The sequence below is a fragment of the Akebia trifoliata genome, chromosome 10, assembly GCF_017979445.1.
Source record: "Akebia trifoliata isolate Shusen 1 chromosome 10, ASM1797944v1, whole genome shotgun sequence".
Lineage (NCBI taxonomy): Eukaryota > Viridiplantae > Streptophyta > Magnoliopsida > Ranunculales > Lardizabalaceae > Akebia > Akebia trifoliata.
The window spans coordinates 3881073-3953161 of NC_141384.1; the positions used below are offsets into that span (position 1 = coordinate 3881073).

The window sequence follows — 72089 nt, forward strand, 5'->3', positions numbered from 1 at the left end:
GCTAACTTGACTCACTGTACCATTTCATAATGTGGGGAGAGAGAGAGAGAGGATCAAAACTTGGAATCAAGTCTTTTATTCATTGTTGAGTCGATTAAAAACTCGGCCAACTCGACTCGGTGTACCCACTAGACCATGAATGAAGTGGTGAGAGAGAGGATCAAAACTTGAAATGAAGTCTTTTATTCATTGGCGAGTAGAGTCAAAACTCGAGCAACTCAACTCGGTGTGGCCACTAAAATCCTGGATGAAATGGTGTTGAGAGAGAGACAGAGAGAGAGAGAGAATGAAGAGTGATGAATAGAATAGAGGATGAAAACTTGAAATGAAATATTTTATTCATGGGAAATTGAATTCCTATTAAGACGAAGACACAACACAATTCTTTAAATCCCTCAACACTTTTATCAATAACAACAATAACAATGATGTTTTAACAAGTAATAAAAAACTAATGATGTAGAGAGATTATGTGTTTCTCTTTATTTTATTAAAGTACTCCAACAAAAACCATTCCTTTCTTACCTCAATGCACAACTACTCTCTTTCTTTAATATTGAAGCCAATCCTTCCTGTGTTTACAACATCGTCGTATCCAGAGGAAAAGCATCACACTAACCACTTCAGCAAAGTGCCGAGCAGAGTTAAGGAATCAGTGTAGCATTTTACATGGCCACTTATCACCTCAAAAGTTTTTGTGCTTTTTCTTTCTAAAACAAAGAATCTTCGCGGAAGGTTATCTATAGTGCCTTTTTCTCTCCGTGTTCGCCATTGCATTGATGTGATAGCGATAGATTCTTTCATCGAGATACGAGTAAAATGTATCTACGGTTATGTGACCACCTCCACGCCAGAAATGTCGTTACCCAAACCCATAAATAGGAACTTGAAGCTGACAGATGATTTGGAGAAGGAAAATTCAACGAGACTCGGGAGACATCATATATATCATGCTTACGTCAAATGCCAACATGTTCCTTGTGATAACTATTGTGTCTTTCATCGAGATACGAGCAAAAAGTATCTACGGTTATGTGACCACCTCGAAATGTGACAACCCAAACCCATAAATAAGAACTTGAAAGCTGACTGCTGATTTGGAGAAGGAAAATTCAACGACTTTTGAGGACTTAATGCCTTTTGTTCCACCGACCTTATTAGAGTCGTGCTGGGGGTGATACTTTTTGTCATTTCAGCATTTTCCAATTTATTAATGCAAAATGACTTAAACGCTCTCACCTTTAACCCGAAACTGAAAGCCCTTTGATTTTCTGTTCTCAAATATCATCTTAAACCTCATGGTTGAAAAATAAATTAGCTTATTTTTCAACCTAAAATTTAGTTTATTTTAATCTTGAAACTTAAAAAGAATAAGATAGGATTTTAGAAGTAAAATATGAAGATATTTTTTAATAGAAAATTCTGTAATTTCCTATTAGGGATCAAGATGAGGTAAAAAAACGAGGGAGTGAAGATGAGATTAAATACATTAAATTTAAGAGTTGTGCTAGAGTGAGTGAGTGATTGTGTGGGACACTACACTAGACATTGTGTTGACATGCCGGTGTGCGCAAAATCATAGATTTTTTTCACTTGTATCTAAAGGAAAAACATCTATGATTTCGTGCACACTTCCAAGTTAGAACAATGTCTAATGCAATGTCGTGCGTAGTCACTTCAACATTTTCTTAAATTTAATTTATTATAGAAATTGAAGAGCTAAAAGACCAAAGAAGAACGAAAATCTGGGAAAGGAGACGAGCACAAGCTTGGGAATTTTGAATTTCATAATGGTTTTAAATATAGTCGGAGACTGAGATGACTCCACCAATGAAACGGATTGACAAGTTGTCTCAAATAGTGAAACCATAATAAAAGACATAGGTACAAGTGATACAGACATGCTAAAAATTTATTGTAATCTGTTTTAGTAGCATTTACATATATGAGAAGAAAAGAAAATATTATATGCATCATATCTTAAAAAAAAGTAGACTTCTAATTCAAACTTGTGTGTGAACTACTTAATAAATTAGTATACGGTGCACCATTTTATTCGAAGTAGTTCACTCATTTCACATATTTAATGCAATACAATAACATCTCTCAACATTAAATAATTATTCAAACCTTCAGACCAATTTATTAAAATGTTTTAAGTTGGGGATATAATTGGAAAGCCACCCTTATCTGATTCTATAAATACTAAAGTATAGACATTCGGAAAAAGTCTAAATCATTTTCTTCTAAAGAAGATAAGCATATCACTTTCTCCCAAGGAAGAGAAGCGGATCATCTTCTCTAAAAAGAAAAGCTCCATCTCCAAAGAAGAAGAAGCTTACAAGTCCTCTTCCAGAGAAGTAGTAAAAATCTACAACACTTGGAAACCAACATTAAAAAAAGATCAAACTCGACTCTTCTTCAAAGACAACAAATCACATTATCAACTAATAAGACGTAAAGCTCGGAAAGAAGAAAATTATACATCATCATCTTTAAAGTTTCGATTGTTAATTAGAGGAGGTCACTTCATCTAGCGAGTCTACACAGAATTGTATTATCATCATTTTCATTAAAAATTAATAAAATCATTTGTCATCTTATTTCGCTCATCCATAGGAATAGATCACGAAATTTTTTGTTGACAATACATATACAACTAATATATTTCAAACATATGCACTGAGTCTCTATTGAATATAAAGATATATGTTTGGTACCAGACCAATTCGATAACATATCGAAACCTAAATCTTTGACTTGGATATGGAATTTTTTAATAGGATTTCGGATTTGATATGATCCATTAAGAGTCCTATATCTTAATGGATATCGATGAACATTTTAGATAACTTGATTGTCAAACAGAAAATGTATCCTTGACTTCGGTCTTCTTTGAGAGACTAATAAATGACTTAAATGTCTTTGACATTTTCAACCTTCCAAAAACCCTTCAGTTACAAATTCTTTAACCTATAAGCTAAATTCATTCCAAAAACTCTAAGCCGACTATGTTAGTCATAATCTCGACCTGATTCACACTTTTGGCGCATCATGAGAGGTGGTTGGTGATTATGAGAGGTGGTTGGTGATTCGGCGTGGCGTCAAAAGTGCTAGTCAAGGTGAGAGCTTGACTAGATTCTTTTGTCTATGTGAACCCTTCATCAATTCATGTTCTTTAACCTCTTTTCAAACACCCTTATTTTCCTATACAAAAATACATTATGTGATATCTTCCCGAAAAATCCCATCTCCTTCTTGAGGTTTGAAGGTTGATGAAGATAAAATATTGAGGTTGGGACATGTGGCCAAAACTTTTTACTAAATAATGTTTAAGATAGCCGGGGTTGGGGGAGAAAAATCAAGAGGTATGTTAAATATTTATATAATTGGAGGGGTATGTCTAAAATCTAAATCACCTTCAAAATGTTAAAGAAGTAAATAAAGAACTCAAAAATGAGTCAATACATAGGGTTAATTAATTAGTCTATTTTCTACTTGAAAAAAATTGAAATTCCCACAGAAAGACCTTAGAGGCTTGAGACAAAATTTCAATGGTAGACACCCCAATTTGAACAGATCCCACTCGAAAATGGCTAAAAAACTCAAGGGATACATTTTCCCATTATATTCGTTTACTTGACACTTTATTATTACGCAATATAACTTTACAAAAGTAGACTTTCATTTAAAACACAAGTTGTTTAAAACCTTAATATATTAGTGTATCCTGGATATAGTACACGAACCAATCCTTCATTAGAAGTCATTATTTTTAGGGTGAATTACCATTTTGTGAGCTGAAAATGAGATATTTACGATTCCGGCTAGTTTTCATTTTAACTACTAAAACATGAACAATCATGTTTTCGTTAAAAAAATTCAGAATGAAGTGACTAATTTGCAGGTTCAAAGTGACAATTTCGTAGGTTTAAAAAAATTCATTTTAAACCTGCAAAATAGTCACTTTAAAAGCCTCCGAATTCGTTATCGTTAACGTTTTGGTAATTAAAATGAACAGTGAGCCAGAATCGTAAATTCGTCAAAAGTTGATCACTTTTTCGTAAATATCTCTTATTTTTATCAACAATCATTATATGAGGGGCGATATTATCTCACTTTTAATTATGTATTTTGATTTGATAAATCTCTAGGGATACATTTTCTCATTATAGTCGTTCATTTGACACTTTATTGTTACGCATGGTCGTAAAATAAAATTTTATTAGAAAATTAGAAGTTCTTTCGATCATTGACTCCCTCTAGTGGATACAATTTAGGAAAATGCTAATCACGTATGAGACATCATCAAACGTTAAGAAGAACACATGTTTTCTATAAATTAATTAGTATAAACTCATTTCAAACCATCTCACATTGAAGGAGACTCATTTCGCGTCTCTTAGATCCTATTTGCTATTACTATTATGGGGCCTCAATATTGGTTCAAACAATAAAATCAACAATATATATATCCCCATTTGAGTGTAGAACGAGAGCAGAGCATCAAATGTATGGCTCAGATGGGATGAAAAACACATGTTTTCTATATATCAGTATTAATTTTCTATATTAATTTATTCAAACCATCTCACTAGTGGGAACTTATTTTGCGTAGCTTAGAGCCCTTTTACTATTACTGTTATGGAATCACATTGGTTCAATACAACAACATCAATATTAGAGACTTATACCAACCTAAGTAGAAGGAGAGCTATTGAAAATCCATAGTCTAGTGCAGCCATTGCGATAGCAAGTCCGACTGTGGATTTGAGGATCATACTGTTTCCCAAAAAGTTGCGATCCATGATGAATATCACTATTACAACCTACACCCCTTCTCCTTAATCAACTCACCTAACACATACCTCCATACTCTTGAGACATTTGTTAATATTTTCTTAATTCTTCCAAAATATCTATAACTACCCCCTTTACACAACTATTCTTTCATTTAACACACACACACCCATTAACCCCACCTAACATTCAACCCATATAGGTTGAAAGATCCAACCTACTTGGGTTAAAAGTGATCCATCTCTACTACCTTCCACATATATCCCTCTCGAACATCAAAATAACAATCTTCCAATGCATACACCTCATACTATTATCTTTTAATCATTCATCTTTGACATTTCTATTCTTAAAAGTAACCCTCAACACCTATAAAAAAAACTCTCTCCCTCTCAAAAATCCATACTTGAACAACCCCCACCCCACAAGTCATTTATCTCAATTCTCTCATCACTCTCATCTCTCCCAATTTCAAAAAAAAAAAAAGAGGAACTCTTCAACCCATTCAATTCTCAATACAAAAAGTCCATTAATCTTCAAGTTTTATAGAAAGTCAAGTCAAAGACAAATTAGAGTAAGGACAAAAGTGATATGAAAAAACCCCCTTCTCTCCCTTCCATCTTTCCTCTTCTATCCTTCTTATTTCTCTTATTTTATTTTTGTTTTTAGAAAGTCTCTAAAATGTAGTGCTCCCCCTTTCCTACCTCCGAAAGATCGGATTTTGGTTCGATCATAAGTGTAGGGATTATAACCATTTTAGAAAAGAAAATTATTTTAAACCCCTCTAAGTTTCAAGGTATAAAATTTTCTCTCTCAAAATTTATAAAAATGAAAAATGATTATTTTTAAAGATTATAACCTATGGTGGAAGGAATAGGGTGCCTAATACCTTCCCTATCCCTTAATGTGGACCCTGTACTTAGATCTTAGGTAAATAAATGTTCCTTATCTATACGAGAGTTACTACAAATAAAAATGATTTTTTAAAACTATCTTTCGGATACCCATTCACACCCTATTATAAAAAAGAATGGTAGTGACTCCAAATTCAAGTAAGGATGGGATTTTCAACGAAAAATCCATGTCTACAACTAGGTTCCCATCAATCGTATTAAATAAAGATCTTAGATCTCTAGCTTTCATCTAAAAAGAACTCAAATATATATATATATATATATATAGAGAGAGAGAGAAAGAGAGAGAGAGAGTCTGTGTGTGTCCAAATTGGGAATCGAGATTTTTCTATCCATGGGAATTTAATTACCATTAAGAAAAAGATGCCATATTTCTTCAAATCTGAACACTAATGATGTTTCAAGTAATTGGCAATTAACTAAAAACTAGTGAAGCAGAATGAAAAGAAATTGTATCTTACTTTTGGGTACGAAGAGATATCAGCTTCCCAGAATCCCAGAGAGCTTTGCACCACTAGGAGTCTAGGACTCTGAAATTAGAATTTTGGAGCTTAAGAAACTAAACAAAACTTAATTTCATTGTTGTGGAGGGAAAATCGCAATAGCTAGTCAACTCCTATGAAGAGACCAATATGTATAAGGGCTGCAACTTGGGCGGGCAAAACCCGAACCCACTGGGTTAAACTTGACCTTGGGTCATATCTGGGCCTTGTTAGCTTGGGTATGGTCTCGGGTTTGAGCAAAAAAAATATATAAAATGCCTGTCCCAAATCGGGTTTGGCGCAGGCATAGGTATCGTCTAACCCGATTTTCTTGAATTCGAACTTAATATGCTTATAATTTAAAAATATTTCTTACCTTGGTTTCTTTCACACTCATAATTCATATTTCAATACATTTGCTTTTGTTTATCTATATATCAAACTAATGTATCGATATTTCATTGGATAAACAATTGCTTTGTTTTAAGTGTAATTCTATAATGTCATGCAATAATTACAACTTTAAATGTTTTTTCTTTTCTTGAAAATTACGATTATTAATAAAAATTAATTATTTTAATTAATTTTATTAGTTTTCTTATCTCTTTAAATTTACTTATAATTTTATGTATATAAACTTTTGAAACACATTTTTATGAAAAATAATTTTAAATTTTAAAATTTTTTGCATGCCACTTATCTTTATATAAACCCATACCAATACTAAATGACCTAGCATTAATGAGGAAAAAATAAACCCAACCAATCCAACTTAGATAGGTTTCAGGTTGACTATTTCATGCTCGAGGTCAGGTTGGGCAAGGGCACAAGTTGGTGTTTGTATACTTATGGAGGGAAAACCGACAATAGCCAATCATACCCCAAGAAACCTGATATATATGAAGGTTGACAATATTATAAGAGTAATACTAGCTTGACAAACTTTTTAAAATTTCAAATCTTACCATGGTTTGTTACGCCCACATGGATCATCATATTATCAATCCACCAATAGAGCCCTGTAGATTTTACTAAAAAAAAACTCAAATTAAAACAATCTTTCTTGGGCTTGATCCAATGTTTTGAAAATAAATGGCTACCTTAGCCAAAACTCTCAAATTTAAAATTAAAAATAATTTTAATTTTTCTGTCCTCTATATCACTGTAGTCTGTAGCTGTTTGGATTTTAGTTGTGTTCATTTAAATATTTTTAAAGGGTGCAATGGTTGAATTTTGAATGGAGAGTCCCAACTTTTGAATTTCCATAAATGGACACATTTTGTTCCATGAATGGATATACCTATTAGTTTTTCATGAAGAGACACACCTAATTTTATTCCATGAATGGATATACTTATTGGCTTTTTATAAAGAGACACACCTTTTGTTTCACGGTTTTTTTGGAGAAAGATTTAAGAGTCCCTTCAATCTCTATGAATAGGATTGGCCTTTAAGTAAATTCACTCAAGTTTTTCCAGCAAATTATTCAAGTGCATTATTTTTTTAAATCATTAAGTTCGAGATTTCATATTGTTTTATAGGAAAATTCTAAAGTTTGTTGCTTACAAATCCTCACCACGATTTTGTTGTATCCTGGAGGCTAGTTTGTCGGTAATCCATCAACAAACTCTTGTACGAGTGAGGATAAAAAAAATCTTAAAGAAAATGAATTTTCGTGCGTTACAGTTCCAAAATTCTATTTTTCTTTTTCTAAGACTTAATTTTTCCAACATTAGCATTGGATCATGTTGGATTCTACAAAGTGATTAAGTTGGTGACGAAACCTACTCTACAAACTTAGCAAGGAAAGTGTGTGATATTACAGAGGTTTCTTTTGGACAAAAAATCAGCCCAAAGCCTTTTGGACAAAAAATCAGTCCAAAGCCTTTCATATGAGCCTTGTTGCAATTGCTCTTTAAAGGATAGATTCTTATGAGTAATTTTTTCTTTTTCTCACATGTTGTTAGTGCATGCCAGATAGGTGACGAAATAGATGTTTTGGTTCAGCGCAGATAGGTGACGAAATAGGTGTTTTGGTTCAGCGCCGAAGTACGAGACTTACTCAACAATAAAGTATGTTTGGATAAGAGCAATGGCAGTCTTCTCTTCTCCTCCTCTCTTCACTTCTCCTCCAATTATCGCTCTGCAACTATCTTCAAGTAAGTCCATCCCTTTAAATCTACACTTATTTCTTCAATTTCGTGATTTGGGTTTTTTTTCTCTCTCTCCCTTTTTTGAGCTGTAATTTCTTTTGTTGATAGATTAAAAATCGATTTATTTCTATAATTATTGCACGAATTACAGTTGACACTCTTCTGGGTATTTTGATTAATGACCAAAGACGAAGGAAAATCTGGAAAATGAGGTACCTTTAAGTGCGAAAACTTGGGAATATGAATTGCTTTTGATGGGAAAGGCCTTGTTTTGCGAACATGCTCAAGAACTCCAAGCTAAAGAGAAACTCAAAAGTAATTCAACTTTCTCTTATTTCGAATTTTCTAGGGAAGGGGAATATGTTTCTTCCCATCTCAATCGTTCTTTGAACACTAGAATTTTTTTCTTAATTATTTAATTTAAGACCACGTTTTCAATTTTCCTAGCGAATCTCTTCCATCAGGTCCCAAGGGTCGTTGGAGACTAGAATTTTCTTTTAAATACAAACTATTAAAAGTTAAAACATAACGAAATCTTTACAAGAATTTGAAAAAAATAATCTTTTGCTCTTTCAGTGGGCACTTTAAGTGTTAAACGTGGTTGGACATTAAAATTTTGTTAAATAATTATAAGTTATGCTTTTGGTTGAATGGAGACACTTGCAGACTTGCTTTAGGAAAATGCTAATCATGAGGAATTGAGATATGCTGTTAACCTAAAAATGTGCTTAGCTGCTAACATGGCTTTAAGGCTCATTCAAGACCGAGATGAGACACTCGTCCGATACATCTTGGTATCATCGAACAATGAGATGGATAGTCAAGTCAAACAGATCGGAAGACATTTAAAATCATGGCTCATTTTTCTTATTGTTGAATGAGATGACTCCAACTTAGCGGAAAACTTGTCTGAGACGACTCGGTCTCGTTCATGGTCGAGAAGAAACACCAAAACGAGTTTTAAAACCATGGCTGCTAAACCTATGGCATGATGCCACACGAGAGAAGATGCCTATGAGGTTAAGGTTTTATATTTTACCCTTTTCTTGTAAACGTGACATAGTGCCATTGATTTATCAGTTTAGCACACCTTTTCATTAACAGCAAATTCGGACTCGAGACAGAGCATCTCGCTAAAACTCCATATAGTTAACTCAGCACCTCGCTAAAACTCCATTTACTATTACAATTATGGGACCTCATTGTTTCAACTTGAGGCAAAGAAGACCTATGGCAAAGCCATAACCCAGTGCAGTCATGGCAATAGAAAGTATGATGGTGGATTTGAGGATGATAATAAGCTTGCTCAGAAAGCTGTAATTTGTGGTGAGGACGACTATCACCACTACAGTTGCACATATAAAAGATGCGGACAATGAGGCAGCACAAGCTACATAAACTAACTTCATCGTTCCATTGCTTGTTTTACTGATGCCCATTTGAGATAAACCACATGCCCCAGCTAGAGAGAACGGAATAATCCATGAAGCAGCCTCATTCACCTTCTTCGAAAATCGAATTACAATTTCTTGAGCTTCAGCTGACTCAACCTGGAGAGGATCTCATATATTAGTTTTCATTACTCACATCAAGCATGGTTTAAAATTATTTAAATGGATATATATTAATTCTATTGTCCAAGCCTTCATTGGGAAAAAAGTGAAGGAAGGACAATTCTAACTCTTGGTCCCTAGATGTTGATGTTGTTGGACACCCATGCACGATCCCACATCAGTAACTTCAAAATCACAACAAAAGAATATTATGAGTTATGGCAGGAAGGAGATGCACATATTACTCTCTGGTGGGGAGGTCGATTGTTGCTTAAGTTGATCAGAAGGTTTTTGAGGTCCAGAATTGTTGGGTGAAGAATAATTGAGCAATCAGGGTTATGGGTAACTATAAGGTGGCACGAGGTTATGAGAACGAATACGGTCGGTTCCTAAAGATTTCGGAGTACTCAAGGCAAGGTTGGTTTCCCTCACTTTTGATCCCTGAAGGAGCTGAAGGAATAGGATGGGACAACCATGGTGAAGCCTTAAGTAGAGGTGGAGCAACTGAGGGAGGTCTTTGGAAGAGAGAGGTTGACGGCAAAACTTTGCTTGGGAAAAAAATGATTGACGTCCAGAAACCACCGCTAATAACCAATGAGATTGGGGCGATAGAAAACTTCGGTGTATGGAGGTGAGCGATCATATGCGAAACAGAGGCTGAATCGATCTGTTGGGAAAAAGTGGAGAGAGTGGTCAACTCTCTAGCCCCAAAGTCTAAGAAACTTGTACTAAAACCGTGTGGACTTCTCATGGGAATATTCGTATGTCACAGGAGAAGTGATTTCGTCGTTTTAAAAAATCTAAAACAAATTAAGGTTCAAGATGTCGTGGTGACCTTGAGAGCGTGGTACGCTAACTGTAATTGCATAGCGAATAGCTGGGCGCAGGAAGGCACATGGATAGATATCATCGGACTCCCATTCCACAGGTGGGAGCCTAAATCTTTCAAATTCACTGGTGATGCGCTAGAAGGACTTATGGAAGTCAAGAAGAGCACTCGATCTTTGGAGGATCTCAAAGTGGCTATTATCAAGGTTGGATGGAAGGCCATAAACATCCCCAGATGGGTTAAAATCCCATGAAGGAATTCACAGCTGACAGTGGGCATCAAGTTGTCTGCAAACAGGGAGAATGGTTTGGAGAAGATGAAGCCTGGTTGTAGTAAAGTTGGTGTGGGCTTAGCAGCCCAAGTCGTGTCAGACGAACTTAATGCAATTTCAAACCTTAACACTATAGCATTGGGTAACACAGAGGGTGTTAGAGTAGGTGGGTCAAATCACAAGAATCGGAAAGCAGCTGTTTTGGAGTGTGGGACAAGCAAGGACCCTTATGCTAAGAATGTCTATGTCGATGTGGCAAAATTTATAGGGGTGAGGTCTTTAGAAGGATCGATGAGTGGGCCTAGACAACGGGGTAGCTACGCCCTAGAGGTAGCACGTGAACAGATAATAGACGAGGCGGACCGGTCATCTCAACAAAACAACACCATAACAGACCAATTATCTGGGCCTGGTGGCCCGGCGACTATGGAGACTAACGGTGGGGCGGACCGATCATATGGGCCTGATGGCCCACTGACTCATGAAACCGATGTTCAGCTTGATGGTTAGATGGGGCAGCACATTGGTACAGGCGGGCCACCAATTTCAGTGGGCAAGCCCCAACCCATGTGTGAGACATACCAACCGTCCATTCAAGTAGGCCCAACAAACACATCAGGTTGTTTTCAGCCCACTAATGAAATGAATCAAATACCCATTATTGGGTATCCAGTACACTCAAAGGTATGTCATCAACTTGGAATGGACTTGTTAAAAAATGATGGACCACTTGGGAAAATGGTTATAGTAGGTGGTTTTGTAGCCACAACAAAAAGACTCTTAGATGGAAGCACCAGTGCACCAATAGTTACAAGTCCTTTGAGCTTTGAATTTCTGGAAGATGATTTTCTCCAGGACATGTTGAAGTCAGAAGACGTTGGGCATGGTGGTTTGGTCAAGGTCGACTGCCAGGGAGCTATCGTAGAGACAGTACCAGTTGTCGAGGGGTCCTTGGAGTTGGGGCAGGAGGATCAGATAGTAGGTAAATCTCTCACAGATGGGTCCCAGCTAGATGGGCATGAGATATCGCAACAAGAGGTGGCAGATGATCGTAGGTGGGGAGAATGATTTGCATTAGGACAAGGAGGCTTCTTATAGTTACTACAATCCGTTGAAGGTTCGGATTTTCGGAGAGATGGATTCGGCAACGAGGAGCTGCTAACTGGAAGAGAACCTGGTGGTTCTAATACAGAAGACATCATACTAATGGAACCTGTAACGGACGACATCCCCTTAGCCTTGACAGACATAGAGGAGAGCTCGAGGAGCTGGGATAGATATAAAATGAAAGATCAGGTAGTGGAAGTCCTGGCTGATTGGATTACTCATAATTTGAGTGAAATTAGTTGGACTGTTGGGTTGAACAGAGAAAGGCAAACAGAAGGTACCGACATTCTGTTCGAACTGGCCCTCAAGAAACGGAACAGGATTGGCGAATGCCATGATATGGTGATCAGAGAGGAAGAGTCGATTGACGAGGAACAAGCAATTGTCTGGGATGAGGTGGAATTGATTCTGAGAACAGAAATAGATCAAGAAGAGACAAGACAACAGAGGTATATGAAGAAAGGGAAATGAATTGTTTTGGCAGATGAGAACAAAGTAAAGAACCTGAAGGTCAGATTGATTAAAGCGGCTCAGGAATTGCAAAAATCAAGGGCTATGGTTAAGGCTGGTACGTCCTTAGTCTTAAGGAGCGGGAGGAAACTTAAGGTTGCAAATGACAATTAGATTTTTTTCTTGGAATGTGCGTAGACTCAATAATAAGACCAAAAGGGCTTCGGTCTTCGAGAGCAAGGGATTATTTTTGAAGATGACCTTCTGGTGCATATGGCAATTTTATCTCTGCCTAATTCTTTTGATACGTTTAAAGTCAATTACAGTGCACAAGAAACTAAATGGGATCTGAATCAGTTGATTTCCCTTTGTGTCACTAAGGAAGCAAGATTGAGAGGTTCGAAGGTTGAGTCAGCACACTTGGCAGTTCACCCAAATAGCAAGAAAGATTTCAAGAAAGGCGGCAACAAGAATTTTAAGCAAGGAAAAGAGTTCAAGGATTTCAAAAATCAGAAAACAATCAAAGAAAGAACAGAGATTAAAAAAATAGATAATGAAGATTGTTGGTTCTGCAAGAAGAAGGGACACATGAAGAGAGATTGTTTTGCGTATAAGAACTGGTTGCAAAAGAATACAGGAGGCGTTCGACAGCAAGAGAAACCCCTGACTAGAGGATAGATTTTTTCTTAGGAATGCAGAGGCATTGTAGGTTGAGGTTGTTGGAGCTAATCGTCTCATTCTCGATATAGGACATTCTTTGATTTTAGAAGAGATATTCTACATCTCGTCTTTTAGACGGAATATTATTTTCATTTCTAGATTGGGCACTGTTGGTTATGTTTTATCTTTATTTTTCGCAATAGTAGGATGCACGTTATTTATCATAATGACATTGTTAGACATGATTTTTATTAGATGATCTTTATCAATTATCTTTAAATGACTTGTTTGTTTCTTCTCTATTATGTTTATTTGTTGATTCGCATGTTTCGGGGTCTAAACATCCTAGGTCGTCAGAAAAACTCTTCTATGTTATGACATTTGAAATTATGTCACATTTATAATGAAAACTAGAATCCTAAGTTAAGGAAGGAATTCTAAGTCTTCTAGATTTTTCAGATTTTGATGTTTGTATGAATTGCCTTAAAAAATAAGATGATTGAGCAACAGAAGCTTGAAGTTACTAGAGTTACTGATTTGTTAAGTTTTTTTTTTTTAATATGGTTAAAATTGTGGGAGTGAAAAACGAAGGAATGTTATATTTGAAGAGAAACATAGTGATCCACCAATATATTTTATTCTGCAACATTTATCTCATTTGGTGACATCACTTATTCGTACAATCATTGTAGAAGATGCAGCAATCCAACCAGAACCCAATCCCCAAGCGGTGGTGGTTCTAGTTCCACAACCAACCATTCCTATTAGGAGATCTACCTGAGAACGCAGACCCGCTATTACAAATAATTATGAGGTATACTTTCAAGAATGAGATGCTATCAAAGGTGATATAGATGATCCTTCAACATTCAAAGAAGCAATGGATTCAAATGAATCTCAATTTTGGTAGGAAGTAATGAAAGAAGAATTGAGATATTTGGAAAAGCATGAAGTATGAGAATTAGCGACGTTTCTAGAAAGTTGTAAAATAATTGAATGCAAATGGGTTTTCATAACTAAAAGAAATTCAGAAGATATAATAGAGAGGTTTAAAATAAGGCTTGTAGCAAAGGGTTTCATGCAAAAGTCAAATATTGATTTCTATAAGACTTATTTCTCAGTTATCTACAAGCTGAAAAGATTAACTTATAAGTTGAAACAAGCATCAAGACAATGGTACTTGAAATTTGATCAAGTGGTAGTCGAATACGGATTTAAAGACAAAATCGTCGATAAATGCATATATCGCAAGATGAGTGGGAGTCGATTCATCATTCTTGTGATTTATGTTGATGATATATTGCTAGTAAGTAATGATACTCATCTCTTATGTAATAATAAGGCTGTTACTGATTTTGCAAAGAATGAAAGAGTAACTAGAGGAAACAAGCATATCAAAATAAAATACATTTTAGTATGTGAAAAGGTTCGTGAAGGATTGATCGAGATTGCCAAGATAAATTCTAACAATATTATAGCTGACCCTCTCACAAAAGGACTCCTGCTAAAGTTTTTCAAAGAACATGTAACTCGTATGGGAGTTATCATGTCATTTGTTCATGTTATTTAAGTGTTAATTTTATTTTATGCTTGTTTTGATTTATTTATACTCTTGATAGACTATTTATTGCTGCTTAAAGAAATTGATTATGACTAGTCATTGTTTATGTATTATTGTGTACACATGTTATCTTTGTCTGTGAGTAAATGTACTCGTAAAGTGTTAAAGAAATCCTTAGACTAGACGTGACTTGGCATGACGTTGATGAAGTCTTCATTCTGGATAGAAAGGTGATGGAATATCACATAGTTGGTTGCTAGTAAGATATCAGAATGACATACGATGAGTATGAAGTTGGACACCTACATACAAACTACATTGAGGAGTGTACATTGCCCTAATACCACAAAGAAAGTTCACGTAAAGGTAAACTCCTAAAATTCATTGATGGTACTAATTTTGAGACCATGGAACTGTCTTAAGGCCGACAAATGAGCACTTTGTTACATCCATGATCCATCATTAGTGGTATTTTTGAATGAAGGTGACAGTTAAAGATTATCTGAATTGTTTTGAACAATTATTTTTCAAAAGAGTGCACTCGATTATTCAAAAGGTAACAATTTAGAGAATCGTTTTAAACAAAAGGTATATGTGAAGGCCAAGTGGGAGATTATTGGAATTATTATTATTATTATTATTATTATTATTTTCGTAATTAAAATTATTTTGTAACCTTTTCACATATACAAATTTTATATAAATACTAGATTGTAATTTGTTCAAAACATTAAGGATAAAATTGGAAGCCATGCTAGTGGTCTGGCATTGGTTACCAGCATCAAATATGATGGGTTAGTGAACATCCTATCAAAACTTAAGTGGTATTCACCTAATACTAGAATTCTACGATGGGTAGAAAATCTAGTATCATCTTTTATAAATAGGTGGTCGTCCCCCTCTCTCTATACACAGATTATTCTATTATTGAGATAGAAGGTTCCCATCACCAAAGTGTATGCAGAGTTGGGGTAGTGCACCTATTCTTCGCAGATCAAAATCAATGTATTCTCCGCGGATAATCGGAAAAACAAATCCAGGTATTTTACAATTATTGTTTGTTCGATTTGATTATTCTGTTTTGTTCAAGATCAACTCTTAGATCGATGAATATATTGTTTACAGTATTTTTCCCAACATGCCACAGTCAATTGGTCTCAGAGTTGCAAAAGATAGTTACAACCTCAGCAAAGTATGTCATTTACCTGAAGCTTGCAAGGAAACGGTATGATTGCAATGTTTCTTGAAAAAAAAAAATTAGGTAAGGAGCAAGAAAATTGTAAGTAGTATAGTGACAGTCATATTGGAAAGAACTCAACCTTTCATTCAAGGACCAAGCATATAGATACTAACTACTGTTTCATAAGATCTATATTGGACGATACGTTGTTTACTCTGTAAAAGATTCATACAAGTAAGAATCCTATGGATATGTTTACAAAGGTGCTTACTATGAGGAAGTGAAGTCATACTCAGTTTCTATTGGTCTTCAAGAATAGAAGACAAAATAAAAAGATTCATATTAAAATTGTTATAAAGGAGTTATTTTTCAGATGCAGCATGTGTTAGTGGAGATACTTTTGATCAATCTCCAAGTGGGAGATTGTTGTGGTTTGTGGAGCCTAATGGTACCGATTAATTAGAAGTTATTATTAATCAAGGCACAAGTCCTACCGGTTGAGTTCAACGCTGAACTCACTGGGGAGTTGGAGTAGGGGACAATGGCCTCTTTATCAGGAAGGTGGGGTTCCCAGCGGTATTTTAGTAATTTTAATGGTGTTATATAAAACCTTAGTTAGGTTTTCTTGGGCTATATATATCTATTTTCGGTGAAAGGGTGTAATATGTATTTACGAATTTTCTCTTCATAATTGAATCGGTGTGATCCGTGGAAATACCTCAATCTTGAGGGAAACACGTAAAAACCTCTATGTTTTGTGTATGATTGCATTTTGCTTTATTTTTATTCATTTATTGTTGTTGGATCAATTTCTCTACAACATGGTTTGTGTAGTACGTAAAGAGAGAAACAAACGTGGGAGAACGTGGATTAAACAACCTAGTATCTTGGATTTGGCTCTTTTAGCATACATGTGACATATTTCCCTGGATTCATTAACTTAGCAGTTAGCACATTTTCTTTTGACTCTTTGACGTTGGTCTAATCGTGCAAATTTTTTGTTGTACACATTGATCGAACAGTGGATCAAACATTTTTGTTTATTTTTAAATGAAATTAGGTTCCATGTGACTTACTGAAATTAGGTTCCAGGGACTTACTGATTGATCAGGGTCAGAAGCACCAATACTTGAACTTTTCTACATGGTAAAAAAGAGAGGGAATTAGATCTATTTGAAATTAAATTAGGTTCATGAGACTTACTAAAGTTAGGTTCCATGGGACTTACTGGTGGATCAGATTCAGGAACTCTAATACTGGAATTTGTCTACATGGTAAAAAACATAGAAAATTAGTTTTATTTTTAAATAAAATTAGATTCCATGGGAGCTACTAAAACCAGGCTCCATGGAACTTACTGAAATTAGACTTACCAATTGATCAGATTCATGAACTCCAATACCGGAACTTGTCTACATGGTAGAAAAGATAGGAAATTAGTTCTCCTTTTAAATGAAATTAAGTTCCATGGGACGTACTGAAATTATGTTCCATTGGACTTACTGATTGGCGAGGTTCAAGTGCTCCAATATCTAAACTTGTCTACATGGTGAAAAAGAGAGGAAATTAGTTACCATTTTTAAAAGTTATTAGGTTCTGTAGGACTTACTAATCGATCAAGTTCAAGACCTCCAATACCTGAACTCGTATGGTAAAAAAGAGAGACAATTTGTGAGTGTGTGTGTGTGTGTGTTTTAATGAAATTAGGTTCCATGGGGCATATTGATCGATCAGATTCAAAAGCTCTAATACTTGAACTTGTCAACATGGTAAAGTAGAGAGGAAATTAGTTAGTATTTTTAAATGAAATTAGGTTCCCTGGGACATACTAAAATTAATAAGTTCCAGGGACTTACTGATTGATCAGGGTCAGAAGCACCAATACTTGAACTTGTCTACATGGTAAAAAACATAGAAAATTAGTTTTATTTTTAAATAAAATTAGATTCCATGGGAGTTACTAAAACCAGGTTCCATGGAACTTACTGAAATTAGACTTACCAATTGATCAGATTCATGAACTCCAATACCGGAACTTGTCTACATGGTAGAAAAGATGGGAAATTAGTTCTCCTTTTAAATGAAATTAAGTTCCATGTTCCATTGGACTTACTGATTGGTGAGGTTCAAGTGCTCCAATATCTAAACTTGTCTACATGGTGAAAAAGAGAGGAAATTAGTTACCATTTTTAAATGTTATTTGGTTCTGTGGGACTTACTGAAATTAGGTTACGTAGGACTTACTAACTAATCTATCAAGTTCAAGACCTCCAATACCTGAACTCGTATGGTAAAAAAAGGGAGACAATTTGTGAGTGTGTGTGTGTGTGTGTGTGTGTGTGTTTTAATGAAATTAGGTTCCATGGGACATACTAAAATTAATAAGTTCCAAGGGACTTACTGATCGATCATGTTCAGTATCTCCTTTACTTGAATTTGTCTGCATGGTAAAAAGGAGATGAAATTAGTTCTATTTTTTTTAATGAAAAAGTAGAGAAATATTTGATCTAGAAGCATATATATGTAGAAATCGATCGATTTTCAGATAGCTAACTGTTAAAAAAAAAAAAAAAAAAAACTTTGAAACGCTCATCTCGCTTTGAACTTTTCATAGAACCCTCTCCTTAGGATAATATGCGGTGCCTCCAACTTTTTGTGAATATTTGAGATGCCCCTACATTTTAAAATTGAAAACATGCTCCTTGACTTTGGTCTTCTCTTATGGTCTAATGAAAAGTGACCTAAATAAACACCCTTGATATTTCTTTCCCAAATAATCATGACGACCATGACAATGATGATGATGGTGATAGTGATAGTGATGGTGTTGGTGGTGATGATGATCATGACCATGAATGACAATGGTGATGGTGATGGTGATGGTGAAAACAATGACAATGGTGTTATTTTTTTATATTGGCTATTAGTTTATAAGACAAGACCTGGGTCAAGGGTTCATGTCATTAGTTTTAAAATGAAAGGGATATCCCAAATATTAATGAAAAAGTAGGGGCATAACTTAGTGTCATGTAAGGAAGATGGTTCCTCACAAAATTTTATTGTTGCTTAGCCGCTTCAAAGGTCAAAGTTGGACTCCAGCTTAGTAAGCCTACCTGCGGATAATGATGATGTTGTTGGTCACCTCGAATTAGATTCCCCAAGGACCCGTATGGCATAGTTGCCCACATATTTACCATTGCGGTTACATTTGCTAGCCACGGATACATGCTGTTAACTAACATAATAAAATAGGAAGTTAGGGAAATCGGAAGGTGAATAACAAGGTTCCTATACTTCTGGTATGTGTTATAGTTAGGGGTGCAATTTGATTCAGTTTGATTCAATTTTGAGTCAAATTGGAATTGAACCAACATAGGTCAGTCCCACTAAATAAGAATCAAAATCAAACCAAATTACATTGAAACCAAAGCGAACTGAAGTCAGTTTGATTCTGTTTGATTCTACGGGTTGTCAATATTTTATAAATTTTGAGTAATGTTGTTTAATGTAAAAAAACAAACATATAATAAAAAAAAAAAATTCATGCAATAAATCACTGATCTATCTGTAAAAAGTCATTAGTTAATTCATAAAATATCACTAATCGGTGTCCTAACTATTAAAATAATTCATAATAAGTATTATATACATATATATTTATTTATTGCATAAGGGATCGATTCTCGGTTTGGTTCAATTCTATAATAATTCATAATAATAATTATATTCCTAATAATTTATTTGACTTCATTAAAGAAATTACACCCCTACAGTGAAGGATATTTCTTAATAACACTGATGAGGGGTATTCTTGTAATTTTAATATGTGTGTAAATATTTCTTTGATGAAATTTATATTTTGTGAATAAATATCCATGTTATTTAATTTAGGGTGATTCATGCAAATTTCTTTGATGAAGGTATTTGTAATATCAATATGCAATGAAATACATCTCAACTAAGAGGCATTTCAGTAAATTTACATGCATGTTGCTATGATAGGTATTATGCTGCAAATGATAGGTATTTCGCCATAAAATTGATTTCACAAAAATATTTTTATTTGCAAATGATCTGCAGCATGCCAAGAACAGTGTACAAGAAAATTCCAATTCTTGTACACTGTTCATTATGATTCCGAAAACACAAACTTTTGTGCGATAACCACAAATATATATAATTTATTTTTCAACGAGATCATCACTTTTGGAATAAATACGAGTAATCTCTCTACCTCATGTTTTAATTTTATCTGTAAGATTGATTTAAAATTACAAATACCTGCACTAATTTTATCTGTGAGATCAATTTAAAATTAGAACAAATACCTGCACTCGCGCTATATGTGCTTGTGCTTTCAGAATTAAAAATGAATAGTGTCCTTAAATGGGAATTTTAACCAAATTAGTTAGAGCATGTTTTTCGAAATTTTTCTTAAAAAGAAAAAAAAAAAAACAAAAAAGACAAATCATATCCAAATGAGATGAACAAATTAACACTCATTAGCATTCATATGAAAAAGGGGGGAAAAAGTAGAATAATTAAAAGTTCAGAAATTAATGAATATTAATTAGAATTAAAGGGAGCATGTTGTTAAATAGATTAAACAAGAAATAAAGATGAGATTAAAAACATTAACTCAGAGATTTAAGAACTAGAACATAGTCTAATTTTATGAAGAAAAATTATGGATTTTTGACTTCAAAATAAAAATGAGGGGTATTTAAAATAATTTTTACCAACTTAGAAAAGAAGAACAAGGTCAAAGTAAAAGGGTTAGAACATAAGCTTAAAAACATAGGGGTAACTCAAATATTCACCCAGCTTCATCAATTTAAATATGTGGAGGAATCAAATATTTACTAAAATATAAAGGGGCTTTAAATGATCCAGAATATTTAAGGGGGTAACAAAGACAGCTGGGCGTTATCTCAAATACATGAAAACATGGACTCATGCACCCAGTCAATACATGCTAACAAGTCACATCTAACGAATTGATGTTTAAAATATCTCTCTTTTTGTTTTTTTTTTTTTTTTAATTTAAATTTTCATAGGAGGACTAGCAGGGGAGGAGTCAGGATTTTCTTATAGCGGGGGCAAATTATAATTGCCCATTAAGATTGAAGAACTTGAGGATTTTTTGTTACAAGTTAAAGAAAGGGTATTTTGTTCATTTTCATTAGTCAATTAGAGAAGATCTAAGTCTATGGAAGGGTGTCTAAATCAACAAAAATATTAGAGGGGGAGGGGGGATGGGTATGTCATTAGTTTGTAATATAAATGTATCTCAAATATCTACTAAAAAATTGAGGGGGACTGTTTCAATTAGATAGCATAGGGGTGTCTCAAATATTCATTGAAAATTGAGGAGGGTTAACAAGGTGAAATTGGTATGTCATTTTTGAAGGGGCATGTCATCAGTTTGTAAACATAGGGGGTATCTCAAATATCTACTAAAAATTGAGGGGACATGTTATCAATTTGACAGTGTGGGGATGTTTCAAATATTCATTGAAAAATTGAGGGGGTTATCAAGGTCAAAATATGATATGTTATCATCGGAGAACACGGGTTGCATTTGAAAAATAATTGAAGGGATGAGGTCAGCTGTCAACATAGTTTTTAAACTCGTCCGATACAAGACGTATCTAGGGGTGTCAATGGATAGCCGAAATTCGAATTCAAATTCGAAAAATCGGATATTATCCGAAATTTTCGGATATCGGATATCGGATTCGGATGTGATTTAACATTCGAATGAATTTCGGATACGAATTCGGATATTACGATATCCGATTCGATAATATCCGCTCCGATTAAAAACACATCTGTTACGTATTCATGTTACACAACAAAAGTTATTTATATACATATATGCTCTCGTGTATTCGAGTTTCACAACGAAATGTAACTCGAAATATTATCTTCTCTAATCTCTCATCCATAGACTCAGAACCAGCAATCGTTCCTAGCTACCGTGGGTTTCCACTGTGCAAGCTCCCACAGTCACCCCCTTCTCCGACCGGCGAACATCGAGGTAGGTATTTCCTCACTCTCTCTCTCTCTTTCACTCTCTCTCTCTCTCTCAAAGTATATCTAAAACCCACTTTTTTTTTCAATCGTGCGAGTTCCATAACCGCCATCGTCTCCGGTCGGCGAGCATCAGGTAGTTTCTTCATCTCTCTCTCTCTCTCTCTCAGTAAAACCCTATGTTTTATTCAAATTTTTCATAAATTTTTTTTCAAAAATCAAAGTTTATTTGATTTTAAAACCATTTTTTTTTCAAAAATCAAAGCCTATTTGATTTTAAGAATGAAAGACGTTGAAGATTAAAACTTCTAAAGTTGAAAAAATTAGGAAAATCGATTTGTTTTACATCGAATTAGGATTTTTATCGAATCGGATATCCGATATATTTTTCGAATTTGAATTCGAATATTGGTTAAAGATATCCGATCGGATTCGAATTCGAATTCGGATATCAACATTTTTTTTCGGATTCAAATTCGAATATAGCACTATCCGATCAGATAGGTATCCGTTGACAGCCCTAGACGTATCGCCCGAGTTAACTCGGTATCGGAATTGAACGAGACCAACTCACAAAATCAATTTTTTGACCGAATTTTATGTCTCACGTTATATTTTTTGAATTATCTCACGAGACGTCTCAAACATATCGAAAAACTTGCCCAAGACGACTTGGTATCGAAGCTGAATGAGACGAGACGTGATATCAAGTTTAAAAATCATGGTTGCCAAGGGAAAATTTCAAAATCTATCCAAATATCAATGGGACAATTGGGGGGGGCCAAGAGCGCCTATTGCTTCCACCGTAAATCCGCCCCTAAGGACCAGGTAATGTTTACAAACTTTGAATCAAGAGTTATGAACGGAGGATCAAAACTTGGAATCAAGTCTTTTACACATTGTTGAATTGATTAAAAACTCGGTCAACTCTGCTCGGTGTACCCATTAAACCATGGATGAAGGGCGAGAGAGAGGATCAAAACTTAGGAATTAAGATTCTGTGTTTCTTTAAATCCCTCAACACTTAATTACCAATAACAATGATGTTTTAACAAGTAATAAATAACTAATGAAGTAGAGAGAGATTATGCGTTTCTCTTTATTTTATTAAAGTATAATTGGAAGTAGTCAACAAAAATCCATCTTTCCTTACCTCGATGAGCAGCTTCCACACGAACGGGCTCACCTCTCTCTCTCGCCCTGTCTTCTTTGCAGATACAAGACACGCGAGATGAAACCTGAGTTTCTTAGTTAGAGAAAGTTGGATTTTATTGAGAGAGATCGATAGAGAGAAATTGTTAAATGGAGTGAAGAAGATGACTAATGATTTTATTTTGTCGCTATTTTGACAGCTCAGTCGATTGACGATCCTTACTAACTCCCAGAACTTATTTGAGTGGACGACAGCTGGAAAATAAAATCAATACCAAAATAAACTAATTCCGAAGCCTACAAAAGACAATACTCCAAGCTTTAGTGTCACACATTCGACCATACCATTATTTTCTAAGAACATGAGAAATAAAATTTTCTTATGCATCAAGCATGATGCATATGCTAATCACATAATTTTAACTCAATTCCCATTATCATAATTTAAGTTCTCTTAAACTTTTAATGCATGATGTTTACCTTTTTATTAACAAATACTTCAATGTACATCAAAAAATGATGTTCACATGAGGTAACAAAATCTTTATGGTGGCACTCTTAAGAACACTTACCCTACCCGCTCTCACCGGGCACTCTTCCCAATATCAAAGCCTTTTTTAATTACTTGCCGTCGTTATTTACGTCATACGAATCATTTGGACCTTTCTAACTTCATTCTTATAAGCAATTTTTTAACATTGAATAAACTACTTGGTCAAAATATGCTGCTGAGAAACTCAAGTTTAATTTCCTTAAATTATAGTACGGGCTATTCCAGTTACCGAGCAGGCTTATCGATTAAAAAATAGGACATTTATTTTATATATTCATTTTTTAAGGAATTTCTAAGAATGTCTTCCCTTCTTCTTCTTCTTCTTCTTCTTCTTATTCTTATTATTATTATTTATTTATTTATTTTTGGTTATTAAAGTTCATGGAATCTTCGTCATATAAGGGGAGTGACAATATCAAAACTTCTAAACCCTCTGAATGTCTCTTTTCTACACGTTTATGTGATGGTGTGAACACCCCCAATCCAATTAGATTTGTATCCGTCCTAGTCACCGAACATGAAAAGTAATCTTGTTCATGGAACCCTAGTTTTGCTTCCAACAGTCGCACGAACTTGATTTTATTCGTATGACAGTTGATTATTGATGATGCTCTAAACTTGTTTCATCGCAGATTCACTGCATTGTTCCTACCAATCTTCACCTTACAACTGAATAATCAGATTAATAATCAGTGATCCATTATTTGAAAAAGTCTACCCAAACCCAAATTTGTCGATTGTTGGACCATATCTTGGGATTTTCCTCTTTTTTGATTAAGATATCGATCATTCCGCGTGGTTTTCTCATGGTTTCATGTTTATGTTCCCACAGATGGTGCCAATTGTGGAGGTCGACATTCGACTCATAAAATAATAATAAAAATATGAAAAAATAGAGAAGACAAAGATTTTTTACATGGTTTGACAAACGTACTTACGTCTATGGGCTCAGGAAGCTATCTCACTGTAGATCTCACGATTACATAGCCTCCTCTCCCTCTTCCTCTATCTTCTTTTCCCTTTCTCCTCCTCTTTACAATGGTCTCTTAGCCTTTAAATAGAAAAATTCTAATTAGAATCTTAACCCTAATTAAGTTACAATTGACCACATTGACCTTTATCCAAATTAACAATTATATAAAAAGGAGATGAATCATCTTAAATTAAGATTCTTCCTTAATAAGATAGAATTATCTTCAAATGATGTCACGTATTTACCTCGAGATGCGTGTTAATAGTGCGAATAGACGATCTGAATGAGAAATGATTTTATCCCTCCACAGTCACTAATCACTTCAAAGGCTTTTTTATTTTATTTTTTTTCCTTTCAAAAAACAAAAAAGAATCTTCACGAAAAGTTCGGTATGGTTCTTTATGGGTTTTTTTTTTTAACCTCAAGAGTACTCTTGAGGAGTAATGCTGGGGTGACACATACAATGTCCCCTCAAGGGTTACTATTGACGGAAACCACGAATTTTGAGGAAGGAGCCATTATATATATCATGGCTACGCCAAATGCCTACGTGTCCCGTTTGATTGATTTTACTCATCATGAGGAAACACATCTATGGTTAGTGCACATCTCATGTCTTGCGATTCTGTGTCATTCCAGCATTTTTAAAGAAGGAATACTCCAACAACTTTCGCGAACCTACTTAAACGGTCAGGAAGGCAATGCCATCATATATCATAACTACGCCAAATGCCTACATGTCCCTTGACTTCAGTCTTATCTAATTTATTAATGCAAAATGACTTAAACGCTCTCATCTTTAACCCGAAACTGACAGCCCTTTGATTTCTCTTCTCAAATATCATCTTAAAACTCTTGGTTGAAAAATAAATTAGCTTATTTTTCAACCTAAAAATTAGTTTATTTTAATCTTCAAACTTAAAGAATAAGATAGGATTTTTGAAGTAAAATATGAAGATAGTTTTTAATAGAAAATTCTATAATTTCCTTCTAGGGATCAAGATGAGATAAAAAACGAGGTAATGAAGATGTGATTAAATAGATTAAATTTACGAAAATTTACCAAAACAGGCACAACATTTTGAATATTTACCAAAACGGTACACTATAGCAAACAATTTCGAAAACGGTAAATTTACCATTTTTGAAATTAATTTTTTTTACCAAAACAGTAAAATGTTTTTTTTTTTTTACCGAAAATACCTTTTTTATTTTTTTAATTGAAATTACGAAAATAAAATTGATTTCGGTAAAAAAAAAATTGTAAATACATATGATTGTTGGATTACCGAAAGAGAGTTAATCTTTTTAGTTGGATTTTCATTTTTTAAGGTTAAAATTGTAAATACATATGTAAAACAAAACAAGGGTATTTTCGGTATAAAAAAAATACATTTTACTGTTTTTACCATTTTGGTAAAAAAAAAATTAATTCCGAAAACGGTAAATTTACCGTTTGGTAAATTATTTTTAAATTTAAGAGTTGTGCTAGAGTGAGTGAGTGATTGTGTGGAACACTACATTAGACATTGTGTTGACGTGGTGGTGTGTGCATAACCATAGATTTTTTTTTCACTTGTATCTCAAGGAAAAACATCTATGGTTTCGTGCACACGTCTAAGTCAGCACAATGTCTAATGCAGTCCTGCGCAGTCATTTCAACATTTTCTTAAATTTAATGTACTAAAGAGATTGAAGAGCTTAAAGACCAAAGAAGAACGAAAATCTAGGAAAGGAGATGAGCACAAGCTTGGGAATTTTGAGTTTCATAATGGTTTTAAATATAATCGGAGACTGAGACAACTCCACCAACAGAACGGATTGACAAGTCGTCTCAAACAGTGAAACCATACTAAAAAACATATGTACAAGTGATACAGATGTGCTAAAAATTTATTGTAATCTGTTTTAGTAGCATTTACTAGGGGTGTCAATGGATAGCCAAAATCCGAATTCGAAAAATCGGATATTATCCGAAATTTTTGGATATCGGATTCGGATGTCAGTTTAACATTTGAATGAGTTTCGGATACGAATTCGGATATTGCAATATTCGATTCGATAATATCCGCTCCAATAAAAATATACATATATTGTATTTATGTTTTACAACAAAACTTATATATGTGTATATATCATCTTATATATTCGTGTTATACAACCACATTTTTTTTTAAATTTTATCTTCTTCGTACCTTTAAACATGAAGAACCAGACGAGTGAAGAACCAGACCAAATCGTGGTTTCGATTGCTGTAAGCCTGTAACCATCTTTTTCTCCACCGGCAACCATCTCAACTCTGAAAATCCCGAAAATAAATAATGAAATTTTGAGAAAATCTTGAAAGTGGGACTTAGGGGTAAAATTTTAGGATATTTCTGGTCATTTTTAATGGAATCTGACTTCACCATTGGATTCAAAATGATCGAAAAATATAGTTTAGCCTGTAAGCACGCTCAAGTGCGAGTCTGAATAGAAAAGTTGCAAATCATCGATTACCGAGTCGGATCAGGCTAAAATAGTGACCTTTTGCTAGAGCAAGAATTTTTAAGATTCGATTATACCATTGGATTCGTAACGAAAAATTATTAAACGTGAACTATTTATTTGTCATTTTTGGAGATTAGGAAGTCGAATTATCGTCAAAAACGAAAACGACATCAAGTTTAGGGGTCACCTAAGGTCAAAAATGTAAATTTCTGTTAGAGACGAAATTTGTAGAAATTGACTGTATCATTAAATCTGAAATGAAAAATTAGCGAAATAGAGTATTCATTTGTCAGTTTTGGAGTCCGGATGGTCAAGTTATCGTCGATCAAAAGAATTGACAAAATACCGAATTCGTCCCAAATTTTATATAAATAAAAATTTTTAATTTTTTTTTTAAAACGTCGTCTCCTCCAACCCACCCAAACAGCGCGACATATATAAACGAAAATTTCATTTTTCTTCTGATCTTCCACCTCAGATCTCTCACAAACGGTCCACTTTCGACGATCACCGTAGAAGAGAAAAAGATCAGCAACCTCAACATCTACAAAACCCACCCAACCTTTCTTCGTTTCACTTTCTTTTTCACCCGATATCGTCAAAAATCAGCCGTATAGATATACAGAAATTTCGAAACTTTGACCTCGGATTTAGTCCGTTTCTGGGTCAAACCGTCTTCCGACGCAGAAGGGAGAAACGTTCAAAGCCTCATTCTCTACATAACCCACCCAAATTCCTTCCGTTTTCTCGTCTTTTTCACCCCGTATAGTCAAAAATCAGCTGTATTTTTATACGGAGATTTCGTAACTTCGACCTCGATTTTCATCGGTTTCGGAGTCAAACCATCTTTCGCTGTAGAAGGGAGAAGAGACGAGCACATCGAGATCTTCGAAACCACCAGGGCGGTTTCGAAAATCAGCAGCTTCGAAGTTTGGTCCGCCTCGATTTCCGTGCCATTCGCCTCGATTTCCGCGCACGTGCTTCAATTCCGTCGCCTAGTGATGGTAAGGAACTCTCAATTTCTATTAGTAATCGTAGATTGTGAAAATTGCATTTAGGATTTTATTAAAAATTTGTGGTGAGTTTCCAAAATATAGAATTCTTTTGTTATTTAAAAATTCACGCCAGAAATTGCATGTTTGATATGTTTAATTGTATTTTTTAACAAAGTATACGTGGGTAGGATATTTTATCAGGTTATTTCTGTCAGTTGGGTCCTGTGCACTGCTCGGAACCCGTTTTAATATAAGTTTTGTATTTTTTTTAAGGTTTTTGATAAAAATGAACTTCATAATTAGAAAAACAATTTATTATTCAATTAACTCATGTTGAGTTGATGAATATCAGAAAGTGGATATTTTATTTGAGAGATTGAAAACTGTAAAATTCGAAAAAAGGGAAAAAGGGTATGAAACGGTAAAATGTCAGAGTCACACCGAAGGGTGATGTCTGCATTTTACGTTGTTGTGTTGTGTACAGGTTGGTAAACAGATATCTAGGGATAATATTGTTGGTTGCATGTTTATTTAAATTTCTGTTAGCGCGAGGCGCTGTTTACGTTTCCGTTTTGTTATTTATATTAGGCCGGGTGGCCATACTTGCATGGTAGGAAACTGGATATCTATTCTCAACCTTGTATTGTTAATTTCTCTTTTGTTTTCAAATGAAAATAATATATATATATATATATATATATATATATATATATATATATATATATATATGTAACTATTTTGTGAGCTGTTAAAGAGTTTGTGAATGCCTGAAGGGATAGTGCGTCATATCATCCGGAGTGGTGTACTATCCTGGGATGTACGGTAGGGACCACCAAGCTCATACGTGGTATGGGACGCGTATGAGAATGGAGTCACAACTGAAATTCGGGATATTCCTCTCAATCTTTACCAGTGAACTTGTAATGTAAAGGTGGTCGTATACGAATGGTTTGTATATTTGGGAATCACATGCACGCCTGATAGGCATAGACGAAGATGATTGATCAGTGATCACTAACAATCTATATTAGTCGAACGTTCTGACACATCGAAAAGAGACCCATTGCTTACGATCACGTCAAACGGTCAGCTGAGCCGGATAAATGGTCAACCAAGCGTGGTAAGTGCAGCGACCGACCACAAAATCAGGAACTAAAAACCAGAGAAGAATTGTAACATCATGTCCCGACTGGGAACGATCCAGTCGTGAATCCCAACTTTCTAATTCCAATACTCCACCATTGTGTATTATGTATCTGTTGGTTATTTTGATATATAAAATGAAATCCATGTTTAATGTTTCCATTTGATTAATTAGATTTGTATAAAAAGATGATGTTATAGTGAGTAATGATGATCGATGTAATGTGAGTTTTAAAATGTTTAGTTGCTCATCCCTGGCTATATGTACCAGTTAATCGTAGTTTCTTCTTTAAAACTTTGTATATTTTAAAATGATTCAGTATGTTTATTCGTTCATGTTAGGAGAGATTATTGGCAGAAATTGTTTGTTTCCTTACTGGGTAACCATTGTTACTCACCCTTTCCTTCTCCATTTTTTTTAGTTTCAGATCCGAAGTTTGGCGAAGCAGGTATAGAGCACGAGTGAGAATCATCTGGTAGGTCAGATAGACAGCTAGAGTTCGTCACTTGGTGAGTATTGGGGTTATTACCCCTAGTGGTGTCGATTTATCCGAGAGTATTATACATGTTGTTCTGAGTGTTAGGATTTCTGTTAGAGTGAGGAATTTTGTATAATCCTGTATTCTGGTTATTCTTCCACACTCTGATCTTTCGTACGTTATTAAACGTATATAAGCTTCCGCTAGTATTATATCTTGTATATGTATGCAGGATTGTATGTCGTTTATCAGGTGCAGGTTAAACGCCTTGGAATACTAACATAAACAGAGGAGATCATGCCGAAATTTCGAGGTGCTACCTAGTACCTCGAGATCTGACATGGGGATTTGTGTTAGTGTTCGGTGGGGCGCCACACACACACACATACTCTCTCTCTCTCTCTCTCTCTCTCTCTCCGATCTGAACCAATAGGAGTGATTTTTCGAAGAAAATGTGGGTTTCGACTGTGCGAACTCCGACACGTCTTCTCCGGTCGGCGAGCATCCAGGTACATTCTCTCTCTCTCTCTCTCTCACACTCAGATCTGAACCAGTCGGAGTTTCCGATGAAATTTGGGTTTCAACTGTGAGAACTCCAACAGATCGAGGAAAACGGACTTTTATTCGATTTTTTATCAAATTAGATATTATTGGATATCCGATCTAGTTTTCGGATTCGAATTCGAATGTTTGTTAGGGATATTCGATCGGATTCGAATTCGAATTCGGATAGTATTATTATTTTTTGGATTCGAATTCGGATATAGCTATATCCGATCGGATATCTATCCGTTGACAGCCCTAGCATTTACATATATGAGAAGTAAAATAAAACTTTATATGCATCATATCTTAAAAAAAGTAGACTTCTAATTCAAACTTGTGTGTGAACTACTTAATAAATTAGTATATGGTGCACCATTTTATTCGAAGTAGTTCGCACATTTCACATATTTAATGCAATACAATAACATCTCTCAACATTAAATAATTATTCAAACCTTTAGACTAATTTATTAAAATCTTTTTAATTGAGGATATAATTAGAAAGCCACCCTTACCTAATCCTATAAATACTAAAGCCTAAACATTCAAAAGAAGCCTATATTGTTCTCTATAAAAAGAAAAGTTCCATCTCCAAAGAAAAAAAAGCTTACACTCCTCCAGAGAAACAGTAAGGATCTACAACTCTTGGAAATCAACATTCAAAAAAGATCAAAAACGAAACCCTTTTTCAAAGACAAAATTCACACTGTCAACCGATAAGATGCAAAGCTCGGAAAGAAGAAAATTACACATCATCATCTTTAAAGATTCGATTGTTAATCAAAGGAGGTCACTTCATCTAGCGAGTGTACACAAAATTGTATCATCATCATTTTCATCAAAGACCAATAAAATCATTTATCACCTTGTTTCGCTCATCCATAGGAATAGATCACGAAATTTGTTGTTGACAATACATACACAACTAATATATTTCAAACACATGGATTGAGTCTCTATTGAATATAAAGATATATGTTTGGTACCAGACCGATTCGATAACATATCGAAACCTAAATCTTTGATTCAGATATCGAATTTTTTAATAGGATTTTGGATTTGATATGATCCATTGAGAGCCCTATATCCCTTTGGATATCGATGAACATTTTAGATAACTTGATTGTCAAACAGAAAATGTATCCTTGACTTCGGTCTTATTTGAGAGACTAATAAATGACCTAAATGTCTTTGTCATCTTCAACCTTCCAAAAACTCCAAGCCTACTATGTTATTCATAATCTCGACCTGATTAACACTTTTGGCACATCATGAGGGGTGGTTGGTGAATCGGCATGGCGCCAAAAGTGTTAGTCAAGGTGGAAGCTTGACTAGATTCTTTTATGTCTATTTAGACCCTTCATCAATTCATGTTCTTTAACTTCTTTTCAAACACCCTTATTTTCCTATACAAAATTACATTATGTGATATCTTCCCCAAAAATCCCATCTTCTTCTTAAGATTTGAAGGTTGATGAAGATAAAATATTGAGGTTGGGATATACGGCCAAAACTTTTTACTAAATTATGTTTAAAATAGTCGGGGTTTAAGGGGGGGGGGGGAGGGGAGGGATCAAGAGGTATGTTAAATATTTATAAAATTGGAGGGGTATGTCTAAAATCTAAATAACCATCAAAGCGTTAAAGAAGTAAATAAACAACTCAAAAATGAGTCAAAACATAGGGTTAATTAACTGGTCTATTTCCTACTTGAAAGAAATTGAAATTCTCATAGAGAGACCCCAGTGCCTTGAGAAAAAATTTCAATGGGTCTAATCTATGGTAAGTGTAGACATCCCAATTTGAATGGGTCCCACTCGAAAATTGCTAAAAAATCTCTAGGGATACATTTTCCCATTATAGTCGTTCATTTGACACTTTATTGTTAAGCAATATAACTTTACAAAAGTAGACTTTTATTTAAATTACAAGTTGTTTAAAACCTTAATAAATTAGTGTATTATGGATATAGTACACGAACCAATCCTTCATTAGAAGTCTTTATTTTTAAGGTGAATTACCATTTCGTGAGTTGAAAATGAGATATTTACGATTTCGGCTAGTTTTCATTTTAATTACTAAAACGTGAACAATCACGTTTTCGTTAAAAAAATTCAAAATGAAGTGACTAATTCGCAGGTTCAAAGTGACAATTTCGTAGGTTTAAAAAAATTCACTTTTTACCTGCGAAATAGTCACTTTAAAAACCTCCAAATTCGTTATCATTAACGTTTTGGTAGTTAAAATGAACAGTGAGCCAGAATCGTAAATTCGTCAAAAGTTGATCACTTTTTCGTAAATATCTCTTATTTTTATCAACAATTATTATATGAGGGGCGACATTATCTCACTTTTAATTATGTATTTTGATTTGATAAATCTCTAGGGATACATTTTCCCATTATAGTCGTTCATTTGACACTTTATTGTTACGCATGGTTGTAAAATAAAATTTTATTAGACAATTAGAAGTGCTTTTGATCACTGACTCACTCTAGTGGATATAATTTAGGAAAATGCTAATCACGTATGAGACATCATCAAACGTTGAGAAGAACACATGTTTTCTATAGATTAATTAGTATAAACTCATTTCAAATCATCTCACATTCATGGTGACTCATTTCACGTCACTTAGATCCTATTTGCTATTATTATTATGGGGCCTCAATATTGGTTCAAACAATAAAATCAACGATAGAGACATATATATATTACTATTTGCTATTACTATTATGCGGCCTCAATATTGGTTCAAATAATAAAATCAACAATAGAGACATATATATATATATATATATATATATATATATATATATATATCCCCATTTGAGTGTAGAACGAGAGCAGAGCATCAAATGTGTGACTCAAATGGGATGAAAAACACATGTTTTCTATAGATCAATATAAATTTTCTATATTAATTTATTCAAACCATCTCACTAGTGGAAACTTATTTTGCGTAGCTCAGAGTGTAGACACCTCATTTTGCACTTGCCTAATTAATCAACTCGTCAACCCGATCGCGACGATTCCCAATGATGGATGATTATTCCAATCATTCTTTGAACACTAAAATTTTTTCTTAATTATTTAATTTTAGATCACAGGATTTCTAGAGCCCAACATCTAAGGAACGGCTGAGATGGAAAGTGAGACACACGTATTCAATTTTCCTAGCGAATCTCTTCCATCAGGTCCCAAGGGCCGTTGGAGACTAGAATTTTCTTTTAAATACAAACTATTAAAAGTTAAAACACAAGGGAATCTTCACAAGAATTTGAAAAAATATTCTATGGGGATATTTTTTGTTTTTTCCCCATTTTAGTCTTTCATGGACACTTTAAGTGTTAAACGTGGTTGGACATTAAAATTTGGTTAAATAATTATAAGTTATGCTTTTGGTTGAATGGAGACACTTGCAGACTTGCTCTGGGAAAATGCTAGTCATGAGGAATTGAGAAGTTAACCTAAAAATGTGCTAAGCTGCTAACATGGTTTTAAACCTCGTTCAAGACCAAGACGAGACGACTCATCCGATACATCTTGGTATCATCCAACAACGAGATGGATAGTCAAGTCAAACGGAATGGAAGACATTTAAAACCATGGTTCATTTTTCTTATTGTTGAATAAGATGACTCCAACATATCGGAAAACTTGTTTGAGACAACTCGGTCTCCTTCTTGGTCAAGAGGAAATACCAAAATGAGTTTTAAAACCATGGCTGCTAAACAATGGCATGATGCCACACAAGAGAAGATGATTATGAGCTTTATCGTAGGAATTGATTTCAATCCTATTGAAAAACCTAAATATGTGAAGAAGATGAGAAAAAGATAATTTGAATATTTCAAAAATATTATAAGGTTAGATGAGGACGAGGGACCATTAAGCAAATAAAAGTTTACTAAATAGACCATCAAGCTACCATGCTAAACTTAGGGACTATTTAAAAAGAAATCCCTTTGTCATCAGGGTCTTTTAAGTAATTTTTCAATATCTAATGATTATCAATGAGCCCAAAGAATATGCCACGTGGCTGAAATGAGAACATGATTTTTGAACGAGGTTACTCAACACCAAGTAGAGGAACCTTCTTATTGGCCTTCTAATTTCTTTAACTTCCCATGTTCTTATGTTTCATGACAGGATGGACTGGCTTTATCTCAACCTCGCAGATGGACGTGAGATAATAACACGTTGGTTTACGACGTGGTTCAGTTTCTTTGTGAATCTAGTTCGAGGTGACCTGCGTCATGAAAATGTAAGCCAGTAGTACTTTGAAAACCAAACCCATGAGTAGACTGAAAATTTGTAAATTTGGTTGGACTGTGGTTCAACCATGACTCATTTTCATTCCACCCATTTGAATGTATTAAAATTTTTAAAAATATATGTACATTTATATCTATCTATCGGGATGGTTCAAGGGCCAACAAGTATGACAACAAGTGTGACAATGGTTTTTGTCCGATATGAGTTAGAAGTTTTAGAATGGACTGATTTTTGGTGAGGATGATCTCTATTTGATCTCCTCACCATAAAGATCATCATCTCCAAAAGTCACCCATTTCAAAACTCTAACACCATTAAAAGTGGTTTACAAAAAAATTGATGGTCCATGATCCTTCAACTTGTAAATTTGGGTCAGAAATTTTTGAATGAGCTGATTTTTTGTGAAGATGATTTTCTTCCGTCAAAAGTGGTTTACAAAATACTGTTGTCGCACTTGTTGCCCCTTGAACCATCACGTGTGTATATATATAGGACAACATTCAATAGACAAAATTGTAGATAACACTCTAGACAAACTTTTGTCTTATATGGCTAAAACTTTTCATAATGGGCAGATTTTTTGTGAGGGTGATCTCTATGGTGAGATGATCATCTTCACAAAAACTTAGCCCATTTTGAAACTTCTAACCCTACAAGAAGTGGTTAAAAACTAACAACAAAAATGGATGGTCCAGGATTCTTCAACTTATAAAATCAAGTTAGAAATTTCATAGTGGGCTGATTTTTTGTGAGGATGTTCTCATTACCATATAGATGAACCTCACAAAAAAAAAAGAAGTCATCATGAAACTTTTAGCTCATATAGGACAAAACACTTTGTCTAGAACTTTGACTTCAATTTTGTCGACAAATCCGACCCCCATATATATATATATGGGAATGCTAACATTCAAGACTTCTTGGGATATTAGAATTTTCAACCACAATTTTTTTCTTATAATATCCCTTCCCATTTTGTCTTTTAATGATTGATCATTTACATAATAAATACATTTATTAAGAATATATTTACTATAAAAAAAAATATTTAAATAAAAAGGTTAAAATACCCTTAGAATTTATTATGTAAAAGACCAACATACCATTGAAAAATGAATTTGATGGACAATACTAATGTCCCCATAAGTCTTAGATGTTAGCATCCTCATATATATATATGGATCAGGTTGAAGAGTCAATAACGTTGTTAATTACATAGCCAATTTGATTTGTCTTACATGGGCTAGAAGTTTCAAAATGGATAAATGTTTTGTGAGGATGTTAGTCCATTCCAAAATGTCTAGCCTCATTAAAAGTAATTTACAAATTAAAGGTAAAAATTGACAGTCCACGATTCTTCAACTTGTAGACTGGGGAAAACATATCAACTATATTATGAGTCTTGTTCGATAGCTAACATTGAGAGCCATCGTTTTATCCTATATGGGTTAAAAGTTTTGGAATGGACTTTTTATTCGTAATGATCTCTATGGTAAGGAAATATATCATCGTCACAAAAAATCAGTACGTTTTGAAACTTTTATCCCCATCAAAAATGGTTTATAAATTAATAGTAAAAATTGATGGCCCGTAATTCTTTAACTTGAAAATCACTTTTGATGGGGGTTAGAAGTTTCAAAAAATATTGATTTTTTGTGATGATTTCCTCACCATAAAGATCAACCTCACAAAAATCATATAATTTTGAAACTTCTAATCTACACAGGACAAAATGTTGGTTATTAAACGATATACATATATACTAGAGTTCACCTATGCGTACGACATGAGCATCCTCTTTGGGGTTTGGGAGGGGGGAGTGGAAAAATAATAAAATTGGAAAGATTTTATTAAAAATCTGTAAAATTAAGTAGGTAAAAGAGAAAATAATAAAGTTGAAAAGATATTATTAAGAAAATGAGAGATAAAAAAATTCAATAAAGTGGTAAAAGATGAAAGATAACAAAATTGAAATAACTTTATTAAGAAGGGGAAAGAAGAGGATATGAAAGATTATAAAGTTGAAATGGTGATAAGAAAATACAACTAAGTAGGTAGTGTGGAGTGTGGACCCTATGATGAAATGTTTATCCCCACAAAACTGTAGCAAAATGGATATTGTGAAGTGTGGATCCCATGATGGGATGTTTAAACCTCACAATTTATATACTAAAACACAATGGTGTGATTCACTTGTGAGGAATAACGTCCCATCAATTTCCCTTCAAATTTATTGTCTTTACTTTTATCTTCCTACATTCTCTTTCTTTTTTCAATAATATCCTTGTAATTTTACTATATTTCCTCGTTTACCCCTTCAACTCCAAAGATTTTGTAAAATTCTTACCCAATTTTATACCTCATGGTGACATTATCATTCTCCAATACATTCATTTTCCAATAAAATTCTTGTCCATTTTGTCTTTTAATAAAAATAAAAGAGTATGATAATCTTTTACATAACAAATGTTAAATGTACTTTAAATCTTTGGACTTAAATGTCTTTTTTATTGTAAATATTTTAGCATGAAAACCAATAAGTATTTATAATATAAAAGACCTACATACCCTTATCTGAGAAGGGATATTATAGAAAAATAAATGTGGTGGAGAATGGTAACGCCGCTATGAGATCTTAAACATTAGTATTTTCCATGTATAAACTAGTATTTATTAAGTAAAAGATCGACATATCCTTGTCTTTTGCACTAAAAGACAAAATGAACCAGGTATTATTGAAAAGTAAATGTAGTGGAAAATGCTAATAGTCCCTGAGGTCTTTAAAATTAATATCATTTCCCAATTATATAACTTGAAATATGCTAAACTAACTTCCTACAACACTGCCCGAGATTGCATTGACGTGGTGGTGTATATAAAACCATAAATGATGCTCATTGAGATATAAGTATTGTTTACTAGAGGAAATGCATGGTTTTCTGCACTAACGATTGTAGAAAGTGTTATAGGATGTTAGTGTAGCACAACTCATATGACACGAATAATACATTGATTTTCTAGATTTCATTTTTTTTTTTTTTTTTGTTTCTTTGAATAGAATAAAACTAATTTCATTTTTTTTTTATAACCACGCTGCGAAGTTCAGACATGGAAGCTCATGGACCTACTCAATCAGTGAGTCCTATGAAACCTACTTCATGACTGTTAGTACAATGTAAAAAAAAGCCTATATTTGATGGCCCAAGGCTGTTGAATGTCATAAAATTCGATGGACCAAGGTGTAAATTTTTTTTTTCAATGGACTGAAACCATCAAATTAATGGAGGATGGGAGAAATTTGATACCTCCAAGCCATCGAATTGAGGAACATTGAAAATTTCAACAGCCATGAGCCGTCAAAATTTGGTTTCTAAAATTTGTGGGCTTTGACCTATCAAATTTTCTTGTTAAAATTTTCAGTTTTCACATAGTGTAGTATCAAAATAAATTAAGGGTCTGACTCGTATGCACTGCTCCTAAGGGGAGGGTTAAAGCTCGTCTCCTACATATAGATCTTAAAGAATCTTCCTCACTGGTACATTTAATGAGAGATATAAGTGGCACGATCTAAGCTATGCATGGCAAGCATGTTTTAACCCTTCTCCCTACGTGTATACAATTAAGAATTGGCAGCCGATTAGGGTGGACCTAGGATTTTGTCTACATGAGGACAATTATGACCCTTATAAATTTAAAAATTCTTGTGGGGGTAATAGCGGTGATTTTTTTTTCGCCGTTGTAATTAGTCGTGATAGCATATAATTATTTACATTTTTTTTATTTCTTTAGCCCAATTGTCCCTACTATAAATCCACCTCTACAACCGATGATTGATCAATCCCCATGAGAACTACCAACAGTTAGTTTACTCCATCCAAATTCCATGCTTACACTACTTTCCATTTAACTAAATGAGAAAATTACTTCAAGGACCTTGGTAGAGGGATTTCTTTTTAAATAGTCCCTAAGTTTTGAGTGGTACCTTGATAATTCATTTAGTAAAAATAAATTATTTCTTACCTTGGTTATAATGTCCTTGGAAGACCCAAAGTGCCATTTTTCTAATCTTCTTCATATACTGAGATTTTTCAACTGTGATTGCAATCATTTCTAACAAAAAAAATTTCATGAATCACGAATGAAAATAATATATTTCTAATTTTGAATATTTAGAAGTATTATTTTATTTATTTTGACGATTTATAACAATAATGAAGAACGAAGTTGAGATTCCAAAATTTTTATGTAGTGTTGAGATCACCACTTTTTATATATTGTCAAGTTTACCACTTTTTATTTATTGTTAATTTTACCACTTTTTATTGTCGAGTTCGACATTTTTTATTGTTGAATTCGAGAATTTAAATTTTTTAAAAAAATGTTGAACTTGATAATAAAAAGTGGTGAGCTTGAGACATTGGTAAGGTTTACTTATTTTCATTTTTCGAGTTTTTCCAATTATAAAACATGGAAAGACCAACTAAAAACTCTATATAACGACTTGTATAGATGATTTCAAACCAAAAAAACCATCCTTGATCAATTTTCATCTAGAAAACAAATTAAAATTTTGAAAAAGCCCTAACTTTTTTTACATACATCTTAAAAATGCTTGAGAAAACCCTTAATAAATAGCTTCTTCTTCCCTCTCAAATTGTTTCAATGGAATGAAGTCTTCGAAACTCAATTGGAATGTTGAAAATAATTTTAATTTTAATTTTACAAAAAATGATGAGTTTAAATGGTCAAGACAATTTCAGTTTTCAATAAGAGAAAAGTGAGGAATGTGGTTCAGGGACTAATTAGAAAGAAAAATTTTACTAAATGGATTATTCAGAAAAGATTTTTTTGCTTTGCTGTGGATTGTAATACCTTTCCGATAAAATTGGCAAGAATTTCGTTTGATGATGTATCTTGCTACAATATAAGATAATCTGATTTAATATTAGGGTGGGGACCCGTTAGTACCACCAACTTACCGATAAACAAAAATAGTGAACCCTGAATCGTAGGGACTAATTAGAATGAAATCCCTTTCCTAAGGCCCTTTAAATAATTTTCCCAAAAAAAAAAAATTAAATGACCTCCTCGTACCATGTTTAAACTTTAAAGGTCTACGGACGACTCAACTGGGTGGATACTCTTATGGAGTTGATCATCTAGTACTGATTGGATTTTATAACGTAAAAAATATATACTTCCAACACTCCATGGGATAATCGTACTCAAAAAGAATAAAAAAATTGCACTCTTTTGGAAGCTCTCTTTAACATTGTAATGTAATAAAAAAAAATAAAAAAAAAAGAGTCCTCATAATATGACTCAACAGGTGCCTACTCAATCGACTCCCTAACCTGATAATTTCGGGAATTGTAGATCTGCATACCTTGAGATACACGTTTGCACTTCCCCATAAAAAATGCTTCTTGAGGGAGTTGTGTATCTCGAGATGTACAGATTTACAGTTTCCAAACTTTTTCACGCCACAGCAAATTGATTAAGTATGCCACCTGGCAAGTCATATTATCATGATTCATAAAAAAACAAAACAAAACTTACAAAAGAGAGGTAACATTTTATGGTTGGAGTCTTAATATAAACTTCTTAGATGGTGATTTGGTGTTACATAATATATTTTATTATAATCTTATAATCTAATGGCGAAAAGTGACGTGAGAAACCCTCTCCAGATTGAAGCCTTAAAAGAAGCAGGTAAAGGTCAAGAGGATGAAATCCACTTTTCAAAGAAAATGGTGCTTAAGGTTGATTTTGGGATTATTTCGATAACTACAGCTGCGACATTTGCATTATTTCAACTCAACATCAATAGAAGTGATCAAACCATGAAGTTTGTCTACAAGGCCTGCGTCACCTCAATGTGTGGATCTTTTGTTAGCGCAGTTGTAGTAGTATGGTCCATCTTCATTTCAGCTGACAATTTTCTCATTAAGGTTGTGATCCTAAAATCAACCATCGGACTTGCTATCATTTTGATTTTGGTGGGTTATGGCTTGGCAGTAGTTCTCAATCTCCTCAGATTGGGGTAATTATCATATATATATATATATATATATTTGTTGTAGACTTTGGTGACCATAATATTATTATTACTAGAACTAAGGTGGCATATGCAAACCCACGTCTCTCGATGGTTTATTTGTAATTTAAAATGTTAATTAAGGGTTGGTTTTGACGAGTATGCTTTTAATTTTGAAAACTATATAACGGTAGATTGCAATTTTTGTATTTTTTATTATTACCAAAATGACCCTGATTATATTTAATTTAAATATATAAGTGAGGGTGCTTAAGACCACTCAAATTTGGGTGTCGAACCTCTTCTACTCCGCTTTCTTTCATTATAATAGTAAAGATTAGAAGGACTGGGTACTTCCATTACGATTATTCTAATCTCACTGTTTTGATGCTCTCTGTCAAATTTACGGCTGTGATAGGAGAAAAAACCCAAATTTTCTGAGGAATCAGTTTATGTTTCTAAGGGATCTAGTATGTTGATGAGAATCACAAAGATTATCACCCCATCTCTGATTTTGTTTCGTGGAGAGCCTGAAACATGGTTTGAAGTTAACCAACACTCTTTGGGTAGGGCTGTCAATGGGCCAGGCTTCAAAATCATGAATGGCCCAATATTAACCAGGCTTCAAAATCTTAGATCATCAACCCGTCCTTTCAAATGATCAGACTGGGCCAATTTCGAAACACCTTTGTTAAAGCCCTGTAAGGTCTGTAAAATAGTTAGATAGTATTGGGTTTTTTTTTTTTTTTTTTTTCTATTGTTGAGAGTCTTCCTTTGATAGCTCAACAAGCGTTTATGCGTGATAGGATGAATCTTCAATCCCCTAGACGTATGTAAAGTTGCAAATTTAATTACTTTTAATGAAATTTCGTTTGGTTAGCAACCAAAAAAAATTGTTTTGTGAGTGGGTCCTCAATAGTTCCATAACGTTTAGAGAGTACGTACCATGTGGGCAAAGCATATAATCACTTGATTAAAATTTGGGAGTTTAGTAGTCATCTATTTTCAAAACTTTTGATCAAGTAAAATATATACATAGATATTACAATAAATAAATAAAAATATCTTCTTTTTTTTTTGTAAATAATTTTTGAGAGATCATTGAATTTTATGCTCTGCATACATGTGGCACCTGATAGTGTTTTTGGATACGACATTGAGATAGATAGTTCTAGGTGTAATACCAGTTCTTGGTCTCCTGACTTAGCTCCTAAGCCCAAGCCTGGTCCCTAAACATTAATCAGGCCTAGTCCAGCTCTATAACAAAATGGACCAGGTACGACTTCCCAAATCTGGTCCACAACGTCATATAACAAAAGAGTTTCTATTTCTATCCATTATAATACAAATTCAAAGTCGACTGGAACCAATTGAATTGTTGTTTATCATTGTTCCAGTTGCTAGCCAGAATTTATAACCCACCTTAAACAATCACTGTGAATGGGGTTTAGCAAGGCCCAGAAATAGTATCCCAACCCGATCCACAATGGGCTGACCCAAAACTCGGCCCATTGATAGCCACTTTGGACAACCATCATACCAAAAACCAGCATGAATGGCCTTTTATAATTTATAGATTAGAGTGCCCCCAAAAAATTGCCTTAAATGGTTAAAAATCAGCTATGGAAAATGTTTAAAATTAGGGAAATTTACTTAAACGACTCTCATGGAAGGGTTTCTTTCTAAATAGTCCCTAAGTTTTGCGCAATAACTTGATAGAACATTTAGTAAACTTTTTCTTTTTTAATGGTCCCTCTTTTACTAGCTATCAAGTTCACTACTTTTTTTTTACTGTCGAGTTCACCAATTTTTATTACTGTCGAACTCCATGTTTTTTTATTTAGTGTCAAGTCCACAATTTTTATTGTCTAAACTCACCACTATTTACTATCAAGTTCACCACTTTTTTAATAAAAAGTGGTGAACTTGACACTGGTACAATCCACTAATTTTCAATTTTGGGTTTTTTCAATTACAATATATGAAAAGATTGACTAAAAACTTGAGATAACGACTTGTTTAGATGATTTCCACCCAAAAGAATCATTCTTGATCGATTTTCATTCAAAAATTAAAATGAAAAAAGTGAAAAAAAATCCTAATTTTTCACATACATTTTCAATGAAAATGACTTATTCTTTCTTCTTAAATCCTTCTCAATGGAATTGAGTCTCCAAAACTTGATTGAGATGCCAAAAATCTAACTTTTTATATAAAAACGATGAGTTTGAACAGTTAGGACATTCAAGTGTGAGAAATATGGGAAATGAAGTTCAGAGACTATTTAGAAAGGGAAAAATTTACTAAGTTGACCATTAAGAAACTGCCTAAAACTTATGGACTATTAAGAGTAATTTTCCCTTAAAATTAATGGTAATGAATGACAACCAAACTGATTTTTGGGTGTGTAGATCAGAATTACTTTAAGACACCACGAGTGATGATATTGTGATCAGGTCAAAGTAACAGTGGCATTATGAAACATTGATCATAGATCGAAAGGCTGATATTGAGGTGGCACCGTAATAAAGTACTACGAGCTTATGATATTAGCAACCTTGATCGACCAACAAGTGAAACTTGTAAATTGTATATTTCAATGAAAAAAAATCTGCTTGATCAATGATTTTAACCACTGGATTATTTTTTGATCCGAAAAGCTGGGGTTGAGTGGATCCCTCCCTTTAATTTATATATTACTCACGAGTATATTTACAAGATAGGTCATCAAGAATAGGGGCAGAGCCAGGATTTTTGGTCAATGGGGGGGCTAAGTGCCGACGATGGTTTATCATTAATTTTGTATTTTTGTTAAGTAATGTTGGACTCATCATTACAAATGATGATTGTCTAATAATCTTCATAATAAAGTTGCTAATTTGTAGGACATTATGTTTAACATATTTAACCTCATCTCCAATGGTTGTAAAGAACCCTTGATTTCTATACCCCAAAATTCATGCATCCTTCTTCTTCTTCAAAAATCCTATCTTGTTCCTAATGTTTATAGGTTTAAAGAAATAAAATCTTAAGTTTAAAGGCCTTACCCTAAAAACATTAAAGTTGTTAGGATAAAATTAATTTTTTTACCCCTATTGATCTCCTCTGAAATCCATCATCTTCCATTTTTATTAGAAATCAGTCATTTTTCTACCTAAAAACATCATGTACTTAATTTTTTTAAAATCCTATCTTTATTTTGATCGCTAAACTTATTTTTAATGAGTTCAATAACTCGATTCTGATGAGATTTGAACCTAAGTCTCTGATTTTACTACCTAAAATCCAAGGCACTTAAGACTAAAACGAAGGTAAAAACTTTACTCTAAACTTAAAATATTCTTATTTTGGGATGTAGTGAAGGGTTTTTAGTAGAAGATGAAGATGAAATTTCTTATTTTGGCGTGTGTTTTGTTTATTATTTATTTTTATTATTTTTGGTTCAGTGCTTGTGTGACTCTGCCCTCAATTTGAAAGACACATGTGCAGTCTCTAATGTCATAAAAAGTTGAGGGGGTTCAATATTCAATATATATATATTTTTTTCTAATAAAGTTGAGTGGGGGCTATAGCCCTATTGGGCCCTATGTAGCTCCGCCCCTGATCAAGAATAACATTCATGAGCTCTTGAATGAACCGTTTTCGGAACCATATAGTTAAGAATGGAATAATTTAGACAAAATTAATTTTCAAATGGAACCCACTAAAACGTTTCATTATCTTTTGCTTAACTTCTCTAATTGGAGAGAGAGAGAGAGAGATCAAAATTTAAGACATTGAATGGAGGATGTGTCAATATAACATAGTAAAATAACTAATAGTTTTGTAATTTTAAAAAATATTATAGAATCCTAGTCACGGTTTTCTAGATTTTGATCAAAATAATCTTAATTATATTAATTTATATTAAATTTCAATATTTAAAAATAGGGACATTTGTGGGATCCAAAATTTGGTGTCGAACCGCTTCACTTTGCTTTCTCTCATTATAATTTTGAAAAATAATATACTCATAATTTTGAAATGCTTTGATGTAACTCTCAATCCATTTCGAGGATTTACTAGAATGAACAATGAATGGAGTAGGAATTCTCAAGAGTCAAGCATAACTTTTGATCTGAGTGCCCCTTTCATCACTATATTATACTCATTCTATGTATTTCAACAGGATTTATCTAGTGTTAACCTCGACGTTTGAAATCAACCATTATAGTTGTTGACCTTGACAAATGTAATTGTTGACCTCGATGACTCAAATGTCGATCTCAACAACATAGTGCCACTGTCGATGATTTTTTTTTTTTTAATTTTAAAGACCCAAAATGCATATATGATAATGATGAAGTAGACACTTAGATCAAACATTACGACTCAATCTTTAAAATTATTCAATTTTATAGAATGTTTAAATAGATTGAAATTTACATCTTTGATATTTGAAATTATGAGTATATCATTCTTTAGTCATCATTTACCAACACAAATCATTTGGAATGGATTGCAATCAGGGAATTAGAGGATATATATATATACAGAGAGAGAGAGAGAGAGAGAGAGAGAGAGAGAGAATTCTCCTTAATTTTTCTCCATAAGTTATAATATTGCAAAAAATTAAAAATGATTTTCTTCGATGAACATTTTTATATAAGAGTCTTGATATTATCACATTATAAAAATATGGATTGTGGTGGACTGACCTCGTGAAAGTGGATAAGAATCATAATCACCCGTATCTCGATGAAAAGCATATGTGCTTCCCATACACTTCAGGCTAAGAAGTGCGATTTAAGGTTACAGCATGAGGTCACAAATCGATACAGTTAGTGAGTTAAAAAAATATTTTTAAAATGCCACGTGGCATAAAACGAGTGCCACCTGACCTTGGTTGGGATGAAGACACCTTACTTGATTGGGATGTGAGCATGCAATCATGTGTTTTCTATAAATATCCCTAAAAAAAAGCGTCTACTTTTTCCTTTTTGAAGGGTATTATTTGTTTTTTATCCCTGGTCGGCCCAACGAAGTTCAGATGTGATTGATACGGTATAGATAGGTGACGAAATAGGTGTTTTGGTACAGCGCCGAAGTACGAGATACTTATTCACCAATAAAGTATGTTTGGATAAAACGGCAGTCTTCTCTTCTGCTCCTCTCTTCACTCCCCCTCCAATTATCGCTCTGCAACTATCTTCAAGTAAGTCCATCCCTTTAAAAATCTACACTTATTTCTTCAATTTCGTGATTTGGGTTTTTTTCTCTCTCTTTTGTGAGCTGTAATTTCTTTTGTTGATAGATGAAAATTGATTTATTTCTATAATTATTGCACGAATTACAGTTGACACTCTTCTGGGTATTTTGATTAAGGCCAAAGACAAAGGAAAATCTGGAAAATGAGGTACCTTTATGTGCGAAAACTTGGGAATTTGAATTGCTTTTGATGGAAAAGGCCTTGTTTTGCAAACATGTTCAAGAACTCCAAGCTAAAGAGAAACTCATAAGTCAACTTTCTCTTATTTCGAATTTTCAAGGGAAGGGAAGGGAAGGGAAATATGTTTCTTCCCATCTCAATCGTTCTTTGAACACTGGAATATTTTCTTAATTATTTAATTTAAGATCACAGGATTTCTTCCCATCTCAATCGTTTTCAATTTGAAAAAAATATTCTTTGGGGATTTTTTTTTTAACCCCATTTTAGTCTTTCAGTGGGCACTTAAAAGTGTTAAACGTGGTTGGACATTAAAATTTTGTTGAATAATTATAAGTTATGCTTTTGGTTGAATGGAGACACTTGCAGACTTGCTTTAGGAAAATGCTAATCATGAGGAATTGAGATATGCTGTTAACCAAAACGAGTTTTAAAACCATGGCTGCTAAACCTATGGCATGATGCCACACGAGAGAAGATGATTATGAGGTTAAGATTTTATATTTTACCCTTTTCTTGTAAACGTGACGTAGTGCATTCATTTATCAGCTTAGCACACCTGTTCATTAGCAGCAAATTCGGACTCAGTACTATTGAGATGGGAAGAAAGACGCGTGTTTCCTATATTTACTATTACAATTATGGGACCTCATTGTTTCAACTTGAGGCAAAGAAGACTTACGGCAAAGCCATAACCCAGTACAGTCAGGACAATAGCAAGTACGATGGTGGATTTGAGGATGATAATAAGCTTGCCCAGAAAGCTGTAATTTGTGGTGAGGACGACTATCACCACTACAGCTGCACATATAAAAGATGCGGACAATGAGGCAGCGCAAGCTACATAGACTAACTTCATCGTTCCATTGCTTGTTTTACTGATGCCCATTTGAGATAAACCACATGCCCCAGCTAGAGAGAACGGAATAATCCATGAAGCAGCCCCATTCACCTTCTTCGAAAATCGAGTTACAATTTCTTGAGCTTCAGCTGACTCAACCTGGAGAGGATCTCATATATTAGTTGTCCAAGCCTTCATTGGGATGACAGCACCCTCCACAATACGTTATTCAATTTGTGAGGAAATCAAGTAGCGTAATTAGACCTCCAATACGTTATTCACCTTTTCTGCATTATTTGTTGTTGACAAATAACGGTGAACTAGAATGTTATGAAAAGGCTCTGTAGGTTGACACTACGGAAAAGTTGGAGTGACATGGATTCTTTTTTATCAAATCAAACATAAGATTTGGTTCAATTCATCAAAAGAAGGGTTGTCTTACATTGTAAATGGGTTTAAAGATTAAAAGAGGATCATATGCTGGTACTAATTGATACAAGGTGAGGTTGTTGTTGAAGGCTTTCAATAGAAAATGAGTTGATTGTCTAAAAAATTTTCTCATATGAATATTGTGCCTGTAGAAGATTTACAGTTAGATGTAAAAATTATTTTTCTTCAATGTAATTTAGAAGATGGTATTTACATGTGTCAGCCATAGGGATAAGTTGTATCTGGGAAGAATAATATAGATTATGGCACGTAAACTCAAGATGAGTTTATATGGTTTGAAGCAGGTCCATACACAATGGTATAAGAAATTTGTCAATTTTATATCTATTAGTGATTTTAGCAACTGTCCTGTTGACCGTTGTTATTTGAAGAAGTTTAAAAATTGTTCTCTCATACATCTCTTATACGTAGATGATATGCTTGGTGTAGAGTCAAACATGCATGAGATTTTAAATCTTAAGGAACAACCGTTAAAAGAATTTTAAATGAAGAATTTTGGTGCTGCAAAGCAAATTTTTGGTATGCGAATTAATAAATATAGGAAAAATAGAAAGTTAAGTCATCAAAGACTGAGTATGTTTCAAAGGTACCTGAGAGGTTCAACATAGAATTTGCTAAACTAGTTAGAACACCCTTGGCAAATGGCAAGCTACTTCAAACTTCCAAAAGAACATGGAGTGCGCTAAGATTCCATATACCTCAACAATTGGCAGCTTAATGTATGTTATGGTTTGCACAACCCCAAATATTTCTCAAATAGTAGTAGTTTTGAGAAGATTCATCAAGAAATGAGTATTAGGAAGCTGTGGAATGGATTCTCAGATATTTGAGAGATACTATTGATGTAGCAGTATGCTATGAGGTATCCATTTACTTTGGGCAGTGCAACAGTCAATTGGTCTCACAATTGCAAAAGATAGTTACAACCTCAACATCAAAATCAAAGTATGTCATTCACCAGAAGTAAATGATATGGTTGCAATGTTTCTTGAAAAAAAAATTAGGTGAGCAAGAAAATTGCAAGTTGTATAGTGACAGTCATAGTGCAAAGAACTCAGCCTTTCATTCAAGGACCAAGCATATAGATATTAACAACTGTTTCATAAGATCTATATTGGAAGATAGGTTGTTTACTCTGTAAAAGATTTATACGAGTGAGAATCTTATGGATATGTTTACAAAGGTGCTTACTATGAGGAAGTGAAGTCATATTCAGTTTCTATTGGTCTTCAAGAATCGAATACAAAAAAAAAAAAAAAAAAAAGATTCATGTTAAAATTGTTAGGAAGGCGTTGTTTCTCAGATGCAGCATGTGGTAGTGGAGACACTCTTGACCAATCTGCAAGTGAGAGATTGTTGTGGTTTGTGGAGCCTAATGGTACTGATTAATTAGAAGGTATTGTTAACTAAACCACACATCCTACCGGTTGAGTTCAACGCTGAGCTTGCTGGGGGGTTGGAGTAGGGGACAATGGCCCCTTTATCTGGAAGGCAGGGGTTCTTAGGGGCATTTTAGTAATTTTAATGATATTATGTAAAACCTTATTTAGGTTTTCTTGGGGTATATATATCTATTTTCGGTGAAAGGGTGCAATATGTATTTACGAATTTCCTCTTCATAATTGAATCGGTGTGATCCGTGGAAGTACCTCAATCTTGAGGGAAACACGTAAAGAAAATTAGGTTCCATGGGACTTACTGTTCGATAACTAAATTTGTCTACATGGTAAAAAAGAGAGAACATTAGTTTTATTTTTAAATGAAATTAGGTTCCAGGGACTTACTGATTGATCAGGGTCAGGAGCACCAATACTTGAACTTGTCTACATGGTAAAAAGGAGAGGGAATTAGTTCTATTTTAAATTAAATTAGGTTCAATGAGACTTACCAAAGTTAGGTTCCATGGGACTCACTGGTCGATCAGGTTCAGGAGCTCTAATAATGGAATTTGTCTATGGTAAAAAACATAGAAAATTAGTTTTTTTAATAAATAAAATTAGATTCCATGGGACTTGCTAAAACCAGGTTCCATGGGACTTACTAATTGATCAGGTTCATGAACTCCAATTCCGGAACTTGCCTACATGGTAAAAAAAGATAGGAAATTAGTTCTCATTTTAAATGAAATTAAGTTCCATGGGACGTACTGAAATTATGTTCCATTGGACTTACTGATTGGTGAGGTTCAAGTGCTTCCATATCTAAACTTGTCTACATGGTGAAAAAGAGAGGAAATTAGTAACCATTTTTAAATGTTATTAGGTTCTGTGGGACGTACTGAAATTAGGTTCCATAGGACTTCTAATCGATCAAGTTCAAGACCTCCAATACTTGAACTCATATGGTAATGTGTGTGTGTGTGTGTTTTAATGAAATTAGGTTCCATGGGGCATATTGATCAATCAGATTCAAAAGCTCTAATACTGGAACGTGTCGACATGGTAAAGTAGAGAGGAAATTAGTTAGTATTTTAAAATGAAATTAGGTTCCATGGGACATACTAAAATTAATAAGTTCCAATGGACTTACTGATCGATCATGTTCAGGATCTCCAATACTTGAATTTGTCTGCATGGTAAAAAGGAGATGAAATTAGTTCTATTTTTTTTTTTTTTTTTTTTTAGTGAAACGCTCATCTCGCTTCAAACTTTTCATAGAGCCCTCTTCTTTGGATAATATGTGGTGCCTCTATCTTTTTGTGAATATTTGAGATGCCCCTACATTTTAAAATCGAAAACATGCCTCTTGACTTTGGTCTTCTTTATAGTCTAAGGAAAAGAGACCTAAATAAACACCCTTGATATTTCTTTCCCAAATAATCATCTGATGACGACCATGACAATGATGATGATGGTGATAGTGATGGTGTTGGTGGTGATGATGATCATGACCACGAATGACAATGGTGATTGTGAAAACAAGGACAATGGTGCTATTTTTTTTATTGGCTATTAGTTTATAAGACAAGACCAGGGTCAAGGGTTAATGTCATTAATTTTAAAATGAAAGGGGTATCCCAAATATTAATGAAAAAGTAGGGGCATACATAAACACAATGGTTACTTAATTAGTGTCATGTAAGGAAGATAGTTCCTCACAAAATTTTATAGCGGCTTAGCCACTTCAAAGCTCAAAGTTGGACTCTAGCTTAGTAAGCTTACCTGTGGATCATGATGATGTTGTTGATCACCTCGAATTAGATTCCCCAAGGACCCGTATGGCATCATTACCCAAGTTCTTACGGTTGCGATTACATTTGCTAGTTGATCAAGCCACGGATTCATGTTGTTAACTACCATAATAAAATAGGAAGTTAGGGAAATCGGAAGGCGAATAACAAGGTTCCTATACTTCCAGTATGTGTTGTAGTTAGGGATGCAATTTGGTTCAGTTTGATTCGATTTGAGGTTAAATTAGAATCGAATCGACATAGGTCAATTCCACTAAATAAGACTTAGAACCGAATCAAATTCCATTGAAACCAAGCCGAACTAAAGTTGATTTAGTTCTGTTCGATTCTATGGGTTGTCAACATTTTATAAATTGTAAGTAATGTTTTTTAATGTAAAAAGACAAACATATAATAAAAATAAAATTTCAAACAATAAATAACCAATTTATCATAAAAAGTCATTAGTTTATTCATAAAATATCACTCATGTGTGTCCTAATTATTAAAATAATTCAAAATAATAATTATATACATAAATTTATTTCTTGCATAAGGGATTGGTTCTCGGTTTGGTTCGGTTCTATAATAATTCATAATAATAATTATATTTATAATAATTTATTGGATTTCATTAAAGAAATTATTTAAATTAAAAAAAAAAGTCCTTTTATACCACTTACAATAACATGCATAAATTTACAAAAACACCCCTATGAGGAAGGATATTTCTTAATAACACTGATGAGGGGTATTCTTGTAATTTTAATATGTGCGTAAATATTTCTTTGATGAGATTTATATTTTGTGAATAAATATCCATGTTATTTAATTTAGGTGATTCATGCAAATTTCTTTGATGAAAGTATTTGGTGAAATTTCATAAAGGATTTAGTTAATTTGGGCAAATTTAATTTTTGTGCACTACAAAATTTTGCACTGTAAAACCAAACGCCTATAACATTGATTTCACAAAAACATTGGATTGAAGATGATGTTAAATAGATTAAATTTAATTCAATATAGAAATTTAAGAACTTGAACAGAGTCTAATTTTACGAAGAAAAATTATGGATTTTTGACTTCAAAATCAAAATGAGGGTATTTAAAATAATTTTTACCAACTTAGAAAGAAAAACAAAGTCAAAGTATAAGGGTTATAACACAAACTTAAAAACATAAAACATAGGGCTAACTCAAATATTCACCCAGCTTCATCAATTTAAAAGCATGGAGGAATCAAATATTTACTAAAATATAAAGGGGCTTTAAATGATCCAGAATATTTAATGGGTAACAAAGACAAATGTCTAAAATATCAAACGAATTAATGGTTAAAATATATCTTTATTTTTTTTAATTTTAGGTAGTGTTGTTTTAAAACATGGCGAGTCACGTCAATACTCGGCCAACTCGACTCGGTGTACAAATCCATGAAGTGGATAGAGAGACAGTAGAGACAGCATTAAAACGTTGAATCAAGAGTTACGAGCAGAGGATCAAAACTTAGGAATCAATTTTTTTATTCATCAAATCTCGCTCAAATCGATTTGGTTTGCCATTCCAGATGTGACGGGGAGAGAGAGAGAGAGAGAGAATCTAAGTCAAGTCTTTTTTTATTCATTTGTTGAGTGAGTCAAGTCAAAAAGTCGGCTAACTTGGAGGCACGGCGGGGGCAAATAAGGAGCTCGTGGGGGCAATTGCCCACAGAACTTTGAGACACTCCTATATTTTTAATTAATTATATTTCTCATTTGTCCTCATTCCTTCATCTCTCTCCCCATTTACCCCCACACTCTCACCTCCCACTAATTTTTACCCCCACACCCTTACCTCCTTGTATTCAATTCTTCAATTATACAACTAATCATAATTTACCCCCGTTACAAGAAAATCCTGATTCCGCCCCTGCTTGGAGAGAGGGGGGGAGAGAGGATCAAAACTTGGAATGAAGTGTTTTATTCATTAGCGAGTTACGTCAAAACTTGGCCAACTCGACTTGTTATACCATTCCAAGATGTGGAGAGAGAGTGAGAGAGGAGATCAAAACTTGGAACCTAGTCAATTAAAAACTCCGCCAACTCGACTCATTGTACCCACTAAACCATGGATGAAGTGCTGGTGAGAGTGGATCAAAACTTGGAATTAAGTCTTTTATTCATTGGCGAGTGGAGTCAAAACTGGAGCAACTCAACTCGGTGTGCTCACTAAAACCCTGGATGAAATGGTGTTGAGAGAGAGAGAGAGGATAAAAACTGAGAATAAAGAGTGATGAATAGAGGATGAAAACTTGAAATCAAATCTTTTATTCATAGGAAATTCAATTCCTATTAAGACGAAGAGACAACACAATTCCTTAAATCCCTCAACACTTTTAATGATGTTTTAACAAATAAAGAAGAAGAGTGATTATGTGTTTCTCTTTATTTTATTAAAGTATTATTGGAAGTACAACGAAAACCAATCCTTCCTTACCTCAATGCACAGCTTCCACACGTAAGAGTTCACCTCTCGTGATGTCCTGTGTCTTCTTCGCAGATGCAAAACTACTCTCTTTCTTTAGTAATGAAACTAGAGGGATAAAATCTACTTTTCGACAAAAAGTGCCACAGTGGCAGGTGAATGAAGCAGTGTAGAATTTTATATGGTCACTAAGCACCTCCAAGTTTTTGTCATTTCAGCATTTTCCTTAACTTTTTGTTTTATTTTTAAAAAGCGGATAGTTTCCTTACGGGTTTTTTATCTCCCTATTGTTCCCTTCAAAGAAGACGGAGCCATCCATACCTCCAAATGCCTACATTTTTCTTGACTGCCTTCTTATCTAATCTAATTTATTAATGCAGAATGACTTAAACGCTCTCATCTTTTGACCCGATACTGAAAGCCCTTTGATTTCTCTTTCAAATATCATATTAAACCTCTTGGTTGAAAAATAAATTAGCTTATTTTTCAACCTAAAAATTAGTTTATTTTAATCTTCAAACTTAAAGAATAAGATAAGATTGTTGAAGTAAAATATGAAGATATTTTTTGATAGAAAATTCCGTAATTTCCTATTAGGGATCAAGATGAGATAAAAAACGAGGTAGTGAAGATGAGATTAATACATTAAATTTAGGAGTTGTGCTAGAGTGAGTGAGTGATTGTGTGGGACACTACATTAGACATTGTATTGACATGGCGGTGTGTGCATGATCATAGATGTTTTTCACTTGTATCTTAAGGAAAAATATCTATGGTTTTGTGCACACTTCCAAGTCAGAACAATGTCTAATGCAATGTCCTGCATAGTCACTTCAACATTTTCTTAAATTTAATTTACTATAGAAATTGAAGAGCTTCTGGGAAAGGAGATGAGCACAAGCTTGGGAATTTTGAGTTTCTTAATGGCTTTAAATATAGTGGGAGACTGAGACGACTCCACCAACGAGACGGATTGGCAAGTCGTCTCAAACAGTGAAACCATACTAAAAAACATAGGTACAAGTGATATAAACGTGCTAAAAATTTATTGTAATTTGTTTTAGTAGCATTTACATATATGAGAAGTAAAAGAAAACATTATATGCATCATATCTTAAAAAAAATAGACTTCTAATTCAAACTTGTATGTGAACTACTTAATAAATCAGTATATGGTGTACCATTTTATTCGAAGTAGTTCACACATTTCACATATCTAATGCAATACAATAACATCTCTCAACATTAAATAATTATTCAAACATTTAGACCAATTTATTAAAATATTTTGAGTTGAGGATATAATTAGAAAGCCACCCTTAACTGATTCTATAAATACTAAAGCCTAGACATTTGGAAAAAGCCTAAATCATTTTTTCTATATAAAAAAAAAAGCTCCATCTCTAAAGAAGAAGAAGCTTACAAGCCCTCCTCCAAAGAAGCAATAAAGATTAACAACACTTGGAAACCAACATTCAAAAAAGATGAAATGCGAAACCCTTCTTCAAAGACAAAAAATCACATTGTCAACCGATAAGACGCAAAGTTCGGAAAGAAGAAAATTAAACATCATCATCTTTAAAGATTCGATTGTTAATCAGAGGAGGTTACTTCATCTAGTGAGTGTACACAGAATTGTATCATCATCATTTTCATCAAAGATTAATAAAATCATTTGTCGTCTTGTTTCGTTCATCCATAGGAATAGATCACGAAATTTGTTGTTGACAATACATATAGAAATAATATATTTCAAACACATGGACCAAGTCTCTATTGAATATAAAGATATATGTATGGTACCAGACCGATTCAATAACATATCAAAACCCAAATCTTTGATTCAGATCTAGAATTTTTTAATAGGATTTCGGATTTGATATGATCTATTGAGAACCCTATATCCCTTTGGATATCGATGAACATTTTAGATAACTTGATTGTCAAACAGAAAATGTATCCTTGACTTCGGTTTTCTTTGAGAGACAAATAAATGACCTAAATGTCTTTGTCATCTTCAACCTTCCAAAAACCCTTCATCTACAAATTCTTCAACCTATAAGTTAAATTCATTCCAAAAACTCTAAGCCGACTATGTTATTCATAATTTCGACCTGATTAACACTTTTGGCGCATCATGAGGGGTGGTTAGTGAATCGACATGGCGTCAAAAGTGTTAGTCATGGTGGGAGCTTGACTAGATTCTTTTATGTCTACTTAAACCCTTCATCAATTTATGTTCTTTAACCTCTTTTCAAAAACTCTTATTTTCTTATACAAAAATACATTATGTGATATCTTCCCCAAAAATCCCATCTCCTTCTTGAGGTTTGAAGGTTGATGAAGATAAAATATTGAGGTTGGGACATGTGGCCAAAACTTTTTACTAAATTATGTTTCAAATAGTTGAGGTTGGGGAAGAAAAATAAAGAGGTAAGTTAAATATTTATAAAATTGGAGGGGTATGTCTAAAATCTAAAGCACCTTCAAAACGTTAAAGAAGTAAATAAAGAACTCAAAAATGAGTCAATACATAGGGTTAATTAACTGGTCTATTTTCTACTTGAAAGAAATTGAAATTCTCACGGAGAGACCCCAGAGGCTTGAGACAAAATTTCAATGAGTCTAATCTATGGTAAGTGTAGACACCCCAATTTAAACGGGTCCTACTCGAAAATGGTTGAAAAATCTCTAGGGATACATTTTCCCACTATAGTCGTTCATTTGACACTTTATTGTTAAGCAATATAACTTTACAAAAGTAGACTTTTATTTAAAACACAAGTTGTTTAAAACCTTAATAAATTAGTGTATTATGGATATAGTACACGAATCAATCCTTCATTAGAAGTCATTATTTTTAGGGTGAATTATCATTTCTTGAGTTGAAAATGAGATATTTACGATTCCGGTTAGTTTTCATTTTAATTACTAAAACGTGACCAATCACGTTTTCGTTAAAAAAATTCAGAATGAAGTGACTAATTCTAGTCTCCAACATACAAAATCTATATTTCTACGATAGACTACTCTCTCAGGCAGATATTTGAATTTGATTGGAGATGGAAGACAATACTTTTGATTCTCTGGTAAGAATTATCATGATCACCGAATCAGATCTTCCTCTCAAGATTGTTTAGACATCACAAACAAGAAGATGAATCATCTTTATTTTCAATTTCTGATTTTGCATCCTCACTTTCATCTTCGTTTTTCCCACAATCAATTTCTCTAGATGTCCAATGGCATTGGTAGCATCTTTGTTTCCATCTTTCTCCTCTTGAGATTCAACAAATTGTTGAACCAAATCCATGAAGTGGTTGCAATTTCAAACATAAAACTATTGTCAATAAGTAGACAGAAGAACAAAAATGAAAAAAATGAAAAAAAACAATCTCTAAGTAGAGATGAACCAGGTAAATCTCTCTCTCTCTCTCTCTCTCTCTCTCTATTTATCTTTGACTTTATTGTTGAACGTGTGAACCCGTAATGAAATTTTTAACATGTTTTTAGTCAATTTCTTGATTGGATTGTTTTTTATTTGTGATATACTTATGTAGATGATGCTTGTTATAGGTCAATTTCTTTGTTTGTTAAATCTGATTTTAGATTTAGATTTAGATTTCATTAAGAATTAATGTAGTGCTTTGTATTTTGTACATATTATTTTGGATATTAGATACATCCTTTAGAACTGTTGAGATCAATAGCAGCAATTATAGAAGTAGAATACAATAAAAAGTACATGGTGAATTAATTTGGAATTTATACATGGAAGGATTACAATGGAAAAAAAAATCTGACTAAGTTTTACTAAATTGTCGACTAAGCAATTTGTTTTCCCATTAAAAGCAATTATCATCTAATTATAATACATTGAAGAGGAATGACATCTTCAATCACAAGAAATCCTTGTTCCAAAGAGGATTTCTGAGACAACTAACAATCATAAATGACGTTTTAATGGTAACTAGAGATAAATTTCATATTTTAATAAATACGAAATAACCACTAGTGAGACAAAGTGGTTCATGTTGTTCTCACTGTTGTAATGGCCAGAGTAGCCACTATACTTGTGTTAAGTCATTATTTGTAAGCTTGAATATGCTCTTAAACCTCAATTATTTCTTATTAATTGCTCAATAATTTAAGAGTGTATGGAACTCAATTTTTAGGTTACTAAAAGATAAAAATGATCTCTCTAAAGTCTTGAGAAATACTCAACATCAATCCTCATAGAATAAATATTATTAGGCAGATATGTATGATCTCTCTTCTAATGTGTAGGTGTTGAAGGTTTTATGCATTTTTGTTGGGTTCTTATTTTTTAGTGAAATTGTTAAAAAAAGAAGTTTTTTTTTTTTTTTTAATTAAATACTATTTGTTTTAAAAAAAAATTATGTTTTTTTAAAAGAACGTTTTACTTTTGACAACCTATCACCCAAAAAGTTTTGCAGGACCTTTCTGTTCCCCTTGCAAACAATCGTAAACGCAATGTTTTACACTTATGAGTTCTTGCAAAGCAACCAAACATGGATCTAATTAGGGTATTCTTGGGGTTTTAGTTGAAAAGATTGGGTATGGGTTTAGGTGGGATCAGGGTCTAATTGAAGTTTCTTGGATTGGTTGAAAAATTATGATTGTTAGTCAGAATTTGGGGTTCATTAGGGATTCTGGAATACTTCTGTTCTGGTTAGACTTGATTTTGTACACTAGGAAAGATACATACATTTTTGGGAAAAAAAAATAGTTTCATGTAATAATCATTTTCCTTGAGGGTAACAATCCTAAGAAAAGAACATTTGTGTCTCTATATCTCTCCTCCCTTTAAATAAATATAAATACAAAAGAGAGAAAGAATGGTCTTTGGGTTACAAAACCGTGCTTGAAGATAAAGAACGTGTGTATCACTCTGACGCGTTCCGTTGCGCCTTCGAAGAAACATCCGATATTAAACACGGCGTGTTTTTCTTCTAATATAAAATTGTTTATATTTCTACGTGTTGTAATATTATTGGTTTAAACACCATTGACAATTTAATTATATCCTGCCTGGAGATTGAGATGATGCCACGTCATTAATACTCAAACGCTGACCACCACCGGCTTCCAGTTGCTTTACTTTTCTTTGGTAAGCGTTTGCGAGCGTAATGTTATGTGCATTCGTGTGACGTTAGTAGTCAACGAGTGGAGTTCGCTATCCCCTTCAATTACAATACTATACAATACATGAGTGAGCCACTCATTTTTAATATTTTTTTCATAAATAAAAAACATAAAAAATATAAATATAATAATTATAAAAAATATAATTTTTTAATTAATTATTTAAAAAAATAATAATAAGTACTTACACTATTTAAAGAGACATACTTGCTTCAATTTAGCATCAATTTTTTTAATATAATAATTATTAGAAAAATATTTTTTAATTAATAGTAAAAAAATGTAAAAAATATAAATATAATAATTGTTAAAAATTAATTAATTAATTAAAAAAATAGTAAGAAAATTACTTATGACATTTGAAGAGACTATTTAAAAAAGATTTTTTAATATAATTAAACAATTGTTAGAAAAATAATTTTAATTAAATTTAAAATTATTTTTTAATATAATACTTGTTAAAATTTAATATTAAATTATTTTTTTAAAGTAAAATCATGTCATATCTTTAATTTTTTTTAGCAACATTATAGATTACAATTTGTTAATAATTTAATTTTTAATTATTTTTTTATGAATAGAAAACGTAAAAAAAAAAAGTGTAAATATAATAATTGTTAAAATTATCATTTTTTTTATTAATTATTTAAAAATAAATAGTAAGAAAATTACTTACACCGTAGTAATATTTTTTTTAATATAATAATTGTTAAAATTTTAAAGGAAAATCCGTCTATATCTTCAATTTTCTTATTTTTAACAACATTAATATTTAAAAATATTTATTAATATAATAATTATTAAAAATTAATTTTTTTTAAAAAAATCACCGTAATATCTTCATATTCCTTACTTTTAGTAACATTAATATTTAAAAATATTTGCTAATATAATAATTTTTGTATTTAGCAACATTACTATTTAAAAATATTTTTTACTATTTAATTGTTAATAATTTAATTTTTAATTATTTTTTTATAAATAGAAAACATAAAAAAGGTGTAATGGTTAGAAAAATATTTTTTAATTAAATTGAAAATTATTTGTTAATATAATAATTGTTAAAATTTAATATTAAACCATTTTAAAGTGACGTGCTTAAAGTGAGCATCAAAATTTTTTTTATTATAATAATTGTTAGTAAATATTTTTTAATTAAATTTAAAATTATTTGTTATTATAATAATTGTTAAATTTAATATTAAATTGATTTTTTAAAGAAAAATCATGTTTATATCTTCAATTTTTTTAGTAACATTACAATTTAAAAATATTTATTAATATTTAATTGTTAATAATTTAATTTTTAATTATTTGTTAATCTAAATCACCTTCAAAATGTTAAAAAAAGTAAATAAATAACTCAAAAATGAGTCAATACATATATAGGGTTAATTAACTTGTCTATTTTCTACTTGAAAGAAATTGAAATTCCTATAAAGAGCCCTCAAAGGCTTGAGATAAAATTTCAATGGGTCTAATTTATGATTAGTGTAAACACCCCAATTTGAACGGGTCTCACTCGAAAAAGACTAAGAAAAAATGTATTTTTATTACAAACACTGTCAATGGGCTTAAGGGCCCAAACCCTCAAAATTGCTTGTTTTATTTAGAATCATGGACTAGGGCCTCTTTTCTTGGCCCATGGGCTAAAGATGGATCACCTCCCACCATTAACTTACACTCTCACCACCTCACCGCTCAACCCAATCCAATCCAATCTTATACATACTCTAACCTAATCAAACTCAACCCAACCCCTAAACCCATTAGACCTATAACCTCACCCAAAACCATTATTCTAAGTCAAACCCCTATTTTAGTCCAAATTAATTTCCATGTCCATGATAATAACCAATCAAGATTTATACAATCAATTAGGAAACTGGTCACCACCACAACCCACCCCCCAAAATCATTATACTCAAACTTATCATCACCCCTAAGAACTATACAACCCATACCACAACCCACACCTCATGTCATAACTACTCTTATCATTCTATCAAAAACAACCTAACGAACACCCTTTTTCCTTAATCAACTCATCTAATACACACCTTCATACCTTCGAGATACTTGTCACTATTTTCTCCATTATTCCAAAATATCCACAACTACCCCCCTTACATAACTATTCTTTTAACTAACACACACACACACTCATTAACCCCACCTAACATTCAACTCATATGGGTTGAAAATTCCTACCCATTTGGGTCAAAAGTGATCCATCTCTACTACCTTCCACATATATCCCTCCTCAACATCAAAATAACAACCCTCCAATGTATATATATTATGCCATTATCTTTTAATCATTTATCTTTGACATTTTCTATCCCTAAAAGTAACTCTCAACACTTATATAAAAAAAAACTCTCTTTCCCTCTCAAAAACCCATGCTCGAAAATTCCCACCCCTCATGTCATCTCTCTCAATTCTCTCATCACTTTCAACTCTCATTTCTCCCAATTTTTTTTTTTAAAAAAAAAAAAAGAACTCTTCAACCCACTCAACTTTCAACACAAAAAGTCCATCAACCATCAAGTTTTACACTACAAGTTATTTTATTTTTATTTTTAGAAAGCCTCAAAGATTTAATGCTCCTCCTTTGCTACTTTCGGCAGATCGGACTTCGGTTCAGTCTTAAAAGTAGGAGTTATAACCATTTTAGAAAAGAAAATTAGTTTAACCCCTTTAAGTTTGAAGATACAAATTTTTCTTCTCTATAGATTTTCTCTCTCAAAATTTATAAAAATGAAAAATGATCATTTTTTAAGATTATAACCTATTGTAGAAGGAATAGGGTGCCTAACACCTTTCCTATCCCTTGACATGGACCCCTTTACTTAGATCTTAGGTAAATAAATATTCCTTATCCGTTCGAGAGTCACTACAAATAAAAATGATTTTTTAAAACAATCTTTCAGGTACCTATTCACACCATATTATAAAAAAGAATGGTAGTGACTCCAAATCCAAGTAGAGATTGGATTTTTAATGAAAAATCTATGTTTACAACTAGGTTCCCATCAATCGTATTAAATAAAGATCTTAGATCTCTAGCTTTCATCTAAAAAGAACTCAAATATGGAAGGACAGTGATAGTGTGTGTGTCCAAATTGGGAATCGAGATTTTTTTGTCCATGGGAATTTAATTACCATTAAGAAAAAGATGTCATATTTCTTCAAATTTGAATACTAATGATGTTTGAAGTAATTGGCAATTAACTAAAAATTAGTGAAGCAGAATGAAAAGAAATTGATTTAGGTACAACTTTGGAGCTTGAGAAACTAAACAAAACTTAATTTCATTATTGTGGAGGGAAAATCGCAATAACTAGTCAACTCCTAGGAAGATACCAACATGTATAAGGGCTAAAACTTGGGCGGGCAAAACTCGACCCCGTTGAGTTGAACTCGACCTTGGGTGATGTCTAGGCATAGTTAGCTTGGGTTCGACCTAGGGTTCGAGAAAAAAAAAATGTCGTCCCAAATCGGGTTGGGCACAGTCATAGGTATTGCCTAACTTGATTTTCCTGAACTCAAATTTTATATGATTATAATTTAAAAATATTTCTTACCTTGGATTCTTTCACACTCATAATACATATTTCAATACATTTGCTTTTGTTTATCTATATATCAAACTAATGTATGGATATTTTCATTAGATAAATAATTGCTTTGTTTTAAGTGTAATTCTATAATGTCATGCAAATATTACAACTTTAAATGTTTTTTTTTTAATTATAATTATTAATAAAAATTAATTATTTTAGTTAATTTTAGTATTTTTCTATGTATATAAGCTTTAGAAACACATTTTTAGGAAAAATAATTTTGAATTTTAAATTTTTACATGCCACTTATCTTTATATAAACCTGTACCAATACTAGATTACCTAGGCATTAATGAGGAAAGAATTAACCCAACTAATCCAACTTAGCTAGGTTTCATGTTGAGCATTTTATGCTCGAGGTCAGGTTGGGCCAGGGCGTTGGTTGGTGTTTGTATACATATAGAGGGAAAACTGGCAATAGCCTATCATACCCCAAGATACCTGATATATGAAGGTCAACAATATTATAAGAGCAATACTAGCTTGACAAACTTTGTAAAAGTTCAAATCTTACTATGGGTTGTTACGCCCACATGGATCATCATATTGTCAATCCAACAATAGAGCCCTGTAGATTTTAATAAAAAACTCAAATTAAAACAGTCTTTATTAGGCTTGATCCAATGTTTTGAAAATGAATGGATACCTTAGCTGAAACTCTCAAATTTAAAATTAAAATTCAACGGTTAAAAATAATTTTGAATTTTAATTTTTTTTCAAAATTCTATCCTCTCTACATCTCTGTAATCTGAATCTATTTGGATTTTATCTGTGTTTGTTTAAATATTTTTAAAGGGTACAATGGTTGAGGTTTTTTTTTTTAATGAAGAGTCCCAACTTTTGATTTTTCATAAATGGACATATTTTGTTCCATGAATGACTAATCCTTTTGCTTAAAATACTAACTTATGCTTCAATATCTTATCTTGCTTAAAATCCTTTTGCAAAACTTATGTTCATGGTTAAGTATACCAAATTATTTCAATTATATACATGCTCGTAGAAACCCAAATAAATGTTTATTGTAAATGCTATTATAATGTGGGTTATAGTACATTGGAAACATACATGCATGTCGGGGTTCAACATAGGTACACGAGGTTTCCAAATTTAGAATTTAAATTAAAGGGTGAAAATAAATCTTTTTTTTTTTTTAATTTATTTTTTCAAATTTCTTAGAATTTTATTGTGTATAGCATTGTAACATTAGATTTGGACGCCAAAAATAAATCTTTACTTACGTCAATGCAGAATTTTATTGTGAATTTTTTCAAATGCAACATTCCCCTTTTCAATCTTAGCAAAGGATTAAAAGCAACCATGGATTTTCTTAGAATTTCGTATCACGAGGAAAAGCATCTATGATGTAAGGCTGGATAAGACTCTAGAGGGCAAATAACCTTCCCCACAAATCACCTCTCGTTATCGAGTTTCACGTGTCTAACGTGGAGGCCTGCACATAACCGTAGATGCACCACTTATATCTCGATGAAAGGCATCTACAGTTATGTGTCCGGGAATTGCAATAAATAAGTCAAGTTAATTGTTTGATATTTCTACAGTACATCTCTCGTATCACGAGGAAAGCATCTATGGTTCTCTCTTCACAAGACTATGACAGCATCCTTGCGTAAGGCTGGATGAGATAATTAATAGGACAAATCTTACGTAGTTGCAAATAAATTAGTCAACATTTTACGAGATGAATCACCTTTTCTCGTCCCAGAACCTGCAGTATGTGAACACTAATTTGAAAAAAGTGATATATCTTCAACAATTTTACAAAGTGATATAACCTTAAACGTAGCTCGAGTGTACTAATAAAAAAAACTTTGACCAGCCGACTTAATTATTAACATTTTTGTGAAAATAAAAGATAAATATTTTTATTTATTAAAATTTATTTATAAATTTAATATAATTTTATTTTACTCATTTTATTAGACTTACTAATATTTCAGTTGAATCTAAATAATTTTTTAATTATTTAAAATTATTTATATTTTTAAATAAATTTAATATACATAGATCAAATTAATTTGATGATGATGATAATTATACGCTTCTCCATCATCATCATTTATGTGTGTTAAAAATCACTAGTTTTGAAAAGAGAAAATAAGGATTCTTTTTTTCATTATTATCTAGGAGATGACCATAGTCAAATAAACACTTTCTTTAAATCTCAACTTTCATCGAAAGGGTAGTTATTATATTTTCACTTCAAAAATTCATTTTAAACTAATATTTTATAAAATAAATACTAAAGAATTCATATTTTAAAATAATAATAAATAAATAAAAACTATTTGCAACATGGTTTCAAAAAAATAGGTCTTTGGGATAATTGACCTTTAAGGTTTCCTTGTAAATATCCCTAACTTTGGGACAATAACTTCATAGTTAAGTTAAGTCTTTTATATATATATATATATATATATATATATATATATATATATATATATATATATATATATATATATTATATATATATATATATAGTTTTCAATCATTTAAATCATCAATTCAAATCATCTAGTTTGTTTATTCATATGGTTGAAATTGACCTTTGATCCAATCATGGAGATTGACCTTTCACAATCGTCCTAGTCCAATCATAACAAACATATTTTAATCAAAAATTCAAAAACTCATTTAACTAGATTGAATTTCTCATGTTCTAGATTGAGATTTTCAAAATATTGTTCAAGTGATCTCAATTGTCAATCGATACTTGTTGAAGATGATTGACTGGGAATATCTAACTCGTTTAACAATAATACTGAGACGATTTGAGGTCTCGGACAAGATTTGAAGCCATGCTATATGTAATTAATTATAAAATAAGACAGATTAGAATATGCTTAATCATAATATATAATATTAAATATGTAATACCATGTTTGATATTACCTCTATAACTTTCCAATTATTTATGTCAAAATACTTAATTAAGAATAACTTTTGTAATAGAGCTTCTCAACAACATAAATCCATGTGGTAGTACTAATGATAAAAGTACTTAAGTTTGTATTTTGATAGGAAGTGGTGAAGATGTGTATTGAACTAAAGATTTGTAGCATTTGATACATTTCAAAATCATTTTACACAATTCATCGAAGGCTAGTTAAGATTATAAGGTGGGATAGGGTGTGCTCCCCTGGTCCAGGTCCTGACTTCAAATCTCTTTATACCTTTCCACAATTCTATAGTGCTGGTATGTGAGGCTTGCTAGTGCAAAAAAATAAATAAATCATTTTACACAATAATAAGAGAAATTTGTGGAGGGAGATTAGCACATTGACAATTCAACACCAGAGTCCTCTAGATTTCATTGGAAAACTTGGATTAAAAAGAAATAATAATAATTAAAATAAAAAAAAATTGGAGGGTTTTATTTAAGACTTTGAAAATGGACAGCTACCTAACTTCCATACTCTCAAATTTAAAATTATAATTCAACGGTCAAAGATAATAATTAAAAAAAAAAAAAACAAAGTACATAGAATTGTCTCCTCTACAACCCTATCGCATCAGATCGTGTTTGGATGCCACAAGATTAGTTCAACAACCCGTCACAGTGTCACACCCGGCAATACCTTTATTTGTCATACCAGCATTTTCCCAAGTTGTCAAACGGGTGATATTTTTTTGATCTCTTCTTTAATGGATCTTAAAATGACCTCGCCTTGATTTTTTTTAATTCTCCAAAAAACACTTAAGGCCGAACTTGAAGGTGATACCTGGTTTGGAGAAGGAAAATTCAACGACTTTTGATTACTGATTGAAAGATGGGCATATAGGTCCTTTATCTTTAGTTTAAGATAGAAGACCGAAGTCAAGAAGGCAATGTCATCATATATCATATCTACGCCAAAACGCCTACATGTCCCATGACTTCGGTCGTATCTAATTTATTAATGCAAAATGACTTATACGCTCTCATCTTTTAACCTGAAGCTGAAAGCCCTCTGATTTCTCTTCTCAAATATCATCTTAAACCTCTTGGTTAAAAAATAAATTAGCTTATTTTTCAACCTTAAAGCTAGATTATTTTATTCTTCAAACTTAAAGAATAAGATAGGATTTTTGAAGTAAAATATGAAGATATTTTTTGATAGAAAATTCTGCATTTTCCTATAAGGGATCAAAACGAGATAAAAGACGAGGTAGTGAAGATGAGATTAAATAGATTAAATTTAAGAGTTGTGCTAGAGTGAGTGAGTGATTGTACGTGCAGGACACTACATTATACATTGTACTAACGTGGTGGTGTGCACATAACCATAGAATTTTTCACTTGTATCTCGAGAAAAAGCATCTATGGTTTCGTGCTCACCTTCAAGTCATCACAATGTCTAATGGAGTGTCTTGCATAGTCACTTCAACATTTTCTTAAATTTACTTTACTATAGAGACTGAAAAGCTTAAAGATAGATTAATTTTAGATAGAAAAATTAAGAATTTTTTTTACTTCAAAATGGATATGAGGGTTTTTAAATTATTTTTTATTACCTTAGAAAAAAGAAGAACAATGTCAAAGTGAACATAACATGAATTTAAAAACATGTTATCTCAAATATTCACTCAAATGTAGAGGAGACTCTCAATCATCTAAAAAGTTGAGTGGTAGGTAAGGAGGCATATCATCAATTTGAAAATAAAGAGGTATTTCAAATCTTAACTTGAATATAGGGTTTGTTTGAAAAACCCAAAATGATTATATGTCCACATGTTTAAGGCATCGTTGGCTGATTGATTAAGCATCTTTTGACTAATATTCGATAGTTGTCTTTTTGGACACGTATTTTTTATATGTTTGTTCATTGTGTTATTCTAGTCAAGTAAATGTAACATAATAAGTTAAAACTTTACTACAATAATTACATCTAACTTTTTCTATTTTAATTTTATCTGGATTTAAAAAATCTATTAATGTAAAATATTGTCCTGCCTTGGATCAAAAAATTTTCTATATTTTTTGGGAGATTGAGAATAGAGGATTCAGGCTTATAGTACATTTACTAGAATGAGCACAACAAACATGATAATGAATTATTATCATAGTGTTACTTTAAAGCTAATCCTTTTCTTTCTTGTTTCTCTATTTTCTTTAATTGTCTTTGTTGAGATAGGGGATAAAAAGAGGCTGATATGCAAGCCTTTCAAACTTAATTACTCAAAAGGACAATGGCATAGCATTTCAGGTCTTGGTGAATCCTATAATCTATGCTTCAATTCAAAGCTTTTACATGTATAGTGCCATTATCATTTTTCTTGACTTGGAGATGGTGAAAATTTTGGAGGTACCATGAATGACTAATCGTTTTGCTTAAAATCCTAGGCCCTGTTTGTTTGCAACGTAAACTGTCACAAACACAAAATTTTGTGTTTGCAAAATTTTATGTTTACTAAAATTTACATAGTTTTGTTATTGGAGTGCCTGATTTTGTTCAATAGAAAATTTTACGTTTGCTTAATTATCACGTAAACATAAAATAAAATAAAATAAAAAACTGAAAAAAAAAATTATTTTTCTTTTTAAAATCTTAGTTAAAGTTAAATAAAAAAGGATAAATACTTACATATTACTTTAAAACAAATCAAAAAATTATAGACAAAACATTTTCATACAGATCATACAATGTTATTCTCTTTAAACCAGGATTATAATAGAAATTCAATTTTTTTTTAATCACCTACAATTTACCTTCAACATCTACTACATGATACCAACTTTCACTTGCTAATTTTCCATTTTGGAAAGAAACCCCATTGTGCCAAACATGTCAATATTAGCATTGATAGTGCATAAATGTAACTTGCCCCAAACTCATTTTAATACCCTACATCTAATGAAAAACATTATTTTTAAATTTATAAAAAATAAATATAAATTAACGCAAGACTATTATCCTAAAATTATTACTTTTATTTAAAAAATAAATATAAATTAATGAGATAGGATTCTATCTCTCGTTTTTTTATATTTTTAAAAAAATATCAATATTTAAAAAATCATTTTTTTTTTTGTTTTGCAATTTTAAAATATAAATAAAAACTAACTCCAAGTAGGATTCTATCTCACGATTTTTTATTTAAATAATAATTATATTAACGTTGGGTAATGTTTAAGAAGTTGGGAAAAGTCAAAGAGAAAAAGAAATTTAAGAAGTTAGAGAGAGAGAGAGAGAGGAAAGTTAACATAATGTAAATTTTTGTGGAGGTATTTTCTCCGCAATACTTTACGGAGATTTCGTTGTAATTTTAATTAAGCTTTGTGTTGCTTTACGGTGGAGTCCACTAGAATTTTAGCATCCAAGCACCCACATCCCGCAAACAAACGTAAATATTTTTGTTTGCGTTTGTTTACGGTGCAAACAAACAGGGCCCTAATAATGTATGCTTCAATATCTTGTCTTGCTTAAAATCCTTTTGCAAAACTTATGTTCATAGTTAAGTATACCAAATTACTTCAATTATACATGCTTGTAGGAACCCAAATAAATGTTTATTGTAAATGCTATTATAATGTGGGTTATGTTACATTGGAAACATACATGCATGTCGAGGTCGAACATAGGTACAAGAGGTTTCCATTAGGACTCCTTTGAGAAACTCAAAATGATGGCACCTCCATACACACATTACATACTTCTTGCAATACCATTTTAAAAGAATTTTTTTTTTTATAAATAAAATAAAATTCTTTTTAAGCTTGATCCAAGGTGTTGAAAATGGATGACTACGAACTTTCAAATTTAAAATTAAAATTAAAGGGTAAAAATAAATCTTTTTTTTTTAATTTATTTTTTCAAAATTCTTAGAATTTTATTGTGTATAGTATTATGGCATTAGATCATGTTTTTAGATGTCAAAAATAAACTTTACTTACCTCAATGCAAAGCTTCCCCATTGGTTGACCTCTCAAGTCTTCTTTTAAAATAAAAACAAAAACATTTCCCTCTTTAATATCCGACAAATTATTGTGGATTTCCATTTTCAATCTTAGATGAGGACTGAAAGCAACTGTGGATCACCTCTTGTTATCGAGTTTTGGTGGCATGTTACTTCTATTTTGACGTTTCTAACTTGGGGGCGTGCACATAGCCGTAGATGCAAACTTAGAGGTTAATGAAACACATTTACGGTTACGTGCCCACCTCGACGTCAGAAATGTGAGGATTGCAATGATCAGTCAAACTTTTGATGGAGTGAAATGTTGAATTTTTGTAGAGTTTCACCTGTCGTGTCAAGAAGAAAAGCGTCTACGGTTCTCTCTTCACTAGACTATGAATGACATTATCTCGCATCCTTACATGGTGTGGATGACACTCTTAATAGGCCAAATCATTAGTCAACTTTTTACGCGACGAATGTCTGCCGAGTAGCACGTTCTCTCCTGCCAGAAGCATGAGCAGACAAATTTTAAAGATCTTTTTATGTAAAATATCAGAAAAACAGTTTCAACAACATTACAAAGTGGTTTAATCTAAAAATACGTGAAATCAATTAAAAATTTTGAACAAATTATTTGATTATTAACATTTTTGTGAAAATAAAAAATAAATATTTTTATTTATTAAAATTTATTTATAAATTTAATATAATTTTATTTTACTCATTTAAGTAGACTTACTAATATTTTAATTGAATCAATTTGATGAACATTAATTTTAAAATAATATTTTAATTATTTATATTTTTAAATAAGTCTAATATATATAGATCAAATTAATTTGATGATGATGATAACTATGCTCATCTCCATCATCATCATCATTATCTATGTGAGTTACAAATCACTAATTTTGAGAAGAGAAAACAAAGATATATTTTTTTTTCATTGTTATATAGGAGGTGATCATAGTTAAAGGGCATGTCATTAATTTTAAGCCATAGCATAACTTTTTTCAACAAATATATATAATTTATTTTTCAACGAGATCATCACTTTTTACATAAATACAAGTAATCTTTCTACCTCATGTTTTAATTTTAGCTAGAGCATGTTTTTGGGAATTTTTCTTCAAAGGACAGGAAAAATAATTAATAAATCATATCCAAACTTGATTACTCGAAGGGGCAATGGCGTAGCATTTCAAGTCTTGGTGAATCCTAATGTATGCTTCAATTCAAAGCTTTTACATGTATAATGCTATTATCATTTTACTTGATTTGGAGATGGTGAAAATTTTGGAGGTGCCATGAATGACTAATCAACTAGAATATCTTATCTTGCTTAAAATGCTTTTGCCAAACTTATGTTCATGGCTAAGTATACCAAATTACTTCAATTATACATGCATGTAGGAACCTAAATAAATGTTTATTGTAAATGCTATTATAATGTGGGATATGTTACATTGGAAACATACATGCATGTTAGGGGTCCAACATAGGTGCACGAGGTTTCCAATAGGACGCCCTTTGAGAAATTCAAAATATGATGGCACCTCCATAGACATGCATTACATATTTACTACAATACTATTGAAAAAAGGAAAAATATTCTAAAAATAAAATAAAATCTTTTTTGAGCTTGATCAAGGTGTTGAAAATGGAAGGCTACGATCTCTCAAATTTAAAATTGAAATTAAAAAGTGAAAATAAATCTTTTTCTTTTAAATTTACTTTTTCAAAGTTATTAGAATTTTATTGTGTGTAGCCTCGTGGCATTAGATCATGTTTTTGAACACCAACAATTGATGTGTGAAACTTTCCTTACTAACTTAGTGAGGAAAGTATTTTTCTTTGTTAACTTAGGCGGTGTTTGTTTGTGTTATTTTTCAGCGCTTATTACTGAAAAAAATTAAATTCAGCACTTTTGTCAAAATAGCGCGTTTGTTTACTCTATATTTTCAGCACTTATTGCTGAAAATAAATGAAAAAAATTCAGCACTATTTTGATGCTGAAAAAAAGTGCTGAAGCAGTAAGCACTTCGCTTTTTTCAACATGGACAAGTATGCCTTTTGTTTTTTTGAGCATGAACAAGTATGCCCTTATCTTAAAAGGATATTACATCTTATATCCCATGGATAAGTATATAAACACCCCACAAATTAATAAACTCACACTATAGCTGAATTAATTTATCTTATATAGATTAAAAGTTTTGGAATGAGTTGATTTTTGGTGAGGATGATCTCTACAATGAGGAGATCATCCTCACAAAAAATCAGCACATCTTAAAACTTCTAACCCTATCAAAACAAGTTCAAGAACTATAAATTGTCCAATTTTTTTTTTTTTTGAAAACTATTTTTGACGAGTTAGAAGTTTCAAAATAGACTGGTTTTTGGTTAGGATGATCTCTAAACCATATAGACCATCCTCACTAAAAATTTGCTCATTCCAAAAACTTTAACCCATATAAAACAAAACAAAAAATGACTATAATGTGGATTGCCCTTATTAATTCATAGGGTACTTTTATAATTACACATCCTTCATTTCCATCGAAAATTATTCATCCAAAATTAAGTTCTTTTAAAGTTGATTTCAAATTTTGGTGACTTGTATGACATTATTATTTTTAATTTGAAATTTGTGGGCTTTTATAAATAGAAATTATTATTTATAAATTGAAGATTTGAGTATTATTTATTATTTAAAAATAAATTGTATTTTAATTTTATAACAAATAATATATTTTATTGTGTTTGATAATAAATAAGCATTTGAAACATGCAAACAATGTATAATATGATTGTAAGGATAACAAAGACAATTTACCAGTTTCAACAATGTGTAACAAACATGATTCAACATCTAAACAAACAACTTTTTTTCAGCACTTAAATTCAGCGTTTTTGAGTTTCAACGCTTAATGCTATTCAGCACTTATTTTTTTCAGTTTAACAAATAGCACCTTAGAGCGACCCATATTTAATAATAATAATAATAATTAAATGCCTATAATAAATACCTTCAGTATAATGGGGCATATGATTAAATGAATTGAGGGTATTAGAGGTAATTAATTATTTACAATGACGTGGGTCAAAGTCTATAGAGTAACAAAGTTAATAAAGTAAAGGAGATTTTATAATAAAAATGGAACATATAGGTCTGTCTAGCAAATCTCTCAAAATAATATTTAAAATATATTACATGAAAAAAGAAGACGAATTCTCCTAATTTTGGGTAATGACATTACCATTACTTTGGGTAATGACACACACTCTGGGGTGCCGTTAGTAAAGGTTGGTGTGATAATATAAACTCTAAAAGAGAAGGTCGAAAATGGTATTTATGAAAAAAGTAGCATATAATTGATATTTAAATAACGAATAATATAGGGACTTCA

The 72089-nt window shown here is 32.5% G+C and overlaps 2 protein-coding genes across 10 annotated transcripts; one reads left to right on the top strand and one right to left on the bottom strand.

Annotated features, from left to right (window-relative positions):
* The first annotated feature begins 8197 nt into the window (after positions 1–8197).
* Positions 8198–47848, top strand: LOC147392837 (uncharacterized). 6 transcript variants are annotated; one of them, XM_086455982.1, is made up of 5 exons: positions 8198–8355; positions 8501–8664; positions 45731–45833; positions 46004–46034; positions 46614–47848. In XM_086455982.1, exons 2-5 carry the CDS (start codon positions 8629–8631, stop codon positions 46891–46893), a joined length of 450 nt encoding a protein of 149 aa, XP_086312108.1. In that variant the 5' UTR covers positions 8198–8355; positions 8501–8628; the 3' UTR covers positions 46894–47848. The 6 variants fall into 6 exon arrangements, 2 of the variants coding, with proteins under 2 accessions (XP_086312108.1, XP_086312109.1); XM_086455983.1 differs by having other exon boundaries at positions 8203–8355; positions 8538–8664; XR_015182151.1 differs by lacking the exons at positions 8198–8355; positions 8501–8664 and having other exon boundaries at positions 45730–45833; positions 45975–46137.
* LOC147392838 (uncharacterized) lies at positions 9458–23282 on the bottom strand. 4 transcript variants are annotated; one of them, XM_086455981.1, is made up of 11 exons: positions 23147–23282; positions 19074–19195; positions 18362–18400; positions 18074–18112; positions 17962–18000; positions 17817–17855; positions 17464–17502; positions 17334–17372; positions 17189–17227; positions 17037–17099; positions 9458–9899 (listed from the first exon to the last, which is right to left on the bottom strand). In XM_086455981.1, the coding sequence occupies exons 2-11, from the start codon at positions 19185–19187 to the stop codon at positions 9549–9551; spliced, it is 801 nt and encodes a 266-aa protein (XP_086312107.1). In that variant the 5' UTR covers positions 19188–19195; positions 23147–23282; the 3' UTR covers positions 9458–9548. The 4 variants fall into 4 exon arrangements, with proteins under 4 accessions (XP_086312107.1, XP_086312104.1, XP_086312105.1 ...); XM_086455978.1 differs by lacking the exon at positions 23147–23282 and having other exon boundaries at positions 19074–19407; XM_086455979.1 differs by lacking the exon at positions 23147–23282 and having other exon boundaries at positions 17061–17099; positions 19074–19405.
* Positions 47849–72089: the final 24241 nt, after the last annotated feature.

Excerpts from the sequence above, each read along its gene's own strand:
- LOC147392837 (XM_086455982.1), top strand. The coding sequence starts at position 8,629 with ATGCTCAAGAACTCCAAGCTAAAGAGAAACTCAAAA. Across the intron at positions 8,665-45,730 it reads AGCTAAAGAGAAACTCAAAA|AGATACTTATTCACCAATAA; the intron begins GTAATTCAACTT and ends CGCCGAAGTACG. Across the intron at positions 45,834-46,003 it reads CGCTCTGCAACTATCTTCAA|GCCAAAGACAAAGGAAAATC; the intron begins GTAAGTCCATCC and ends ATTTTGATTAAG.
- LOC147392838 (XM_086455978.1), bottom strand. The coding sequence starts at position 19,334 with ATGTTGGTTCAATTCCAATTTGACTCAAAATTGAATCAAACTGAATCA. Across the intron at positions 18,001-18,073 it reads CACTTGAACCTCACCAATCA|ACAAGTTCCGGTATTGGAGT; the intron begins GTAAGTCCAATG and ends TCTACCATGTAG. Across the intron at positions 17,373-17,463 it reads CACTTGAACCTCGCCAATCA|ACAAGTTCCGGTATTGGAGT; the intron begins GTAAGTCCAATG and ends TCTACCATGTAG.